Genomic DNA, 72089 nt, shown 5'->3' with positions numbered 1-72089 from the left:
ATGGCATTCCCAGCTAAGTGAGGACTGTGCAGACTGGAGCACTTCCTTGTACAGAGCACCAGTGACAGCCTGGGCTGATGCCTTCATACCAGGGAGCCTCAGGCTGGTCAGGGCACAGCTGGTGCCTCAACGAGAAGGGGGGTAGGACAAAAACTGTGTGCGCCACCTCCCAGGAGCTACCAGCTCTACCTTAGTAAGAAAAGGGGCTCTTCCTGACGCCCTGGGTTATGGGTGCTTGTGTATAATTAATCATTGTGCATCACTTTAAAGTAAACTTAACTTATACAAAATATATAATAATACAATATTTTTTGCTTTCTTCTCTTTGAGTAGCACCAATGGGGAGGGGGCCAGGGGAGGGGGGAGGGGGTCATAAACAAATGACCATCTGCACACTACTTCTGACAGACGTGAAACGATTACAGCCAGGTGTCTCCAAGACTCCCATTCACTGGTGGGGGGAGTGGAGACAGCTTGATGCTCACTGGGCAGACCACACCTGTGCACAGCCCCTGCCTGGTGCACTCCATAGTTATGGTAGATTTGAATTCTGCTGTATTACAGAGTGAACCCTACAGTGTACATTAAGAACACCATTTTAGTGCAAATCTCCAAGGCATTGTACAGCGCACAATCTGCTTTTGTTCCATTGAGCGCCCTGATTCGCCCAAGTGCATCTAGATTTCTGCCAAAGCATTTTAGTTCATGGAGAATAATGAGGTGCAGATTTTTGCACAGGTTCAGGGGAGGAGCTCCACAGGCTACTGCGTCCCTTACTAACATCAGCGTAATCAAAGGTATGGGGGCCCCATAGCAAAATTTCCTCGGGGCCCCCCCAGCCCGGAATACTTACCCCCCCAGCCCCATAATACTTACCTCCTCCTGAGCCCAGCACCCAACTCTCCTCACTGAAGCTGGGAAGAGGCGTGGCGTGGTCTGGGGATGTCATAGGCAAACGCAGGGGTGGGTTTCTGTCTGCTTGGAATCCCCCCTCCCAAGCACACACCATGACACCATGACCACAATAGAAATAGTAATATAATAGAATGTTACTAGTGCTGTATGTTCTTCTCAGTATCACAAATTAAATCATTAGAAACACCTGTGGAACCTTTAAAATGTGTCAGCCAGTAATAAATACATCTGTGCACCAACTAGGAGATGTGGAAAACATGCACTGCTAGGGGTGCACTGCTATAGACCATCAATAGGGTTAATTATTAATACTGTATAATAATACACTATCCAGTACATAAGGAGACTAATATGTACATATATGTCCAGGGCAGTGCTAGGTACTTCTGCTGCTCCCCCAGACTCCTGGACTTGCTCCAAAGCTCTGGAACGATGACCACATCTGAAAAAAAACATTCTGCTCAGACAGGATGGACCCACTGCCACATCTAATGGCTTACTGTGATCGCTGGTCTTGTATTAATTATGCAACACAATATACTTTGTATGATGCATATTAAAGCTGGATAAGTGCTAATTACATCCTCTTCATGGACTGACCACACTCACTCTAAAATCAAGCATTTGGAAACCCCCCTCTAGAAATCCTGCATTTGCCCCTGGATGTCATCATAGCCACGCCTCCTCCCAGCTTCAAAGAGATATAATGTCATTTTTAATCAGGTGCAGGTCGTGAGCCAAGCTGCTGATTGGCTGCTGGTCCGCGAGTTCCTATTGGCTCGTGATCGGATCCTGATTAAAAAAGACTTCAGAACTGGCTGTATTTGGCAGGGTGTTGCTTGTTGGGCCGCGGGCCCTATAGCAAGCGCACCTCTTGCACCTTTTATAGTTACGCCAATGCTTGCTAATGTGCGCACTGTTAAGTCCAATATGTGGAAAAAACAAGATTTCATTTCTCAGAGAAAAATTATTGAAACCTTAATGGGGCACATTTTATACTTTGATGAAGTATCTCAGCTAAGTACTGTAGCGATATAGCTAGATGCACTACAAGTAATGTGATAGCAATATGCACAGAGAAAAAAGTGACACATATGTTACTATAGTTGGACTCTGGGCCATTACGGGTAAAGGCTCAGTCTGTTCCCTTAATATGAGGAGTGACAAATTACTTGTAACTCTCCATATTAAACTGCTGCTCCCTGCGTTCACTATGTGTTTGTACATTTCCAACACAGCAAACTCTTTACTCTAAAATGAACTTGAAGAATACATTTATTTCAGCATATTTGAATAATAAAATAATAATAATAATAATAATAATAATAATAATAATAATGTGCAGTACGGTGACTCAGTGATTAGCATTGTGTGGAGTTTGTATGGTCTCCCTGTGGTTGCGTGGGTTTCCTCTGGGTGATCTGGTTCCAACCACACTCCAAAAAACTGTGTGTGTGTGTGTTAGGGAATATAGGGGGAGATTTATAAAGTGTATGGAGATAAAGTACCAACCAATCAGCTCCTAATTGTCATTTTTCAAAAAGAGACTGCAAACTGACAGATGCTAATTGGTTGGTATGTTATCTCTCTCCACTTTATCTCTATCCAAGCTTTGACAAATCTTCCCCATAGATTGTAAACTCTATATTTAATCATCCACATTAGCAGGGACCGATATGAATGATTAAATATTCTCTGCAAAGCGGTAATACAGTATGTGCACATTATATAACGGCTGTAATACAGTATGTGCACATTATATAACGGCTGTAATACAGAATGTGTGCTTCATATAACAGCTGTAATACAGTATGTGCACATTATATAACAGCTGTAATACAGAATGTGTGCTTCATATAACAGCTGTAATACAGTATGTGCACATTATATAACGGCTGTAATACAGAATGTGTGCTTCATATAACAGCTGTAATACAGTATGTGTGCATTATATAACAGCTGTAATACAGTATGTGCACATTATATAACGGCTGTAATACAGAATGTACACATTATATAACAGCTGTAATACAGTATGTGTGCTTCATATAACAGCTGTAATACAGTACGTGCACATTATATAACAGCTGTAATACAGAATGTGCACATTATATAACAGCTGTAATACAGTATGTGCACATTATATAACAGCTGTAATACAGTATGTGCACATTATATAACAGCTGTAATACAGTATGTGCACATTATATAACAGCTGTAATACAGTATGTGCGCATTATATAACGGCTGTAATACAGAATGTGTGCTTCATATAACAGCTGTAATACAGTATGTGCACATTATATAACAGCTGTAATACAGAATGTGTGCTTCATATAACAGCTGTAATACAGTATGTGCACATTATATAACGGCTGTAATACAGAATGTGTGCTTCATATAACAGCTGTAATACAGTATGTGTGCAATATATAACAGCTGTAATACAGTATGTGCACATTATATAACGGCTGTAATACAGAATGTGCACATTATATAACAGCTGTAATACAGTATGTGTGCTTCATATAACAGCTGTAATACAGTACATGCACATTATATAACAGCTGTAATACAGAATGTGCACATTATATAACAGCTGTAATACAGTATGTGCACATTATATAACAGCTGTAATACAGTATGTGCTCATTATATAACAGCTGTAATACAGTATGTGCACATTATATAACAGCTGTAATACAGTATGTGTACATTATATAACAGCTGTAATACAGTATGTGCACATTATATAACAGCTCTAATACAGTATGTGCACATTATATAACAGCTGAAATACAGTATGTGCGCATTTTATAACAGCTTTTATACAGTATGTGCACATTATATAACAGCTGTAATACAGTATGTGCGCATTTTATAACAGCTGTAATACAGTATGTGCACATTATATAACAGCTGTAATACAGTATGTGCACATTATATAACAGCTGTAATACAGTATGTGCACATTATATAACAGCTGTAATACAGTATGTGCGCATTTTATAACAGCTGTAATACAGTATGTGCACATTATATAACAGCGGTAATACAGTATGTGCACATTATATAACAGCGGTAATACAGTATGTGCGCATTTTATAACAGCTTTTATACAGTATGTGCGCATTATATAACAGCTTTTATACAGTATGTGCGCATTATATAACAGCGGTAATACAGTATGTGCACATTATATAACGGCTGTAATACAGAATGTGCGCATTATATAACAGCTGTAATACAGTATGTGCACATTATATAACAGCTGTAATACAGTATGTGCACATTATATAACAGCTGTAATACAGAATGTGTGCTTCATATAACAGCTGTAATACAGTATGTGTGCATTATATAACAGCTGTAATACAGTATGTGCACATTATATAACGGCTGTAATACAGAATGTGCACATTATATAACAGCTGTAATACAGAATGTGCACATTATATAACAGCTGTAATACAGAATGTGCACATTATATAACAGCTGTAATACAGTATGTGCACATTATATAACAGCTGTAATACAGTATGTGCACATTATATAACAGCTGTAATACAGTATGTGCACATCATATAACAGCTGTAATACAGTATGTGCGCATTATATAACAGCTCTTATACAGTATGTGCACATTATATAACAGCTGTAATACAGTATGTGTGCATTATATAACAGCTGTAATACAGTATGTGCACATTATATAACAGCTGTAATACAGAATGTGCGCATTATATAACAGCTGTAATACAGTATGTGCACATTATATAACAGCTGTAATACAGTATGTGCGCATTATATATCAGCTTTTATACAGTATGTGCGCATTATATAACAGCTGTAATACAGTATGTGCGCATTTTATAACAGCTTTTATACAGTATGTGCGCATTATATAACAGCTTTTATACAGTATGTGCGCATTATATAACAGCGGTAATACAGTATGTGCGCATTATATAACAGCTGTAATACAGAATGTGTGCTTCATATAACAGCTGTAATACAGTATGTGCACATTATATAACAGCTGTAATACAGTATGTGCACATTATATAACAGCTGTAATACAGTATGTGCACATTATATAACGGCTGTAATACAGAATGTGTGCTTCATATAACAGCTGTAATACAGTATGTGCACATTATATAACGGCTGTAATACAGAATGTGTGCTTCATATAACAGCTGTAATACAGTATGTGCACATTATATAACAGCGGTAATACAGTATGTGCACATTATATAACAGCGGTAATACAGTATGTGCACATTATATAACAGCGGTAATACAGTATGTGCACATTATATAACGGCTGTAATACAGAATGTGTGCTTCATATAACAGCTGTAATACAGTATGTGCACATTATATAACGGCTGTAATACAGAATGTGTGCTTCATATAACAGCTGTAATACAGTATGTGCACATTATATAACAGCGGTAATACAGTACGTGCACATTACATAACAGCTGTAATACAGAATGTGCACATTATATAACAGCTGTAATACAGAATGTGCACATTATATAACAGCTGTAATACAGTATGTGCACATTATATAACAGCGGTTATACAGTATGTGCGCATTATATAACAGCTTTTATACAGTATGTGCGCATTATATAACAGCTGTAATACAGTATGTGCGCATTTTATAACAGCGGTTATACAGTATGTGCACATTATATAACAGCTGTAATACAGTATGTGCGCAATATATAACAGCTGTAATACAGTATGTGCACATTATATAACAGCGGTAATACAGTATGTGCACATTATATAACAGCGGTAATACAGTATGTGCACATTATATAACAGCGGTAATACAGTATGTGCACATTATATAACAGCTGTAATACAGTATGTGCAAATTATATAACAGCGGTAATACAGTATGTGTGCATATTATAGCAGCAGTAATACAGTATGTGCACATTATATAACAGCGGTAATACAGTATGTGCGCAATATATAACAGCTGTAATACAGTATGTGCGCATTATATAACAGCTGTAATACAGTATGTGCACATTATATAACGGCTGTAATACAGAATGTGTGCTTCATATAACAGCTGTAATACAGTATGTGCACATTATATAACAGCTGTAATACAGAATGTGTGCTTCATATAACAGCTGTAATACAGTATGTGCACATTATATAACGGCTGTAATACAGAATGTGTGCTTCATATAACAGCTGTAATACAGTATGTGTGCATTATATAACAGCTGTAATACAGTATGTGCACATTATATAATGGCTGTAATACAGAATGTGTGCTTCATATAACAGCTGTAATACAGTATGTGCACATTATATAACAGCGGTAATACAGTATGTGCACATTATATAACAGCTGTAATACAGTATGTGCACATTATATAACAGCGGTAATACAGTATGTGCGCATTATATAACAGCGGTAATACAGTATGTGCGCAATATATAACAGCTGTAATACAGTATGTGCACATTATATAACAGCTGTAATACAGTATGTGCACATTATATAACAGCGGTAATACAGTATGTGCGCATTATATAACAGCGGTAATACAGTATGTGCGCAATATATAACAGCTGTAATACAGTATGTGCACATTATATAACAGCGGTAATACAGTATGTGCGCATTATATAACAGCTGTAATACAGTATGTGTGCATTATATAACAGCTGTAATACAGTATGTGCGCATTATATAACAGCGGTAATACAGTATGTGTGCTTCATATAACAGCTGTAATACAGTATGTGCACATTATATAACAGCTGTAATACAGAATGTGTGCTTCATATAACAGCTGTAATACAGTATGTGCACATTATATAACGGCTGTAATACAGAATGTGTGCTTCATATAACAGCTGTAATACAGTATGTGCACATGATATAACAGCTGTAATACAGAATGTGTGCTTCATATAACAGCTGTAATACAGTATGTGCACATTATATAACAGCTGTAATACAGTATGTGCACATTATATAACAGCTGTAATACAGTATGTGCACATTATATAACGGCTGTAATACAGAATGTGTGCTTCATATAACAGCTGTAATACAGTATGTGCACATTATATAACGGCTGTAATACAGAATGTGTGCTTCATATAACAGCTGTAATACAGTATGTGCACATTATATAACGGCTGTAATACAGAATGTGTGCTTCATATAACAGCTGTAATACAGTATGTGCACATTATATAACAGCGGTAATACAGTTCGTGCACATTACATAACAGCTGTAATACAGAATGTGCACATTATATAACAGCTGTAATACAGAATGTGCACATTATATAACAGCTGTAATACAGTATGTGCACATTATATAACAGCGGTTATACAGTATGTGCGCATTATATAACAGCTTTTATACAGTATGTGCGCATTATATAACAGCTGTAATACAGTATGTGCGCATTTTATAACAGCGGTTATACAGTATGTGCACATTATATAACAGCTGTAATACAGTATGTGCGCAATATATAACAGCTGTAATACAGTATGTGCACATTATATAACAGCGATAATACAGTATGTGCACATTATATAACAGCGGTAATACAGTATGTGCACATTATATAACAGCTGTAATACAGTATGTGCACATTATATAACAGCGGTAATACAGTATGTGTGCATATTATAGCAGCAGTAATACAGTATGTGCACATTATATAACAGCGGTAATACAGTATGTGCGCAATATATAACAGCTGTAATACAGTATGTGCGCATTATATAACAGCTGTAATACAGTATGTGCACATTATATAACGGCTGTAATACAGAATGTGTGCTTCATATAACAGCTGTAATACAGTATGTGCACATTATATAACAGCTGTAATACAGAATGTGTGCTTCATATAACAGCTGTAATACAGTATGTGCACATTATATAACGGCTGTAATACAGAATGTGTGCTTCATATAACAGCTGTAATACAGTATGTGTGCATTATATAACAGCTGTAATACAGTATGTGCACATTATATAATGGCTGTAATACAGAATGTGTGCTTCATATAACAGCTGTAATACAGTATGTGCACATTATATAACAGCGGTAATACAGTATGTGCACATTATATAACAGCTGTAATACAGTATGTGCACATTATATAACAGCTGTAATACAGTATGTGCACATTACATAACAGCTGTAATACAGAATGTGCACATTATATAACAGCTGTAATACAGTATGTGCACATTATATAACAGCGGTAATACAGTATGTGCGCATTATATAACAGCGGTAATACAGTATGTGCACATTATATAACAGCTGTAATACAGTATGTGCACATTATATAACAGCTGTAATACAGTATGTGCACATTACATAACAGCTGTAATACAGAATGTGCACATTATATAACAGCTGTAATACAGTATGTGCACATTATATAACAGCGGTAATACAGTATGTGCGCATTATATAACAGCGGTAATACAGTATGTGCGCAATATATAACAGCTGTAATACAGTATGTGCACATTATATAACAGCTGTAATACAGTATGTGCACATTATATAACAGCGGTAATACAGTATGTGCGCATTATATAACAGCGGTAATACAGTATGTGCGCAATATATAACAGCTGTAATACAGTATGTGCACATTATATAACAGCGGTAATACAGTATGTGCGCATTATTTAACAGCTGTAATACAGTATGTGTGCATTATATAACAGCTGTAATACAGTATGTGCGCATTATATAACAGCGGTAATACAGTATGTGTGCATTATATAACAGCTGTAATACAGTATGTGCGCATTTTATAACAGCTTTTATACAGTATGTGCGCATTATATAACAGCTTTTATACAGTATGTGCGCATTATATAACAGCGGTAATACAGTATGTGCACATTATATAACAGCTGTAATACAGAATGTGTGCTTCATATAACAGCTGTAATACAGTATGTGCACATTATATAACAGCTGTAATACAGTATGTGCACATTATATAACAGCTGTAATACAGTATGTGCACATTATATAACGGCTGTAATACAGAATGTGTGCTTCATATAACAGCTGTAATACAGTATGTGCACATTATATAACAGCTGTAATACAGAATGTGCACATTATATAACAGCTGTAATACAGTATGTGCACATTATATAACAGCGGTTATACAGTATGTGCGCATTATATAACAGCTTTTATACAGTATGTGCGCATTATATAACAGCTGTAATACAGTATGTGCGCATTTTATAACAGCGGTTATACAGTATGTGCACATTATATAACAGCTGTAATACAGTATGTGCGCAATATATAACAGCTGTAATACAGTATGTGCACATTATATAACAGCGGTAATACAGTATGTGCACATTATATAACAGCGGTAATACAGTATGTGCACATTATATAACAGCTGTAATACAGTATGTGCACATTATATAACAGCGGTAATACAGTATGTGTGCATATTATAGCAGCAGTAATACAGTATGTGCACATTATATAACAGCGGTAATACAGCATGTGCGCAATATATAACAGCTGTAATACAGTATGTGCGCATTATATAACAGCTGTAATACAGTATGTGCACATTATATAACGGCTGTAATACAGAATGTGTGCTTCATATAACAGCTGTAATACAGTATGTGCACATTATATAACAGCTGTAATACAGAATGTGTGCTTCATATAACAGCTGTAATACAGTATGTGCACATTATATAACGGCTGTAATACAGAATGTGTGCTTCATATAACAGCTGTAATACAGTATGTGTGCATTATATAACAGCTGTAATACAGTATGTGCACATTATATAATGGCTGTAATACAGAATGTGTGCTTCATATAACAGCTGTAATACAGTATGTGCACATTATATAACAGCGGTAATACAGTATGTGCACATTATATAACAGCTGTAATACAGTATGTGCACATTATATAACAGCTGTAATACAGTATGTGCACATTACATAACAGCTGTAATACAGAATGTGCACATTATATAACAGCTGTAATACAGTATGTGCACATTATATAACAGCGGTAATACAGTATGTGCGCATTATATAACAGCGGTAATACAGTATGTGCGCAATATATAACAGCTGTAATACAGTATGTGCACATTATATAACAGCTGTAATACAGTATGTGCACATTATATAACAGCGGTAATACAGTATGTGCGCATTATATAACAGCGGTAATACAGTATGTGCGCAATATATAACAGCTGTAATACAGTATGTGCACATTATATAACAGCGGTAATACAGTATGTGCGCATTATATAACAGCTGTAATACAGTATGTGTGCATTATATAAAAGCTGTAATACAGTATGTGCGCATTATATAACAGCGGTAATACAGTATGTGTGCATTATATAACAGCTGTAATACAGTATGTGCGCATTTTATAACAGCTTTTATACAGTATGTGCGCATTATATAACAGCTTTTATACAGTATGTGCGCATTATATAACAGCGGTAATACAGTATGTGCACATTATATAACAGCTGTAATACAGAATGTGTGCTTCATATAACAGCTGTAATACAGTATGTGCACATTATATAACAGCTGTAATACAGTATGTGCACATTATATAACAGCTGTAATACAGTATGTGCACATTATATAACGGCTGTAATACAGAATGTGTGCTTCATATAACAGCTGTAATACAGTATGTGCACATTATATAACGGCTGTAATACAGAATGTGTGCTTCATATAACAGCTGTAATACAGTATGTGCACATTATATAACAGCGGTAATACAGTATGTGCACATGATATAACAGCTGTAATACAGTACGTGCACATTACATAACAGCTGTAATACAGAATGTGCACATTATATAACAGCTGTAATACAGAATGTGCACATTATATAACAGCTGTAATACAGTATGTGAACATTATATAACAGCGGTTATACAGTATGTGCGCATTATATAACAGCTTTTATACAGTATGAGCGCATTATATAACAGCTGTAATACAGTATGTGCGCATTTTATAACAGCGGTTATACAGTATGTGCACATTATATAACAGCTGTAATACAGTATGTGCGCAATATATAACAGCTGTAATACAGTATGTGCACATTATATAACAGCGGTAATACAGTATGTGCACATTATATAACAGCGGTAATACAGTATGTGCACATTATATAATAGCGGTAATACAGTATGTGCGCATTATATAACAGCGGTAATACAGTATGTGCGCAATATATAACAGCTGTAATACAGTATGTGCACATTATATAACAGCTGTAATACAGTATGTGCACATTATATAACAGCGGTAAAACAGTATGTGCGCATTATATAACAGCGGTAATACAGTATGTGCGCAATATATAACAGCTGTAATACAGTATGTGCACATTATATAACAGCGGTAATACAGTATGTGCGCATTATATAACAGCTGTAATACAGTATGTGTGCATTATATAACAGCTGTAATACAGTATGTGCGCATTATATAACAGCGGTAATACAGTATGTGTGCATTATATAACAGCTGTAATACAGTATGTGCGCATTTTATAACAGCTTTTATACAGTATGTGCGCATTATATAACAGCTTTTATACAGTATGTGCGCATTATATAACAGCGGTAATACAGTATGTGCACATTATATAACAGCTGTAATACAGAATGTGTGCTTCATATAACAGCTGTAATACAGTATGTGCACATTATATAACAGCTGTAATACAGTATGTGCACATTATATAACAGCTGTAATACAGTATGTGCACATTATAAAACGGCTGTAATACAGAATGTGTGCTTCATATAACAGCTGTAATACAGTATGTGCACATTATATAACGGCTGTAATACAGAATGTGTGCTTCATATAACAGTTGTAATACAGTATGTGCACATTATATAACAGCGGTAATACAGTATGTGCACATGATATAACAGCTGTAATACAGTACGTGCACATTACATAACAGCTGTAATACAGAATGTGCACATTATATAACAGCTGTAATACAGAATGTGCACATTATATAACAGCTGTAATACAGTATGTGCACATTATATAACAGAGGTTATACAGTATGTGCGCATTATATAACAGCTTTTATACAGTATGTGCGCATTATATAACAGCTGTAATACAGTATGTGCGCATTTTATAACAGCGGTTATACAGTATGTGCACATTATATAACAGCTGTAATACAGTATGTGCGCAATATATAACAGCTGTAATACAGTATGTGCACATTATATAACAGCGGTAATACAGTATGTGCACATTATATAACAGCGGTAATACAGTATGTGCACATTATATAACAGCGGTAATACAGTATGTGTACATTATATAACAGCTGTAATACAGTATGTGCACATTATATAACAGCGGTAATACAGTATGTGTGCATATTATAGCAGCAGTAATACAGTATGTGCACATTATATAACAGCGGTAATACAGTATGTGTGCATATTATAGCAGCAGTAATACAGTATGTGCACATTATATAACAGCGGTAATACAGTATGTGCGCAATATATAACAGCTGTAATACAGTATGTGCGCATTATATAACAGCTGTAATACAGTATGTGCACATTATATAACGGCTGTAATACAGAATGTGTGCTTCATATAACAGCTGTAATACAGTATGTGCACATTATATAACAGCTGTAATACAGAATGTGTGCTTCATATAACAGCTGTAATACAGTATGTGCACATTATATAACGGCTGTAATACAGAATGTGTGCTTCATATAACAGCTGTAATACAGTATGTGTGCATTATATAACAGCTGTAATACAGTATGTGCACATTATATAATGGCTGTAATACAGAATGTGTGCTTCATATAACAGCTGTAATACAGTATGTGCACATTATATAACAGCGGTAATACAGTATGTGCACATTATATAACAGCTGTAATACAGTATGTGCACATTACATAACAGCTTTAATACAGAATGTGCACATTATATAACAGCTGTAATACAGTATGTGCACATTATATAACAGCGGTAATACAGTATGTGCGCATTATATAACAGCGGTAATACAGTATGTGCGCAATATATAACAGCTGTAATACAGTATGTGCACATTATATAACAGCTGTAATACAGTATGTGCACATTATATAACAGCGGTAATACAGTATGTGCGCATTATATAACAGCGGTAATACAGTATGTGCGCAATATATAACAGCTGTAATACAGTATGTGCACATTATATAACAGCGGTAATACAGTATGTGCGCATTATATAACAGCTGTAATACAGTATGTGTGCATTATATAACAGCTGTAATACAGTATGTGCGCATTATATAACAGCGGTAATACAGTATGTGTGCATTATATAACAGCTGTAATACAGTATGTGCGCATTTTATAACAGCTTTTATACAGTATGTGCGCATTATATAACAGCTTTTATACAGTATGTGCGCATTATATAACAGCGGTAATACAGTATGTGCACATTATATAAAAGCTGTAATACAGAATGTGTGCTTCATATAACAGGTGTAATACAGTATGTGCACATTATATAACAGCTGTAATACAGTATGTGCACATTATATAACGGCTGTAATACAGAATGTGTGCTTCATATAACAGCTGTAATACAGTATGTGCACATTATATAACAGCTGTAATACAGAATGTGCACATTATATAACAGCTGTAATACAGTATGTGCACATTATATAACAGCGGTTATACAGTATGTGCGCATTATATAACAGCTTTTATACAGTATGTGCGCATTATATAACAGCTGTAATACAGTATGTGCGCATTTTATAACAGCGTTTATACAGTATGTGCACATTATATAACAGCTGTAATACAGTATGTGCGCAATATATAACAGCTGTAATACAGTATGTGCACATTATATAACAGCGGTAATACAGTATGTGCACATTATATAACAGCGGTAATACAGTATGTGCACATTATATAACAGCGGTAATACAGTATGTGCACATTATATAACAGCTGTAATACAGTATGTGCACATTATATAACAGCGGTAATACAGTATGTGTGCATATTATAGCAGCAGTAATACAGTATGTGCACATTATATAACAGCGGTAATACAGTATGTGCGCAATATATAACAGCTGTAATACAGTATGTGCGCATTATATAACAGCTGTAATACAGTATGTGCACATTATATAACGGCTGTAATACAGAATGTGTGCTTCATATAACAGCTGTAATACAGTATGTGCACATTATATAACAGCTGTAATACAGAATGTGTGCTTCATATAACAGCTGTAATACAGTATGTGCACATTATATAACGGCTGTAATACAGAATGTGTGCTTCATATAACAGCTGTAATACAGTATGTGTGCATTATATATCAGCTGTAATACAGTATGTGCACCTTATATAATGGCTGTAATACAGAATGTGTGCTTCATATAACAGCTGTAATACAGTATGTGCACATTATATAACAGCGGTAATACAGTATGTGCACATTATATAACAGCTGTAATACAGTATGTGCACATTATATAACAGCTGTAATACAGTATGTGCACATTACATAACAGCTGTAATACAGAATGTGCACATTATATAACAGCTGTAATACAGTATGTGCACATTATATAACAGCGGTAATACAGTATGTGCGCAATATATAACAGCTGTAATACAGTATGTGCACAATATATAACAGCTGTAATACAGTATGTGCACATTATATAACAGCGGTAATACAGTATGTGCGCATTATATAACAGCGGTAATACAGTATGTGCGCAATATATAACAGCTGTAATACAGTATGTGCACATTATATAACAGCGGTAATACAGTATGTGCGCATTATATAACAGCTGTAATACAGTATGTGTGCATTATATAACAGCTGTAATACAGTATGTGCGCATTATATAACAGCGGTAATACAGTATGTGTGCATTATATAACAGCTGTAATACAGTATGTGCGCATTTTATAACAGCTTTTATACAGTATGTGCGCATTATATAACAGCTTTTATACAGTATGTGCGCATTATATAACAGCGGTAATACAGTATGTGCACATTATATAACAGCTGTAATACAGAATGTGTGCTTCATATAACAGCTGTAATACAGTATGTGCACATTATATAACAGCTGTAATACAGTATGTGCACATTATATAACGGCTGTAATACAGAATGTGTGCTTCATATAACAGCTGTAATACAGTATGTGCACATTATATAATGGCTGTAATACAGAATGTGTGCTTCATATAACAGCTGTAATACAGTATGTGCACATTATATAACAGCGGTAATACAGTATGTGCACATGATATAACAGCTGTAATACAGTACGTGCACATTACATAACAGCTGTAATACAGAATGTGCACATTATATAACAGCTGTAATACAGAATGTGCACATTATATAACAGCTGTAATACAGTATGTGCACATTATATAACAGCGGTTATACAGTATGTGCACATTATATAACAGCTTTTATACAGTATGTGCGCATTATATAACAGCTGTAATACAGTATGTGCGCATTTTATAACAGCGGTTATACAGTATGTGCACATTATATAACAGCTGTAATACAGTATGTGCGCAATATATAACAGCTGTAATACAGTATGTGCACATTATATAACAGCGGTAATACAGTATGTGCACATTATATAACAGCGGTAATACAGTATGTGCACATTATATAACAGCGGTAATACAGTATGTGCACATTATATAACAGCTGTAATACAGTATGTGCACATTATATAACAGCGGTAATACAGTATGTGTGCATATTATAGCAGCAGTAATACTGTATGTGCTCATTATATAACAGCGGTAATACAGTATGTGCGCAATATATAACAGCTGTAATACAGTATGTGCGCATTATATAACAGCTGTAATACAGTATGTGCACATTATATAACGGCTGTAATACAGAATGTGTGCTTCATATAACAGCTGTAATACAGTATGTGCACATTATATAACAGCTGTAATGCAGTATGTGCACATTATATAACGGCTGTAATACAGTATGTGCACATTATATAACAGCTGTAATACAGTATGTGCACATTATATAACGGCTGTAATACAGAATGTGTGCTTCATATAACAGCTGTAATACAGTATGTGTGCATTATATAACAGCTGTAATACAGTATGTGCGCATCATATAACAGCTGTAATACAGTATGTGCACATTATATAACAGCTGTAATACAGTATGTGCACATTATATAACAGCTGTAATTAGGGGTGTGCACCGGCCACTTTTCGTGTTTTGTGTTTTGGTTTTGGATCTGGATCTTTCTTCGTGTTTTGGATCTGGATTGGTTTTGCCAAAACCACCCTTCCGTGTTTTGGGTTCTGGGTTTTGTGTTTTGGATCTGTATTTTTTTTTAAAAAAGCATAAAAACAGCTAAAATCACAGAATTTGTAGGTTTTTCTGCTCCTATGCTATTATTAACCTCAATAACCTTAATTTCCACTCATTTCCAGTCTATTCTGAACACCTCACACCTCACAATAGTGTTTTTATGTCCAAAACGTTGCACCGAGGTAGCTGGATGACTATGCTAAGCGACACGAGTGGGCGGCACAAACACGTGACCCATCTAGGCGTGAAACTGCAGTGGCAGACAGGATGGCAGTTTGAAAAACTAGGCCCCAAACTGTACATAATGCAAAGAAAAAAAAGAGGTGCAAGATGGAATTGTCCTTGGGCCCTCCCACCCACCCTTATGTTGTATAAACAGGACATGCACACTTTAACAAACCAATCATTTCAGCGCCAGGGTCTGCCACACAACTGTGGCTGAAATGATTGGTTCGTTTGGGCCCCCACAAAACAAGCTGGCAATTAATGTGTCCCTGCACAAACTGGCTCTATGGAGGCAAGATGTCATCCTCATCCTCCTCATCCACCGATTCCTCACCCTCTTCAGTGTGTACATCCTCATCCTCACAAAGTATTAACTCGTCCCCACTTGAATCCACCACCACAGGTCCCTCTGTACCTTCTGGAGGCTGGTCTCCCTGGAAGAGCTGATAATTCATTTTGATGAACATCATCTTCTCCACATTCTGTGGAAGCAACCTCCTACGCCTTTCGCTGACAAGGTTCCCGGCTGCACTAAACACTCTTTCGGAGTACACACTGGAGGGGGGGCAACTCAGGTAAAATAGAGCCAGTTTGTACAGGGACCTCCAAATTGCCTCTTTTTCCTGCCAGTACATGTATGGACTGTCTGCCATGCCTACTTGGATGCTGTCACCGATGTAATCCTCCACCATTCTGTCAATGGTGACAGTATCATATGCAGTGACAGTAGACATGTCAGAAATTGTTGCCAGGTCCTTCAGTCCGGACCAGATGTCCAAACTTGGTCCTGCCTGCCCTGCATCACCGCCAGCGGGTTGCTTAGGATACCTAAGTTTTTTCCTGGCAGCCCCAGTTGCAGGAGAAAATGAAGAAGGAGCCGTTGACGTGTCACGTTCCGCTTCAGCTGACAGTGTGTTCACCAGCAGGTCTTTGCACCTCTGCAGGCTTGTGTCGGCCGGAAAGAGAGACACCACATAGGCTTTAAACCTAGGATCGAGCACGGTGGCCAAAACGTAGTGGTCTGATTTCAACAGATTGACCACCCTGGAATCCTGGCAAAGCGAATGAAGGGCTTCATCCACAAGTCCCACATGCCGAGCGGAATCGCTCCGTCTTAGCTCCTCCTTCACTTTCTCCAGCTGCTTCTGCAAAAGCCTGATGAGGGGAATGACCTGACTCAAGCTGGCTGTGTCTGAACTGACTTCACGTGTGGCAAGTTCGAAGGGCTGGAGAACCTTGCACAACACGGAAATCATTCTCCACTGCGCTTGAGTCAGGTGCATACCCCCTCCTTTGCCTATGTCATAGGTGGATGTATAGGCTTGTATGGCCTTTTGCTGCTCCTCCATCCTCTGAAGCATATAGAGGGTTGAGTTCCACCGCGTCACAACCTCTTGCTTCAGGTGATGGGGGGGCAGGTTCAAGAGTGTTTGCTGGCGCTCCAGTCTTCGGCACGCAGTCGCTGAATGGCGAAAGTGGCCAGAAATTTTTCGGGCCACCCAAAGCGTCTCCTGCACGCCCCTGTCGCTTTTCAGAAAATTCTGCACCACCAAGTTTATTGTGTGAGCAAAACATGGGACGTGCTGGAATTTGCCCAGATGTAATGCCCGCACAATATTGGTGGCGTTGTCAGATATCACAAATCCCCAGGAGAGTCTAAGTGGGGTAAGCCACTGGGCGATGATTTCCCTCAGTTTCTCTAAGAGGTTGTCGGCGGTGTGCCTCTTACTGAAACCGGTGATACACAGCGTAGCCTGCCTTGTAACGAGCTGGCATTTCTGAGATGCTGCTACTGGTGACGCTGCTGCTGTTGCTGCGTAAGGTGATACATCTACCCAGTGGGCTGTCACAGTCATATAGTCCTTAGTCTGCCCTGTTCCACTTGTCCACATGTCCGTGGTTAAGTGGACATTGTGTACAACGGCATTTTTCAGGACACTGAGGACACTTTTTCTGACGTTTCTGTACAGTCTCGGTATCGCCTGCCTAGTGAAGTGGAATCTAGACGGGATTTGGAACCGGGGACACACTACCTCCATCAATTGTCTAAATCCCACTGCACTAATGGCGGATACCGGACGCACGTCTAACACCAACATAGCAGTCAAGGCCTCAGTTATACGTTTTGCTTCAGGATGACTGCTGTCGTACTTCATCCTCCTCGCTAAGGACTGTGGGAGGGTCAATTGTTTAGTAAAAGTAGTGGTGTTCCTACTTCCTCTCTGGGATGATGAACGACTCCCAGCAGCAGCAACAGCAGCAGCGGCAGCAGTAGGCGTAGCAATGCAGGATCCTCCGGAGGAATCCCGGATAGAAGAGTCAGTCATGCCAGTGACATGGCCTGCAGGACTACTTCCGATCCTAACTAAGGAGGAAATTGACGAGGAGGGAGTTGACGGTGTGGTTTGCAGGCGCTTGGATACAACAGGACAACGGGATTTAGGTGTCCCTGGACTGCTTACGGTCTTAGCCAAAGTTTCTGAACTTGACAGTAACTTTTTATGAACGCGCTGCAGGTGCCGTATAAGGGAGGATGTTCCTAGGTGGTTGACGTCCCTACCCCTACTTATTTCACCTTTACATATGGTACATATGGCAAGACAGTTGTTGTCCGGATTTGGATAGAAATATTGCCAGACCAAAGAGGTGGAATGTTTGGTCTTCTGCCCAGGCATGACCGTGATGGGCTTTTTCATCCCACGGACAACAACTGTCTCCCCCGGAGCCTGATTTAGACAAACCACATCACCATCAGAATCCTCCTCGCCAACTTCCTCCTCAGCGCCAGCTACACCAGTATCCTCATCCTGTTGTACTTCAACAGTGACATCTTCAATTTGCATATCAGCAAGTGGACTGTGGGTGCTCCTTTCAGCACTTGCAGGGGGCGTGCAAATGGTGGAAAGAGCCACCTCTTCCCGTCCAGTGCTGGGAAGGTCAGGCATCGCAACCACCACCACACTTGGACTCTCCTTGGGGATTTGTGATATCTTCTTAGAAAGCACAGTTCTTCGCTGTGCTTTTGCCAGCTTAACTCTTTTGATTTTTTTAGTGGGAGGAGGGCTTCCATCGTCATGTGAAGCTGAACCACTAGTCATGAACATACTAGGGATCGACCTTAGCCGTTCCTTGCCACTCCGTGTCGTAAATGGCATATTGGCAAGTTTACGTTTCTCTTCAGCTGATTTAAATGTCTTTTTCAAGGTCATTTTCCTGAACTTTGCCATTTGGGATTGTATGTGCCCTCTACTATGACATTGGGCATCGGCCTTGGCAGACGACGTTGATGGCATGTTATCGTCTATGTCATGACTAGTGGCAGCAGCTTCAGCACTAGGAGGAAGTGGTTCTTGATCTTTCTCTATTTTATTTTTATCGGAGAAAGTTTGGTCCTCCATTTAAGTTATATCGATTTGATATATACGTTCGGCTAAACACAGAAAATAATTTTTTTTTGGGTTTGGACTGGAGTGTACTTTGTGGGTTACAGCACCCTTTAACGGTCAAGCCAGCCGGCCCTTTACTTATGACACAGGCGCACGCTTGGCACTACTTTGTTGATGCACGTGCGGCTACTGCGCACACAATTCACAAACACAGAAAATAATTTTTTTTTGGTTTGGACTGGAGTGTACTTTCGGGGGTTACAGCACCCTTTAACGGTCAAGCCAGCCGGCCCTTTACTTATGACACAGGCGCACGCTTGGCACTACTTTGTTGATGCACGTGCGGCTACTGCGCACACAATTCACAAACACAGAAAATAATTTTTTTTTGGTTTGGACTGGAGTGTACTTTCGGGGGTTACAGCACCCTTAACGGTCAAGCCAGCCGGCCCTTTACTTATGACACAGGCGCACGCTTGGCACTACTTTGTTGATGCACGTGCGGCTACTGCGCACACAATTCACAAACACAGAAAATAATTTTTTTTTGGTTTGGACTGGAGTGTACTTTCGGGGGTTACAGCACCCTTTAACGGTCAAGCCAGCCGGCCCTTTACTTATGACACAGGCGCACGCTTGGCACTACTTTGTTGATGCACGTGCGGCTACTGCGCACACAATTCACAAACACAGAAAATAATTTTTTTTTTGGTTTGGACTGGAGTGTACTTTGGGGGTTACAGCACCCTTTAACGGTCAAGCCAGCCGGCCCTTTACTTATGACACAGGCGCACGCTTGGCACTACTTTGTTGATGCACGTGCGGCTACTGCGCACACAATTCACAAACACAGAAAATAATTTTTTTTTTGATTTGGACTGGAGTGTACTTTCGGGGGTTACAGCACCCTTAACGGTCAAGCCAGCCGGCCCTTTACTTATGACACAGGCGCACGCTTGGCACTACTTTGTTGATGCACGTGCGGCTACTGCGCACACAATTCACAAACACAGAAAATAATTTTTTTTTGGTTTGGACTGGAGTGTACTTTCGGGGGTTACAGCACCCTTTAACGGTCAAGCCAGCCGGCCCTTTACTTATGACACAGGCGCACGCTTGGCACTACTTTGTTGATGCACGTGCGGCTACTGCGCACACAATTCACAAACACAGAAAATAATTTTTTTTTTGGTTTGGACTGGAGTGTACTTTCGGGGGTTACAGCACCCTTAACGGTCAAGCCAGCCGGCCCTTTACTTATGACACAGGCGCACGCTTGGCACTACTTTGTTGATGCACGTGCGGCTACTGCGCACACAATTCACAAACACAGAAAATAATTTTTTTTTGGTTTGGACTGGAGTGTACTTTCGGGGGTTACAGCACCCTTTAACGGTCAAGCCAGCCGGCCCTTTACTTATGACACAGGCGCACGCTTGGCACTACTTTGTTGATGCACGTGCGGCTACTGCGCACACAATTCACAAACACAGAAAATAATTTTTTTTTTGGTTTGGACTGGAGTGTACTTTGGGGGTTACAGCACCCTTTAACGGTCAAGCCAGCCGGCCCTTTACTTATGACACAGGCGCACGCTTGGCACTACTTTGTTGATGCACGTGCGGCTACTGCGCACACAATTCACAAACACAGAAAATAATTTTTTTTTGGGTTTGGACTGGAGTGTACTTTCGGGGGTTACAGCACCCTTAACGGTCAAGCCAGCCGGCCCTTTACTTATGACACAGGCGCACGCTTGGCACTACTTTGTTGATGCACGTGCGGCTACTGCGCACACAATTCACTAACACAGAAAATAATTTTTTTTTTGGTTTGGACTGGAGTGTACTTTCGGGGGTTACAGCACCCTTAACGGTCAAGCCAGCCGGCCCTTTACTTATGACACAGGCGCACGCTTGGCACTACTTTGTTGATGCACGTGCGGCTACTGCGCACACAATTCACTAACACAGAAAATAATTTTTTTTTTGGTTTGGACTGGAGTGTACTTTCGGGGGTTACAGCACCCTTAACGGTCAAGCCAGCCGGCCCTTTACTTATGACACAGGCGCACGCTTGGCACTACTTTGTTGATGCACGTGCGGCTACTGCGCACACAATTCACAAACACAGAAAATAATTTTTTTTTGGTTTGGACTGGAGTGTACTTTCGGGGGTTACAGCACCCTTAACGGTCAAGCCAGCCGGCCCTTTACTTATGACACAGGCGCACGCTTGGCACTACTTTGTTGATGCACGTGCGGCTACTGCGCACACAATTCACAAACACAGAAAATAATTTTTTTTTTGGTTTGGACTGGAGTGTACTTTCGGGGGTTACAGCACCCTTAACGGTCAAGCCAGCCGGCCCTTTACTTATGACACAGGCGCACGCTTGACACTACTTTGTTGATGCACGTGCGGCTACTGCGCACACAATTCACAAACACAGAAAATAATTTTTTTTTGGTTTGGACTGGAGTGTACTTTCGGGGGTTACAGCACCCTTTAACGGTCAAGCCAGCCGGCCCTTTACTTATGACACAGGCGCACGCTTGGCACTACTTTGTTGATGCACGTGCGGCTACTGCGCACACAATTCACAAACACAGAAAATAATTTTTTTTTTGGTTTGGACTGGAGTGTACTTTCGGGGGTTACAGCACCCTTAACGGTCAAGCCAGCCGGCCCTTTACTTATGACACAGGCGCACGCTTGGCACTACTGTGTTGATGCACGTGCGGCTACTGCGCACACAATTCACAAACACAGAAAATAATTTTTTTTTTGGTTTGGACTGGAGTGTACTTTCGGGGGTTACAGCACCCTTAACGGTCAAGCCAGCCGGCCCTTTACTTATGACACAGGCGCACGCTTGGCACTACTTTGTTGATGCACGTGCGGCTACTGCGCACACAATTCACAAACACAGAAAATAATTTTTTTTTTGGTTTGGACTGGAGTGTACTTTCGGGGGTTACAGCACCCTTAACGGTCAAGCCAGCCGGCCCTTTACTTATGACACAGGCGCACGCTTGGCACTACTTTGTTGATGCACGTGCGGCTACTGCGCACACAATTCACAAACACAGAAAATAATTTTTTTTTGGTTTGGACTGGAGTGTACTTTCGGGGGTTACAACACCCTTTAACGGTCAAGCCAGCCGGCCCTTTACTTATGACACAGGCGCACGCTTGGCACTACTTTGTTGATGCACGTGCGGCTACTGCGCACACAATTCACAAACACAGAAAATATATTATATTTTTAGCACTTGGGGGGAGCACCCCTGATGGACAGAGCACCCCCTGGACAACACTACAGCACCTCTTTAGGACTGGGACACTGCACAGGACTTTGGAGTGGACACAGCCCCTATGGAGAACTGACTGCACAACACAGTCCAGCCAGCCCCTATGGACTTTGAAGTAGTGGACACAGCCCCTATTAACAACAGCAGCACAGCACAACACAGCCAGCCCCTATGGACTTTGAAGTAGTGGACAACAGCAGCACTACACTACACTACACTACACAGCCCTAACTCCCACCCTCCCTCTTCACTGTCCACAGCCGAGTGAGAAAATGGCGCCGACGTGGGTACCTTATATAGGATCCAAAACCCGCGAGACTCGGAAGGCGGGAAGATGACGTTTTGCCTCGATTTCAGAATCCGAGTCAGGCGGGAAAAGTCGAGCCTGACTCGGATCGGACTCGGATCGGGGGGGCTCGGGGGGGTTCGGATTTCAGAAATCCGAACCCGCTCACCCCTAATGTGTACATTATATAACAGCTGTAATACAGTATGTGCACATTATTTTACAGCTGTAATACAGTATGTGCGCATTATATAACAGCGGTAATACAGTATGTGCACATTATATAACAGCTGTAATACAGTATGTGCGCATTTTATAACAGCGGTAATACAGTATGTGCGCAATATATAACAGCTGTAATACAGTATGTGCACATTATATAACAGCTGTAATACAGTATGTGCGCATTATATAACAGCTGTAATACAGTATGTGCGCATTTTATAACAGCTGTAATACAGTATGTGCGCATTTTATAACAGCTGCAATACAGTATGTGCACAGTATATAACAGCTGTAATACAGTATGTGCACATTATATAACAGCTGTTATACAGTATGTGCACATTATATAACAGCTGTAATACAGTATGTGCGTATTATATAACAGCTGTAATACAGTATGTGCACATTATATAACAGCTGTAATACAGTATGTGCGCATTATATAACAGCTGTGATACAGTATGTGTGCAGTATATATAACAGCTGTAATACAGTATGTGCGCATTATATAACAGCTGTAATACAGTATGTGCACATTATATAACAGCTGTAATACAGTATGTGCACATTATATAACAGCTGTAATACAGTATGTGCGCATTATATAACAGCTGTAATACAGTATGATCGCATTATATAACAGCTGTAATACAATATGTGCACATTATATAACAGCGGTAATACAGTATGTGCGCATTATATAACAGCTGTAATACAGTATGTGCGCATTATATAACAGCTGTAATACAGTATGTGCGCATTATATAACAGCTGTAATACAGTATGTGCGCATTATATAACAGCTGTAATACAGTATGTGCACATTATATAACAGCTGTAATACAGTATGTGCGCATTATATAACAGCTGTAATACAGTATGATCGCATTATATAACAGCTGTAATACAATATGTGCACATTATATAACAGCGGTAATACAGTATGTGCGCATTATATAACAGCTGTAATACAGTATGTGCGCATTATATAACAGCTGTAATACAGTATGTGCACATTATATAACAGCTGTAATACAGTATGTGCGCATTATATAACAGCGGTAATACAGTATGTGCGCATTATATAACAGCTGTAATACAGTATGTGCGCATTATATAACAGCTGTAATACAGTATGTGCACATTATATAACAGTGGTAATTAGGGGTGAGCGGGTTCGGATTTTTGAAATCCGAACCCCCCCCGAGCCCCCCCGATCCGAGTTCGATCCGAGTCAGGCTCGACTTTTCCCGCCTGACTCGGATCTGAAATCGAGGCAAAACGTCATCATCCCGCCTTCTGAGTCTCGCGGGTTTTGGATCCTATATAAGGTACCCGCGTCGGCGCCATTTTCTCACTCGGCTGTGGACAGTGAAGAGGGAGGGTGGGAGTTAGGGCTGTGTAGTGTAGTGTAGTGTAGTGCTGCTGTTGTCCACTACTTCAAAGTCCATAGGGGCTGGCTGGACTGTGTTTTGTACAGTCAGTTCTCCATAGGGGCTGTGTCCAAGTCCTGTGCAGTGTCCCAGTCCTAAAGGGGTGCTGTAGTGTTGTCCAGGGGGTGCTCTGTCCATCAGGGGTGCTCCCCCCAAGTGCTAAAAAAATAATATATTTTGTGTGTTTGTGAATTGTGTGCGCAGTAGCCGCACGTGCATCAACAAAGTAGTGCCAAGCGTGCGCCTGTGTCATAAGTAAAGGGCCGGCTGGCTTGACCGTTAAAGGGTGCTGTAACCCCCGAAAGTACACTCCAGTCCAAACCAAAAAAAAAATTATTTTCTGTGTTTGTGAATTGTGTGCGCAGTAGCCGCACGTGCATCAACAAAGTAGTGCCAAGCATGCGCCTGTGTCATAAGTAAAGGGCCGGCTGGCTTGACCGTTAAGGGTGCTGTAACCCCCGAAAATACACTCCAGTCCAAACCAAAAAAAAAATTATTTTCTGTGTTTGTGAATTGTGTGCGCAGTAGCCTCACGTGCATCAACAAAGTAGTGCCAAGCGTGCGCCTGTGTCATAAGTAAAGGGCCGGCTGGCTTGACCGTTAAAGGGTGCTGTAACCCCCAAAGTACACTCCAGACCAAGCCAAAAAAAAAATATTTTCTGTGTTTGTGAATTGTGTGCGCAGTAGCTGCACGTGCATCAAAAAAGTAGTGCCAAGCGTGCGCCTGTGTCTTAAGTAAAGTGCCGGCTGGCTTGACCGTTAAAGGGTGCTGTAACCCCCGAAAGTACACTCCAGTCCAAACCAAAAAAAATATTATTTTCTGTGTTTGTGAATTGTGTGCGCAGTAGCCGCACGTGCATCAACAAAGTAGTGCCAAGCATGCGCCTGTGTCATAAGTAAAGGGCCGGCTGGCTTGACCGTTAAGGGTGCTGTAACCCCCGAAAATACACTCCAGTCCAAACCAAAAAAAAAATTATTTTCTGTGTTTGTGAATTGTGTGCGCAGTAGCCTCACGTGCATCAACAAAGTAGTGCCAAGCGTGCACCTGTGTCATAAGTAAAGGGCCGGCTGGCTTGACCGTTAAAGGGTGCTGTAACCCCCAAAGTACACTCCAGTCCAAGCCAAAAAAAAAATATTTTCTGTGTTTGTGAATTGTGTGCGCAGTAGCCGCACGTGCATCAACAAAGTAGTGCCAAGCGTGCGCCTGTGTCATAAGTAAAGGGCCGGCTGGCTTGACCGTTAAAGGGTGCTGTAACCCCCGAAAGTACACTCCAGTCCAAACCAAAAAAAAAATTATTTTCTGTGTTTGTGAATTGTGTGTGCAGTAGACGTACGTGCATCAACAAAGTAGTGCCAAGCGTGCGCCTGTGTCATAAGTAAAGGGCCGGCTGGCTTGACCGTTAAAGGGTGCTGTATCCCCCAAAGTACACTCCAGTCCAAACCAAAAAAAAAAATATTTTCTGTGTTTGTGAATTGTGTGCGCAGTAGCCGCACGTGCATCAACAAAGTAGTGCCAAGCGTGCGCCTGTGCCATAAGTAAAGGGCCGGCTGGCTTGACCGTTAAAGGGTGCTGTAACCCCCGAAAGTACACTCCAATCCAAACCAAAAAAAAAATTATTTTCTGTGTTTGTGAATTGTGTGCGCAGTAGCCGCACGTGCATCAACAAAGTAGTGCCAAGCATGCGCCTGTGTCATAAGTAAAGGGCCGGCTGGCTTGACCGTTAAGGGTGCTGTAACCCCCGAAAATACACTCCAGTCCAAACCAAAAAAAAATTATTTTCTGTGTTTGTGAATTGTGTGCGCAGTAGCCTCACGTGCATCAACAAAGTAGTGCCAAGCGTGCGCCTGTGTCATAAGTAAAGGGCCGGCTGGCTTGACCGTTAAAGGGTGCGGTAACCCCCAAAGTACACTCCAGTCCAAGCCAAAAAAAAAATATTTTCTGTGTTTGTGAATTGTGTGCGCAGTAGCCGCACGTGCATCAAAAAAGTAGTGCCAAGCGTGCGCCTGTGTCTTAAGTAAAGTGCCGGCTGGCTTGACCGTTAAAGGGTGCTGTAACCCCCGAAAGTACACTCCAGTCCAAACCAAAAAAAATATTATTTTCTGTGTTTGTGAATTGTGTGCGCAGTAGCCGCACGTGCATCAACAAAGTAGTGCCAAGCATGCGCCTGTGTCATAAGTAAAGGGCCGGCTGGCTTGACCGTTAAGGGTGCTGTAACCCCCGAAAATACACTCCAGTCCAAACCAAAAAAAAAATTATTTTCTGTGTTTGTGAATTGTGTGCGCAGTAGCCTCACGTGCATCAACAAAGTAGTGCCAAGCGTGCGCCTGTGTCATAAGTAAAGGGCCGGCTGGCTTGACCATTAAAGGGTGCTGTAACCCCCAAAGTACACTCCAGTCCAAGCCAAAAAAAAAATATTTTCTGTGTTTGTGAATTGTGTGCGCAGTAGCCGCACGTGCATCAACAAAGTAGTGCCAAGCGTGCGCCTGTGTCATAAGTAAAGGGCCGGCTGGCTTGACCGTTAAAGGGTGCTGTAACCCCCGAAAGTACACTCCAGTCCAAACCAAAAAAAAAATTATTTTCTGTGTTTGTGAATTGTGTGTGCAGTAGCCGTATGTGCATCAACAAAGTAGTGCCAAGCGTGCGCCTGTGTCATAAGTAAAGGGCCGGCTGGCTTGACCGTTAAAGGGTGCTGTATCCCCCAAAGTACACTCCAGTCCAAACCAAAAAAAAAAATATTTTCTGTGTTTGTGAATTGTGTGCGCAGTAGCCGCACGTGCATCAACAAAGTAGTGCCAAGCGTGCACCTGTGTCATAAGTAAAGGGCCGGCTGGCTTGACCGTTAAAGGGTGCTGTAACCCCCGAAAGTACACTCCAATCCAAACCAAAAAAAAAATTATTTTCTGTGTTTGTGAATTGTGTGCGCAGTAGCCGCACGTGCATCAACAAAGTAGTGCCAAGCATGCGCCTGTGTCATAAGTAAAGGGCCGGCTGGCTTGACCGTTAAGGGTGCTGTAACCCCCGAAAATACACTCCAGTCCAAACCAAAAAAAAATTATTTTCTGTGTTTGTGAATTGTGTGCGCAGTAGCCTCACGTGCATCAACAAAGTAGTGCCAAGCGTGCGCCTGTGTCATAAGTAAAGGGCCGGCTGGCTTGACTGTTAAAGGGTGCGGTAACCCCCAAAGTACACTCCAGTCCAAGCCAAAAAAAAAATATTTTCTGTGTTTGTGAATTGTGTGCGCAGTAGCCGCACGTGCATCAACAAAGTAGTGCCAAGCGTGCGCCTGTGTCATAAGTAAAGGGCCGGCTGGCTTGACCGTTAAAGGGTGCTGTAACCCCCGAAACTACACTCCAGTCCAAACCAAAAAAAAAAATATTTTCTGTGTTTGTGAATTGTGTGCGCAGTAGCCGCACGTGCATCAACAAAGTAGTGCCAAGCGTGCGCTTGTGTCATAAGTAAAGGGCCGGCTGGCTTGACCTTTAAAGGGTGCTGTAACCCCCAAAGTACACTCCAGTCCAAACCAAAAAAAAAATTATTTTCTGTGTTTGTGAATTGTGTGCGCAGTAGCCGCACGTGCATCAACAAAGTAGTGCCAAGCGTGCGCCTGTGTCATAAGTAAAGGGCCGGCTGGCTTGACCGTTAAAGGGTGCTGTAACCCCCGAAAGTACACTCCAGTCCAAACCAAAAAAAAATTATTTTCTGTGTTTGTGAATTGTGTGCGCAGTAGTCTCACGTGCATCAGCAAAATAGTGTCAAGCGTGCGCCTGTGTCATAAGTAAAGGGCCGGCTGGCTTGACCGTTAAAGGGTGCTGTAACCCCCAAAGTACACTCCAGTTCAAACCAAAAAACTAATATTTTTTGTGTGTTTGTGAATTGTGTGCGCAGTCGCCGCACGTGCATCAACAAAGTAGTGCCAAGCGTGCGCCTGTGTCATAAGTAGGGGTGAGCGGGTTCGGATTTCTGAAATCCGAACCCCCCCGAGCCCCCCCGATCCGAGTCCGATCCGAGTCAGGCTCGACTTTTCCCACCTGACTCGGATCTGAAATCGAGGCAAAACGTCATCATCCCACCTTCCGAGTCTCGCGGGTTTTGGATCCTATATAAGGTACCCGCGTCGGCGCCATTTTCTCACTCGGCTGTGGACAGTGAAGAGGGAGGGTGGGAGTTAGGGCTGTGTAGTGTAGTGTAGTGTAGTGCTGCTGTTGTCCACTACTTCAAAGTCCATAGGGGCTGGCTGGACTGTGTTTTGTACAGTCAGTTCTCCATAGGGGCTGTGTCCACTCCAAAGTCCTGTGCAATGTCCCAGTCCTAAAGGGGTGCTGTAGTGTTGTCCAGGGGGTGCTCTGTCCATCAGGGGTGCTCCCCCCAAGTGCTAAAAAAATAATATATTTTGTGTGTTTGTGAATTGTGTGCGCAGTAGCCGCACGTGCATCAACAAAGTAGTGCCAAGCGTGCGCCTGTGTCATAAGTAAAGGGCCGGCTGGCTTGACCGTTAAAGGGTGCTGTAACCCCCGAAAGTACACTCCAGTCCAAACCAAAAAAAAAATTATTTTCTGTGTTTGTGAATTGTGTGCGCAGTAGCCGCACGTGCATCAACAAAGTAGTGCCAAGCATGCGCCTGTGTCATAAGTAAAGGGCCGGCTGGCTTGACCGTTAAGGGTGCTGTAACCCCCGAAAATACACTCCAGTCCAAACCAAAAAAAAAATTATTTTCTGTGTTTGTGAATTGTGTGCGCAGTAGCCTCACGTGCATCAACAAAGTAGTGCCAAGCGTGCACCTGTGTCATAAGTAAAGGGCCGGCTAGCTTGACCGTTAAAGGTTGCTGTAACCCCCAAAGTACACTCCAGACCAAGCCAAAAAAAAAATATTTTCTGTGTTTGTGAATTGTGTGCGCAGTAGCCGCACGTGCATCAACAAAGTAGTGCCAAGCGTGCGCCTGTGTCATAAGTAAAGTGCCGGCTGGCTTGACCGTTAAAGGGTGCTGTAACCCCCGAAAGTACACTCCAGTCCAAACCAAAAAAAAAATTATTTTCTGTGTTTGTGAATTGTGTGCGCAGTAGCCGCACGTGCATCAACAAAGTAGTGCCAAGCATGCGCCTGTGTCATAAGTAAAGGGCCAGCTGGCTTGACCGTTAAGGGTGCTGTAACCCCCGAAAATACACTCCAGTCCAAACCAAAAAAAAAATAATTTTCTGTGTTTGTGAATTGTGTGCGCAGTAGCCTCACGTGCATCAACAAAGTAGTGCCAAGCGTGCGCCTGTGTCATAAGTAAAGGGCCGGCTGGCTTGACCGTTAAAGGGTGCTGTAACCCCCAAAGTACACTCCAGTCCAAGCCAAAAAAAAAATATTTTCTGTGTTTGTGAATTGTGTGCGCAGTAGCCGCACGTGCATCAACAAAGTAGTGCCAAGCGTGCGCCTGTGTCATAAGTAAAGGGCCAGCTGGCTTGACCGTTAAAGGGTGCTGTAACCCCCGAAAGTACACTCCAGTCCAAACCAAAAAAAAAAATATTTTCTGTGTTTGTGAATTGTGTGTGCAGTAGCCGTACGTGCATCAACAAAGTAGTGCCAAGCGTGCGCCTGTGTCATAAGTAAAGGGCCGGCTGGCTTGACTGTTAAAGGGTGCTGTATCCCCCAAAGTACACTCCAGTCCAAACCAAAAAAAAAATATTTTCTGTGTTTGTGAATTGTGTGCGCAGTAGCCGCACGTGCATCAACAAAGTAGTGCAAAGCGTGCGCCTGTGTCATAAGTAAAGGGCCGGCTGGCTTAACCGTTAAAGGGTGCTGTAACCCCCAAAGTACACTCCAGTCCAAACCAAAAAAAAAATTATTTTCTGTGTTTGTGAATTGTGTGCGCAGTAGTCTCAGTGCATCAGCAAAGTAGTGCCAAGCGTGCACCTGTGTCATAAGTAAAGGGCCGGCTGGCTTGACCGTTAAAGGGTGCTGTAACCCCCAAAGTACACTCCAGTTCAAACCAAAAAACTAATATTTTTTGTGTGTTTGTGAATTGTGTGCGCAGTCGCCGCACGTGCATCAACAAAGTAGTGCCAAGCGTGCGCCTGTGTCATAAGTAGGGGTGAGCGGGTTAGGATTTCTGAAATTCGAACCCCCCCGAGCCCCCCCGATCCGAGTCCGATCCGAGTCAGGCTCGACTTTTCCCACCTGACTCGGATCTGAAATCGAGGCAAAACGTCATCATCCCACCTTCCGAGTCTCGCGGGTTTTGGATCCTATATAAGGTACCCGCGTCGGCGCCATTTTCTCACTCGGCTGTGGACAGTGAAGAGGGAGGGTGGGAGTTAGGGCTGTGTAGTGTAGTGTAGTGTAGTGCTGCTGTTGTCCACTACTTCAAAGTCCATAGGGGCTGGCTGGACTGTGTTTTGTACAGTCAGTTCTCCATAGGGGCTGTGTCCACTCCAAAGTCCTGTGCAGTGTCCCAGTCCTAAAGGGGTGCTGTAGTGTTGTCCAGGGGGTGCTCTGTCCATCAGGGGTGCTCCCCCCAAGTGCTAAAAAAATAATATATTTTGTGTGTTTGTGAATTGTGTGCGCAGTAGCCGCACGTGCATCAACAAAGTAGTGCCAAGCGTGCGCCTGTGTCATAAGTAAAGGGCCGGCTGGCTTGACCGTTAAAGGGTGCTGTAACCCCCGAAAGTACACTCCAGTCCAAACCAAAAAAAAAATTATTTTCTGTGTTTGTGAATTGTGTGCGCAGTAGCCGCACGTGCATCAACAAAGTAGTGCCAAGCATGCGCCTGTGTCATAAGTAAAGGGCCGGCTGGCTTGACCGTTAAGGGTGCTGTAACCCCCGAAAATACACTCCAGTCCAAACCAAAAAAAAAATTATTTTCTGTGTTTGTGAATTGTGTGCGCAGTAGCCTCACGTGCATCAACAAAGTAGTGCCAAGCGTGCACCTGTGTCATAAGAAAAGGGCCGGCTGGCTTGACCGTTAAAGGGTGCTGTAACCCCCAAAGTACACTCCAGACCAAGCCAAAAAAAAAATATTTTCTGTGTTTGTGAATTGTGTGCGCAGTAGCCGCACGTGCATCAACAAAGTAGTGCCAAGCGTGCACCTGTGTCATAAGTAAAGTGCCGGCTGGCTTGACCGTTAAAGGGTGCTGTAACCCCCAAAAGTACACTCCAGTCCACACCAAAAAAAAAAATTATTTTCTGTGTTTGTGAATTGTGTGCGCAGTAGCCGCACGTGCATCAACAAAGTAGTGCCAAGCATGCGCCTGTGTCATAAGTAAAGGGCCGGCTGGCTTGACCGTTAAGGGTGCTGTATCCCCCGAAAATACACTCCAGTCCAAACCCAAAAAAAAATTATTTTCTGTGTTTGTGAATTGTGTGCGCAGTAGCCTCACGTGCATCAACAAAGTAGTGCCAAGCGTGCGCCTGTGTCATAAGTAAAGGGCCAGCTGGCTTGACCGTTAAAGGGTGCTGTAACCCCCAAAGTACACTCCAGTCCAAGCCAAAAAAAAAATATTTTCTGTGTTTGTGAATTGTGTGCGCAGTAGCCGCACGTGCATCAACAAAGTAGTTCCAAGCGTGCGCCTGTGTCATAAGTAAAGGGCCGGCTGGCTTGACCGTTAAAGGGTGCTGTAACCCCCGAAAGTACACTCCAGTCCAAACCAAAAAAAAAATTATTTTCTGTGTTTGTGAATTGTGTGTGCAGTAGCCGTACGTGCATCAACAAAGTAGTGCCAAGCGTGTGCCTGTGTCATAAGTAAAGGGCCGGCTGGCTTGACCATTAAAGGGTGCTGTATCCCCCAAAGTACACTCCAGTCCAAACCAAAAAAAAAATATTTTCTGTGTTTGTGAATTGTGTGCGCAGTAGCCGCACGTGCATCAACAAAGTAGTGCCAAGCGTGCGCCTGTGCCATAAGTAAAGGGCCGGCTGGCTTGACCATTAAAGGGTGCTGTAACCCCCGAAAGTACACTCCAGTCCAAACCAAAAAAAAAATTATTTTCTGTGTTTGTGAATTGTGTGCGCAGTAGCCGCACGTGCATCAACAAAGTAGTGCCAAGCGTGCGCTTGTGTCATAAGTAAAGGGCCGGCTGGCTTGACCGTTAAAGGGTGCTGTAACCCCCAAAGTACACTCCAGTCCAAACCAAAAAAAAAATTATTTTCTGTGTTTGTGAATTGTGTGCGCAGTAGCCGCACGTGCATCAACAAAGTAGTGCCAAGCGTGCGCCTGTGTCATAAGTAAAGGGCCGGCTGGCTTGACCGTTAAGGGTGCTGTAACCCCCGAAAATACACTCCAGTCCAAACCAAAAAAAAAATTATTTTCTGTGTTTGTGAATTGTGTGCGCAGTAGCCTCACGTGCATCAACAAAGTAGTGCCAAGCGTGCACCTGTGTCATAAGTAAAGGGCCGGCTGGCTTGACCGTTAAAGGTTGCTGTAACCCCCAAAGTACACTCCAGACTAAGCCAAAAAAAAAATATTTTCTGTGTTTGTGAATTGTGTGCGCAGTAGCCGCACGTGCATCAACAAAGTAGTGCCAAGCATGCGCCTGTGTCATAAGTAAAGTGCCGGCTGGCTTGACCGTTAAAGGGTGCTGTAACCCCCGAAAGTACACTCCAGTCCAAACCAAAAAAAAAATTATTTTCTGTGTTTGTGAATTGTGTGCGCAGTAGCCGCACGTGCATCAACAAAGTAGTGCCAAGCATGCGCCTGTGTCATAAGTAAAGGGCCAGCTGGCTTGACCGTTAAGGGTGCTGTAACCCCCGAAAATACACTCCAGTCCAAACCAAAAAAAAAATAATTTTCTGTGTTTGTGAATTGTGTGCGCAGTAGCCTCACGTGCATCAACAAAGTAGTGCCAAGCGTGCGCCTGTGTCATAAGTAAAGGGCCGGCTGGCTTGACCGTTAAAGGGTGCTGTAACCCCCAAAGTACACTCCAGTCCAAACCAAAAAAAAAATTATTTTCTGTGTTTGTGAATTGTGTGTGCAGTAGCCGTACGTGCATCAACAAAGTAGTGCCAAGCGTGCGCCTGTGTCATAAGTAAAGGGCCGGCTGGCTTGACTGTTAAAGGGTGCTCTATCCCCCAAAGTACACTCCAGTCCAAACCAAAAAAAAAATATTTTCTGTGTTTGTGAATTGTGTGCGCAGTAGCCGCACGTGCATCAACAAAGTAGTGCCAAGCGTGCGCCTGTGTCATAAGTAAAGGGCCGGCTGGCTTAACCGTTAAAGGGTGCTGTAACCCCCAAAGTACACTCCAGTCCAAACCAAAAAAAAAATTATTTTCTGTGTTTGTGAATTGTGTGCGCAGTAGTCTCACGTGCATCAGCAAAGTAGTGCCAAGCGTGCACCTGTGTCATAAGTAAAGGGCCGGCTGGCTTGACCGTTAAAGGGTGCTGTAACCCCCAAAGTACACTCCAGTTCAAACCAAAAAACTAATATTTTTTGTGTGTTTGTGAATTGTGTGCGCAGTCGCCGCACGTGCATCAACAAAGTAGTGCCAAGCGTGCGCCTGTGTCATAAGTAGGGGTGAGCGGGTTAGGATTTCTGAAATTCGAACCCCCCCGAGCCCCCCCGATCCGAGTCCGATCCGAGTCAGGCTCGACTTTTCCCACCTGACTCGGATCTGAAATCGAGGCAAAACGTCATCATCCCACCTTCCGAGTCTCGCGGGTTTTGGATCCTATATAAGGTACCCGCGTCGGCGCCATTTTCTCACTCGGCTGTGGACAGTGAAGAGGGAGGGTGGGAGTTAGGGCTGTGTAGTGTAGTGTAGTGTAGTGCTGCTGTTGTCCACTACTTCAAAGTCCATAGGGGCTGGCTGGACTGTGTTTTGTACAGTCAGTTCTCCATAGGGGCTGTGTCCACTCCAAAGTCCTGTGCAGTGTCCCAGTCCTAAAGGGGTGCTGTAGTGTTGTCCAGGGGGTGCTCTGTCCATCAGGGGTGCTCCCCCCAAGTGCTAAAAAAATAATATATTTTGTGTGTTTGTGAATTGTGTGCGCAGTAGCCGCACGTGCATCAACAAAGTAGTGCCAAGCGTGCGCCTGTGTCATAAGTAAAGGGCCGGCTGGCTTGACCGTTAAAGGGTGCTGTAACCCCCGAAAGTACACTCCAGTCCAAACCAAAAAAAAAATTATTTTCTGTGTTTGTGAATTGTGTGCGCAGTAGCCGCACGTGCATCAACAAAGTAGTGCCAAGCATGCGCCTGTGTCATAAGTAAAGGGCCGGCTGGCTTGACCGTTAAGGGTGCTGTAACCCCCGAAAATACACTCCAGTCCAAACCAAAAAAAAAATTATTTTCTGTGTTTGTGAATTGTGTGCGCAGTAGCCTCACGTGCATCAACAAAGTAGTGCCAAGCGTGCGCCTGTGTCATAAGAAAAGGGCCGGCTGGCTTGACCGTTAAAGGGTGCTGTAACCCCCAAAGTACACTCCAGACCAAGCCAAAAAAAAAATATTTTCTGTGTTTGTGAATTGTGTGCGCAGTAGCCGCACGTGCATCAACAAAGTAGTGCCAAGCGTGCGCCTGTGTCATAAGTAAAGTGCCGGCTGGCTTGACCGTTAAAGGGTGCTGTAACCCCCAAAAGTACACTCCAGTCCACACCAAAAAAAAAAATTATTTTCTGTGTTTGTGAATTGTGTGCGCAGTAGCCGCACGTGCATCAACAAAGTAGTGCCAAGCATGCGCCTGTGTCATAAGTAAAGGGCCGGCTGGCTTGACCGTTAAGGGTGCTGTATCCCCCGAAAATACACTCCAGTCCAAACCCAAAAAAAAATTATTTTCTGTGTTTGTGAATTGTGTGCGCAGTAGCCTCACGTGCATCAACAAAGTAGTGCCAAGCGTGCGCCTGTGTCATAAGTAAAGGGCCAGCTGGCTTGACCGTTAAAGGGTGCTGTAACCCCCAAAGTACACTCCAGTCCAAGCCAAAAAAAAAATATTTTCTGTGTTTGTGAATTGTGTGCGCAGTAGCCGCACGTGCATCAACAAAGTAGTTCCAAGCGTGCGCCTGTGTCATAAGTAAAGGGCCGGCTGGCTTGACCATTAAAGGGTGCTGTAACCCCCGAAAGTACACTCCAGTCCAAACCAAAAAAAAAATTATTTTCTGTGTTTGTGAATTGTGTGTGCAGTAGCCGTACGTGCATCAACAAAGTAGTGCCAAGCGTGCGCCTGTGTCATAAGTAAAGGGCCAGCTGGCTTGACCATTAAAGGGTGCTGTATCCCCCATAGTACACTCCAGTCCAAACCAAAAAAAAAATATTTTCTGTGTTTGTGAATTGTGTGCGCAGTAGCCGCACGTGCATCAACAAAGTAGTGCCAAGCGTGCGCCTGTGCCATAAGTAAAGGGCCGGCTGGCTTGACCGTTAAAGGGTGCTGTAACCCCCGAAAGTACACTCCAGTCCAAACCAAAAAAAAAATTATTTTCTGTGTTTGTGAATTGTGTGCGCAGTAGCCGCACGTGCATCAACAAAGTAGTGCCAAGCGTGCGCTTGTGTCATAAGTAAAGGGCCGGCTGGCTTGACCGTTAAAGGGTGCTGTAACCCCCAAAGTACACTCCAGTCCAAACCAAAAAAAAAATTATTTTCTGTGTTTGTGAATTGTGTGCGCAGTAGCCGCACGTGCATCAACAAAGTAGTGCCAAGCGTGCGCCTGTGTCATAAGTAAAGGGCCGGCTGGCTTGACCGTTAAAGGGTGCTGTAACCCCCGAAAGTACACTCCAGTCCAAACCAAAAAAAAATTATTTTCTGTGTTTGTGAATTGTGTGCGCAGTAGCCGCACGTGCATCAACAAAGTAGTGCCAAGCGTGCGCCTGTGTCATAAGTAAAGGGCCGGCTGGCTTAATCGTTAAAGGGTGCTGTAACCCCCAAAGTACACTCCAGTCCAAACCAAAAAAAAAATTATTTTCTGTGTTTGTGAATTGTGTGCGCAGTAGTCTCACGTGCATCAGCAAAGTAGTGCCAAGCGTGCGCCTGTGTCATAAGTAAAGGGCCGGCTGGCTTGACCGTTAAAGGGTGCTGTAACCCCCAAAGTACACTCCAGTTCAAACCAAAAAACTAATATTTTTTGTGTGTTTGTGAATTGTGTGCGCAGTCGCCGCACGTGCATCAACAAACTAGTGCCAAGCGTGCGCCTGTGTCATAAGTAGGGGTGAGCGGGTTTGGATTTCTGAAATCCGAACCCCCCCGAGCCCCCCCGATCCGAGTCCGATCCGAGTCAGGCTCGACTTTTCCCACCTGACTCGGATCTGAAATCGAGGCAAAACGTCATCATCCCACCTTCCGAGTCTCGCGGGTTTTGGATCCTATATAACGTACCCGCGTTGGCGCCATTTTCTCACTCGGCTGTGGACAGTGAAGAGGGAGGGTGGGAGTTAGGGCTGTGTAGTGTAGTGTAGTGTAGTGCTGCTGTTGTCCACTACTTCAAAGTCCATAGGGGCTGGCTGTGTTGTGCTGTGCTGCTGTTGTTAATAGGGGCTGTGTCCACTACTTCAAAGTCCATAGGGGCTGGCTGGACTGTGTTGTGCAGTCAGTTCTCCATAGGGGCTGTGTCCACTCCAAAGTCCTGTGCAGTGTCCCAGTCCTAAAGGGGTGCTGTAGTGTTGTCCAGGGGGTGCTCTGTCCATCAGGGGTGCTCCCCCCAAGTGCTAAAAAAATAATATAATTTCTGTGTTTGTGAATTGTGTGCGCAGTAGCCGCACGTGCATCAACAAAGTAGTGCCAAGCGTGCGCCTGTGTCATAAGTAAAGGGCCAGCTGGCTTGACCGTTAAAGGGTGCTGTAACCCCCGAAAGTACACTCCAGTCCAAACCAAAAAAAAAATTATTTTCTGTGTTTGTGAATTGTGTGTGCAGTAGCCGTACGTGCATCAACAAAGTAGTGCCAAGCGTGCGCCTGTGTCATAAGTAAAGGGCCGGCTGGCTTGACTGTTAAAGGGTGCTCTATCCCCCAAAGTACACTCCAGTCCAAACCAAAAAAAAAATATTTTCTGTGTTTGTGAATTGTGTGCGCAGTAGCCGCACGTGCATCAACAAAGTAGTGCCAAGCGTGCGCCTGTGTCATAAGTAAAGGGCCGGCTGGCTTAACCGTTAAAGGGTGCTGTAACCCCCAAAGTACACTCCAGTCCAAACCAAAAAAAAAATTATTTTCTGTGTTTGTGAATTGTGTGCGCAGTAGTCTCACGTGCATCAGCAAAGTAGTGCCAAGCGTGCACCTGTGTCATAAGTAAAGGGCCGGCTGGCTTGACCGTTAAAGGGTGCTGTAACCCCCAAAGTACACTCCAGTTCAAACCAAAAAACTAATATTTTTTGTGTGTTTGTGAATTGTGTGCGCAGTCGCCGCACGTGCATCAACAAAGTAGTGCCAAGCGTGCGCCTGTGTCATAAGTAGGGGTGAGCGGGTTAGGATTTCTGAAATTCGAACCCCCCCGAGCCCCCCCGATCCGAGTCCGATCCGAGTCAGGCTCGACTTTTCCCACCTGACTCGGATCTGAAATCGAGGCAAAACGTCATCATCCCACCTTCCGAGTCTCGCGGGTTTTGGATCCTATATAAGGTACCCGCGTCGGCGCCATTTTCTCACTCGGCTGTGGACAGTGAAGAGGGAGGGTGGGAGTTAGGGCTGTGTAGTGTAGTGTAGTGTAGTGCTGCTGTTGTCCACTACTTCAAAGTCCATAGGGGCTGGCTGGACTGTGTTTTGTACAGTCAGTTCTCCATAGGGGCTGTGTCCACTCCAAAGTCCTGTGCAGTGTCCCAGTCCTAAAGGGGTGCTGTAGTGTTGTCCAGGGGGTGCTCTGTCCATCAGGGGTGCTCCCCCCAAGTGCTAAAAAAATAATATATTTTGTGTGTTTGTGAATTGTGTGCGCAGTAGCCGCACGTGCATCAACAAAGTAGTGCCAAGCGTGCGCCTGTGTCATAAGTAAAGGGCCGGCTGGCTTGACCGTTAAAGGGTGCTGTAACCCCCGAAAGTACACTCCAGTCCAAACCAAAAAAAAATTATTTTCTGTGTTTGTGAATTGTGTGCGCAGTAGCCGCACGTGCATCAACAAAGTAGTGCCAAGCATGCGCCTGTGTCATAAGTAAAGGGCCGGCTGGCTTGACCGTTAAGGGTGCTGTAACCCCCGAAAATACACTCCAGTCCAAACCAAAAAAAAAATTATTTTCTGTGTTTGTGAATTGTGTGCGCAGTAGCCTCACGTGCATCAACAAAGTAGTGCCAAGCGTGCGCCTGTGTCATAAGAAAAGGGCCGGCTGGCTTGACCGTTAAAGGGTGCTGTAACCCCCAAAGTACACTCCAGACCAAGCCAAAAAAAAAATATTTTCTGTGTTTGTGAATTGTGTGCGCAGTAGCCGCACGTGCATCAACAAAGTAGTGCCAAGCGTGCGCCTGTGTCATAAGTAAAGTGCCGGCTGGCTTGACCGTTAAAGGGTGCTGTAACCCCCAAAAGTACACTCCAGTCCACACCAAAAAAAAAAATTATTTTCTGTGTTTGTGAATTGTGTGCGCAGTAGCCGCACGTGCATCAACAAAGTAGTGCCAAGCATGCGCCTGTGTCATAAGTAAAGGGCCGGCTGGCTTGACCGTTAAGGGTGCTGTATCCCCTGAAAATACACTCCAGTCCAAACCCAAAAAAAAATTATTTTCTGTGTTTGTGAATTGTGTGCGCAGTAGCCTCACGTGCATCAACAAAGTAGTGCCAAGCGTGCGCCTGTGTCATAAGTAAAGGGCCAGCTGGCTTGACCGTTAAAGGGTGCTGTAACCCCCAAAGTACACTCCAGTCCAAGCCAAAAAAAAAATATTTTCTGTGTTTGTGAATTGTGTGCGCAGTAGCCGCACGTGCATCAACAAAGTAGTTCCAAGCGTGCGCCTGTGTCATAAGTAAAGGGCCGGCTGGCTTGACCGTTAAAGGGTGCTGTAACCCCCGAAAGTACACTCCAGTCCAAACCAAAAAAAAAATTATTTTCTGTGTTTGTGAATTGTGTGTGCAGTAGCCGTACGTGCATCAACAAAGTAGTGCCAAGCGTGCGCCTGTGTCATAAGTAAAGGGCCGGCTGGCTTGACCATTAAAGGGTGCTGTATCCCCCAAAGTACACTCCAGTCCAAACCAAAAAAAAAATATTTTCTGTGTTTGTGAATTGTGTGCGCAGTAGCCGCACGTGCATCAACAAAGTAGTGCCAAGCGTGCGCCTGTGCCATAAGTAAAGGGCCGGCTGGCTTGACCGTTAAAGGGTGCTGTAACCCCCGAAAGTACACTCCAGTCCAAACCAAAAAAAAAATTATTTTCTGTGTTTGTGAATTGTGTGCGCAGTAGCCGCACGTGCATCAACAAAGTAGTGCCAAGCGTGCGCTTTTGTCATAAGTAAAGGGCCGGCTGGCTTGACCGTTAAAGGGTGCTGTAACCCCCAAAGTACACTCCAGTCCAAACCAAAAAAAAAATTATTTTCTGTGTTTGTGAATTGTGTGCGCAGTAGCCGCACGTGCATCAACAAAGTAGTGCCAAGCGTGCGCCTGTGTCATAAGTAAAGGGCCGGCTGGCTTGACCGTTAAAGGGTGCTGTAACCCCCGAAAGTACACTCCAGTCCAAACCAAAAAAAAATTATTTTCTGTGTTTGTGAATTGTGTGCGCAGTAGCCGCACGTGCATCAACAAAGTAGTGCCAAGCGTGCGCCTGTGTCATAAGTAAAGGGCCGTCTGGCTTAATCGTTAAAGGGTGCTGTAACCCCCAAAGTACACTCCAGTCCAAACCAAAAAAAAAATTATTTTCTGTGTTTGTGAATTGTGTGCGCAGTAGTCTCACGTGCATCAGCAAAGTAGTGCCAAGCGTGCGCCTGTGTCATAAGTAAAGGGCCGGCTGGCTTGACCGTTAAAGGGTGCTGTAACCCCCAAAGTACACTCCAGTTCAAACCAAAAAACTAATATTTTTTGTGTGTTTGTGAATTGTGTGCGCAGTCGCCGCACGTGCATCAACAAACTAGTGCCAAGCGTGCGCCTGTGTCATAAGTAGGGGTGAGCGGGTTTGGATTTCTGAAATCCGAACCCCCCCGAGCCCCCCCGATCCGAGTCCGATCCGAGTCAGGCTCGACTTTTCCCACCTGACTCGGATCTGAAATCGAGGCAAAACGTCATCATCCCACCTTCCGAGTCTCGCGGGTTTTGGATCCTATATAACGTACCCGCGTTGGCGCCATTTTCTCACTCGGCTGTGGACAGTGAAGAGGGAGGGTGGGAGTTAGGGCTGTGTAGTGTAGTGTAGTGTAGTGCTGCTGTTGTCCACTACTTCAAAGTCCATAGGGGCTGGCTGTGTTGTGCTGTGCTGCTGTTGTTAATAGGGGCTGTGTCCACTACTTCAAAGTCCATAGGGGCTGGCTGGACTGTGTTGTGCAGTCAGTTCTCCATAGGGGCTGTGTCCACTCCAAAGTCCTGTGCAGTGTCCCAGTCCTAAAGGGGTGCTGTAGTGTTGTCCAGGGGGTGCTCTGTCCATCAGGGGTGCTCCCCCCAAGTGCTAAAAAAATAATATAATTTCTGTGTTTGTGAATTGTGTGCGCAGTAGCCGCACGTGCATCAACAAAGTAGTGCCAAGCGTGCGCCAGTGTCATAAGTAAAGGGCCGGCTGGCTTGACCGTTAAAGGGTGCTGTAACCCCCGAAAGTACACTCCAATCCAAACAAAAAAAAAATTATTTTCTGTGTTTGTGAATTGTGTGCGCAGTAGCCGCACGTGCATCAACAAAGTAGTGCCAAGCGTGCGCCTGTGTCATAAGTAAAGGGCCGGCTGGTTTGACCGTTAAGGGTGCTGTAACCCCCGAAAGTACACTCCAATCCAAACAAAAAAAAAATTATTTTCTGTGTTTGTGAATTGTGTGCGCAGTAGCCGCACGTGCATCAACAAAGTAGTGCCAAGCGTGAGCCTGTGTCATAAGTAAAGGGCAGGCTGGCTTAACCGTTAAGGGTGCTGTAACCCCCGAAAGTACACTCCAGTCCAAACCAAAAAAAAAAATATTTTCTGTGTTTGTGAATTGTGTGCGCAGTAGCCGCACGTGCATCAACAAAGTAGTGCCAAGCGTGCGCCTGTGTCATAAGTAAAGGGCCGGCTGGCTTGACCGTTAAAGGGTGCTGTATCCCCCGAAAGTACACTCTAGTCCAAACCAAAAAAAAATTATTTTCTGTGTTTGTGAATTGTGTGCGCAGTAGCCGCACGTGCATCAACAAAGTAGTGCCAAGCGTGCGCCTGTGTCATAAGTAAAGGGCCGGCTGGCTTGACCATTAAGGGTGCTGTAACCCCCGAAAGTACACTCCAGTCCAAACCAAAAAAAAAATTATTTTCTGTGTTTGTGAATTGTGTGCGCAGTAGCCGCACGTGCATCAACAAAGTAGTGCCAAGCGTGCGCCTGTGTCATAAGTAAAGGGCCGGCTGGCTTGACCGTTAAAGGGTGCTGTAACCCCCGAAAGTACACTCCAGTCCAAACCAAAAAAAAATTATTTTCTGTGTTTGTGAATTGTGTGCGCAGTAGCCGCACGTGCATCAACAAATTAGTGCCAAGCGTGCGCCTGTGTCATAAGTAAAGGGCCGGCTGGCTTGACCGTTAAGGGCGCTGTAACCCCCGAAAGTACACTCCAGTCCAAACCAAAAAAAAAATTATTTTCTGTGTTTGTGAATTGTGTGCGCAGTAGCCGCACGTGCATCTACAAAGTAGTGCCAAGCGTGCGCCTGTGTCATAAGTCAAGGGCCGGCTGGCTTGACCGTTAAAGGGTGCTGTAACCCTCAAAGTACACTCCAGTCCAAACGAAAAAAAAAATTATTTTCTGTGTTTGTGAATTGTGTGCGCAGTAGCCGCACGTGCATCAACAAAGTAGTGCCAAGCGTGCGCCTGTGTCATAAGTAAAGGGCCGGCTGGCTTGACCGTTAAAGGGTGCTGTAACCCCCGAAAGTACACTCCAGTCCAAACCAAAAAAAAAATATTTTCTGTGTTTGTGAATTGTGTGCGCAGTAGCCGCACGTGCATCAACAAAGTAGTGCCAAGCGTGCACCTGTGTCATAAGTAAAGGGCCGGCTGGCTTGACCGTTAAAGGGTGCTGTAACCCCCGAAAGTACACTCCAGTCCAAACCAAAAAAAAATTATTTTCTGTGTTTGTGAATTGTGTGCGCAGTAGCCGCACGTGCATCAACAAAGTAGTGCCAAGCGTGCGCCTGTGTCATAAGTAAAGGGCCGGCTGGCTTGACCGTTAAAGGGTGCTGTAACCCCCGAAAGTACACTCCAGTCCAAACCAAAAAAAAAATATTTTCTGTGTTTGTGAATTGTGTGCGCAGTAGCCGCACGTGCATCAACAAAGTAGTGCCAAGCGTGCACCTGTGTCATAAGTAAAGGGCCGGCTGGCTTGACCGTTAAAGGGTGCTGTAACCCCCGAAAGTACACTCCAGTCCAAACCAAAAAAAAATTATTTTCTGTGTTTGTGAATTGTGTGCGCAGTAGCCGCACGTGCATCAACAAAGTAGTGCCAAGCGTGCGCCTGTGTCATAAGTAAAGGGCCGGCTGGCTTGACCATTAATGGTGCTGTAACCCCCGAAAGTACACTCCAGTCCAAACCAAAAAAAAAATTATTTTCTGTGTTTAGCCGCACGTATATATCAAATCGATATAACATAAATGGAGGACCAAACTTTCTCCAATAAAAATAAAATAGAGAAAGATCAAGAACCACTTCCTCCTAGTGCTGAAGCTGCTGCCACTAGTCATGACATAGACGATAACATGCCATCAACGTCGTCTGCCAAGGCCGATGCCCAATGTCATAGTAGAGGGCACATACAATCCCAAATGGCAAAGTTCAGGAAAATGACCTTGAAAAAGACATTTAAATCAGCTGAAGAGAAACGTAAACTTGCCAATATGCCATTTACGACACGGAGTGGCAAGGAACGGCTAAGGTCGATCCCTAGTATGTTCATGACTAGTGGTTCAGCTTCACATGACGATGGAAGCCCTCCTCCCACTAAAAAAATCAAAAGAGTTAAGCTGGAAAAAGCACAGCGAAGAACTGTGCTTTCTAAGAAGATATCACAAATCCCCAAGGAGAGTCCAAGTGTGGTGGTGGTTGCGATGCCTGACCTTCCCAGCACTGGACGGGAAGAGGTGGCTCTTTCCACCATTTGCACGCCCCCTGCAAGTGCTGAAAGGAGCACCCACAGTCCACTTGCTGATATGCAAATTGAAGATGTCACTGTTGAAGTACAACAGGATGAGGATACTGGTGTAGCTGGCGCTGAGGAGGAAGTTGGCGAGGAGGATTCTGATGGTGATGTGGTTTGTTTAAATCAGGCTCCGGGGGAGACAGTTGTTGTCCGTGGGATGAAAAAGCCCATCACGGTCATGCCTGGGCAGAAGACCAAACATTCCACCTCTTTGGTCTGGCAATATTTCTATCCAAATCCGGACAACAACTGTCTTGCCATATGTACCATATGTAAAGGTGAAATAAGTAGGGGTAGGGACGTCAACCACCTAGGAACATCCTCCCTTATACGGCACCTGCAGCGCGTTCATAAAAAGTTACTGTCAAGTTCAGAAACTTTGGCTAAGACCGTAAGCAGTCCAGGGACACCTAAATCCCGTTGCCCTGTTGTATCCAAGCGCCTGCAAACCACACCGTCAACTCCCTCCTCGTCAATTTCCTCCTTAGTCAGGATCGGAAGTAGTCCTGCAGGCCATGTCACTGGCATGACTGACTCTCCTATCCGGGATTCCTCTGGAGGATCCTGCATTGCTACGCCTACTGCTGCCGCTGCTGCTGTTGCTGCTGCTGGGAGTCGTTCATCATCCCAGAGAGGAAGTAGGAACACCACTACTTTTACTAAACAATTGACCCTCCAACAGTCCTTAGCGAGGAGGATGAAGTACGACAGCAGTCATCCTGAAGCAAAACGTATAACTGAGGCCTTGACTGCTATGTTGGTGTTAGACGTGCATCCGGTATCCGCCATTAGTGCAGTGGGATTTAGACAATTGATGGAATTAGTGTGTCCCCGGTTCCAAATCCCGTCTAGATTCCACTTCACTAGGCAGGCGATACCGAGACTGTACAGAAACGTCAGAAAAAGTGTCCTCAGTGTCCTGAAAAATGCCGTTGTACACAATGTCCACTTAACCACGGACATGTGGACAAGTGGAACAGGACAGACTAAGGACTATATGACTGTGACAGCCCACTGGGTAGATGTATCACCTTACGCAGCAACAGCAGCAGCGTCACCAGAAGCAGCATCTCAGAAATGCCAGCTCGTTACAAGGCAGGCTACACTGTGTATCACCGGTTTCAGTAAGAGGCACACCGCCGACAACCTCTTAGAGAAACTGAGGGAAATCATCGCCCAGTGGCTTACCCCACTTAGACTCTCCTGGGGATTTGTGATATCTGACAACGCCACCAATATTGTGCGGGCATTACATCTGGGCAAATTCCAGCACGTCCCATGTTTTGCTCACTCAATAAACTTGGTGGTGCAGAATTTTCTGAAAAGCGACAGGGTCGTGCAGGAGACGCTTTGGGTGGCCCGAAAAATTTCTGGCCACTTTCGCCATTCAGCGACTGCGTGCCGAAGACTGGAGCACCAGCAAACACTCTTGAACCTGCCCCGCCATCACCTGAAGCAAGAGGTTGTGACGCGGTGGAACTCAACCCTCTATATGCTTCAGAGGATGGAGGAGCAGCAAAAGGCCATACAAGCCTATACATCCACCTATGACATAGGCAAAGGAGGGGGTATGCACCTGACTCAAGCGCAGTGGAGAATGATTTCCGTGTTGTGCAAGGTTCTCCAGCCCTTCGAACTTGCCACACGTGAAGTCAGTTCAGACACAGCCAGCTTGAGTCAGGTCATTCCCCTCATCAGGCTTTTGCAGAAGCAGCTGGAGAAAGTGAAGGAGGAGCTAAGACGGAGCGATTCCGCTCGGCATGTGGGACTTGTGGATGAAGCCCTTCATTCGCTTTGCCAGGATTCCAGGGTGGTCAATCTGTTGAAATCAGACCACTACATTTTGGCCACCGTGCTTGATCCTAGGTTTAAAGCCTATGTGGTGTCTCTCTTTCCGGCCGACACAAGCCTGCAGAGGTGCAAAGACCTGCTGGTGAACACACTGTCAGCTGAAGTGGAACGTGACACGTCAACGGCTCCTTCTTCATTTTCTCCCGCAACTGGGGCTGCCAGGAAAAAACTTAGGTATCCTAAGCAACCCGCTGGCGGTGATGCAGGGCAGGCAGGACCAACTTTGGACATCTGGTCCGGACTGAAGGACCTGGCAACAATTTCTGACATGTCTACTGTCACTGCATATGATACTGTCACCATTGACAGAATGGTGGAGGATTACATCGGTGACAGCATCCAAGTAGGCATGTCAGACAGTCCATACCTGTACTGGCAGGAAAAAGAGGCAATTTGGAGGCCCCTGTACAAGCTGGCTCTATTTTACCTGAGTTGCCCCCCCTCCAGTGTGTACTCCGAAAGAGTGATTAGTGCAGCCGGGAACCTTGTCAGCGAAAGGCGTAGGAGGTTGCTTCCACAGAATGTGGAGAAGATGATGTTCATCAAAATGAATTATCAGCTCTTCCAGGGAGACCAGCCTCCAGAAGGTACAGAGGGACCTGTGGTGGTGGATTCAAGTGGGGACGAGTTAATACTTTGTGAGGATGAGGATGTACACACTGAAGAGGGTGAGGAATCGGTGGATGAGGAGGATGAGGATGACATCTTGCCTCCGTAGAGCCAGTTTGTGCAGGGACACATTAATTGCCAGCTTGTTTTGTGGAGGCCCAAACGAACCAATCATTTCAGCCACAGTTGTGTGGCAGACCCTGGCGCTGAAATGATTGATTTGTTAAAGTGTGCATGTCCTGTTTATACAACATAAGGGTGGGTGGGAAGGCCCAAGGACAATTCCATCTTGCACTTCTTTTTTTTCTTTGCATTATGTACAGTTTGGTGCCTAGTTTTTCTAACTGCCATCCTGTCTGCCACTGCAGTGTCACTCCTAGATGGGTCACGTGTTTGTGCCGCCCACTCGTGTCGCTTAGCATAGTCATCCAGCTACCTAGGTGCAACCTTTTGGACATAAAAACACTATTGTGAGGTGTGAGGTGTTCAGAATAGACTGGAAATGAGTGGAAATTAAGGTTATTGAGGTTAATAATAGCATAGGAGCAGAGAAACCAACAAATTCTGTGATTTTAGCTGTTTTTATGCTTTTTTTAAAAAAAATACAGATCCAAAACACAAAACCCAGTACCCAAAACACGGAAGGGTGGTTTTGGCAAAACCAATCCAGATCCAAAACACGAAGAAAGATCCAGATCCAAAACCAAAACACAAAACACGAAAAGTGGCCGGTGCACACCCCTAGCTGTAATACAATATGTGCGCAATATATAACAGCTGTAATACAGTATGTGCACATTATATAACAGCGGTAATACAGTATGTGTGCATATTATAGCAGCAGTAATACAGTATGTGCGCATTATATAACAGCGGTAATACAGTATGTGTGCATATTATAGCAGCAGTAATACAGTATGTGCGCATTATATAACAGCTTTTATACAGTATGTGCGCATTATATAACAGCTGTAATACAGTATGTGTGCATTATATAACAGCTGTAATACAGTATGTGCACATCATAAAACAGCTGTAATACAGTATTTAAGCATTATATTACAGCGGTAATACAATATGTGCGCATTAGATAACAGCGGAAATACAGTATGTGCGCATCATATATCAACGGTAATACAGTATGTGCGCAATATATAACAGCTTTAATACAGTATGTGCGCATTATATAACAGCGGTAATACAGTATGTGCACATTATATAACAGCTGTAATACTGTATGTGTGCGTTATATAACAGCTATAATACAGTATGTGCGCATTATATAACAGCGGTAATACAGTATGTGTGCACATTATATAACAGCTGTAATACAGTATGTGCACATTATATAACAGCTGTAATACAGTATGTGAGCGCATTATATAACAGCTGTAATACAGTATGTGTGCGCATTATATAACAGCTGTAATACAGTATGTGCACATTATATAACGGCTGTAATACAGAATGTGTGCTTCATATAACAGCTGTAATACAGTATGTGCACATTATATAACAGCGGTAATACAGTATGTGCGCATGATATAACAGCGGTAATACAGTATGTGCACATTATATAACAGCTGTAATACAGTATGTGCGCATTATATAACAGCTGTAATACAGTATGTGTGCATTATATAACAGCTGTAATACAGTATGTGCACATTATATAACAGCTGTAATACAGTATGTGCACATTATATAACAGCTCTTATACAGTATGTGCACATTATCTAACAGCGGTAATACAGTATGTGCGCATTATATAACAGCGGTAATACAGTATGTGCACATTATATAACAGCGGTAATACAGTATGTGCGCATTATATAACAGCGGTAATACAGTATGTGCACATTATATAACAGCGGTAATACAGTATGTGCGTATTATATAACAGCTGTAATACAGTATGTGCACATTATATAACAGCTGTAATACAGTATGTGCACATTATATAACAGCTCTTATACAGTATGTGCGCATTATATAACAGCTCTTATACAGTATGTGCGCATTATATAACAGCGGTAATACAGTATGTGCGTATTATATAACAGCTGTAATACAGTATGTGCACATTATATAACAGCTGTAATACAGTATGTGCGCATTATATAACAGCTCTTATACAGTATGTGCGCATTATATAACAGCGGTAATACAGTATGTGCGTATTATATAACAGCTGTAATACAGTATGTGCACATTATATAACAGCTGTAATACAGTATGTGCACATTATATAACAGCTGTAATACAGTATGTGCACATTATATAACAGCTCTTATACAGTATGTGTGCATTATATAACAGCTGTAATACAGTATGTGTGCATTATATAACAGCTGTAATACAGTATGTGCACATTATATAACAGCGGTAATACAGTATGTGCGCATTATATAACAGCTGTAATACAGTATGTGTGCATTATATAACAGCTGTAATACAGTATGTGCACATTATATAACAGCTGTAATACAGTATGTGTGCATTATATAACAGCTGTAATACAGTATGTGTACATTATATAACAGCTGTAATACAGTATGTGTGCATTATATAACAGCGGTAATACAGTATGTGCACATTATATAACAGAGGTAATACAGTATGTGCGCATTATATAACAGCTGTAATACAGTATGTGCACATTATATAACAGCTGTAGTACAGTATGTGCACATTATATAACAGATGTAATACAGTATGTGCGCTTGATATAACAGCGGTAATACAGTATGTGCGCATTATATGACAGATGTAATACAGTATGTGCACATTATATAACAGCTGTAATACAGTATGTGCGCATTTTATAACAGCTCTTATACAGTATGTGCACATTATATATCAGCATTAACACAGTATGTGCGCATTATATAACAGCTGTAATACAGTATGTGCACATTATATAACAGCTGTAATACAGTATGTGCGCATTATATAACAGCGGTAATACAGTATGTGCACATTATATAACAGCTGTAATACAGTATGTGCGCATTATATATCAGCTGTAATACAGTATGTGCACATTATATAACAGCTCTTATACAGTATGTGCACATTATATAACAGCTCTTATACAGTATGTGCGCATTATATAACAGCTGTAATACAGTATGTGCGCATTATATAACAGCTGTAATACAGTATGTGCACATTATATAACAGCTCTTATACAGTATGTGAACATTCTATAACAGCGGTAATACAGTATGTGCGCATTATATAACAGCGGTAATACAGTATGTGCACATTATATAACAGCGGTAATACAGTATGTGCGCATTATATAACAGCGGTAATACAGTATGTGCACATTATATAACAGCGGTAATACAGTATGTGCGCATTATATAACAGCGGTAATACAGTATGTGCACATTATATAACAGCTGTAATACAGTATGTGCACATTATATAACAGCTGTAATACAGTATGTGCACATTATATAACAGCTGTAGTACAGTATGTGCACATTATATAACAGATGTAATACAGTATGTGCGCTTTATATAACAGCGGTAATACAGTATGTGCGCATGATATAACAGCTGTAATACAGTATGTTCACATTATATAACAGCTGTAATACAGAATGTGTGCATCATATAACAGCTGTAATACAGTATGTACACATTATATAACAGCTGTAATACAGTATGTGCGCATTATATAACAGCTGTAATACAGTATGTGCACATTATATAACAGCCGTTATACAGTATGTACGCAATATATAACAGCTGTAATACATTATGTGCACATTATATAACAGCTGTAATACAGTATGTGCGCATTATATAATAGCCGTTATACAGTATGTACGCAATATATAACAGCTGTAATACATTATGTGCACATTATATAACAGCTGTAATACAGTATGTGTGCATTATATAACAGCGGTAATACTGTATGTGCTCATTATATAACAGCTGTAATACAGTATGTGCGCATTATATAATAGCCGTTATACAGTATGTACGCAATATATAACAGCTGTAATACAGTATGTGTGCTTTATATAACAGCGGTAATACTGTATGTGTGCATTATATAACAGCTGTAATACAGTATGTGCACATTATATAACAGCGGTAATACAGTATGTGTGCATATTATAACAGCGGTTATACAGTATGTGTGCATTATATAACAGCTTTTATACAGTATGTGCGCATTGTATAACAGCTGTAATACAGTATGTGCACATTATATGACAGCTGTAATACAGTATGTGCACATTATATAACAGCTGTAATACAGTATGTGCACATTATATAACAGCTGTAATAGAGTATGTGCACATTATATAACAGCTGTAATACAGTATGTGCGCATTATATAACAGCGGTAATACAGTATGTGCACATTATATAACAGCTGTAATACAGTATGTGCGCATTATATAACAGCTGTAATACAGTATGTGCGCATTATATAACAGCTGTAATACAGTATGTGCACATTATATAACAGCTGTAATACAGTATGTGCACATTATATAACAGCTGTAATACAGTATGTGCGCATTACATAACAGCTGTAATACAGTATGTGCGCATTATATAACAGCTGTAATACAGTATGTGTGCATTATATAACAGCTGTAATACAGTATGTGCGCATTATATAACAGCTGTAATACAGTATGTGCGCATTATATAACAGCTGTAATACAGTATGTGCGCATTATATAACAGCGGTAATACAGTATGTGCGCATGATATAACAGCGGTAATACAGTATGTGCACATTATATAACAGCTGTAATACAGTATGTGCACATTACATAACAGCTGTAATACAGTATGTGCACATTATATAACAGCTGTAATACAGTATGTGCGCATTATATATCAGCAGTAACACAGTATGTGCGCATTATATAACAGCTGTAATACAGTATGTGCGCATTATATATCAGCAGTAACACAGTATGTGCGCATTATATAACAGCTGTAATACAGTATGTGCGCATTATATAACAGCTGTAATACAGTATGTGCACATTATATAACAGCTCTTATACAGTATGTGCACATTATCTAACAGCGGTAATACAGTATGTGCGCATTATATAACAGCGGTAATACAGTATGTGCACATTATATAACAGCTGTAATACAGTATGTGTGCATTATATAACAGCTGTAATACAGTATGTGCACATTATATAACAGCGGTAATACAGTATGTGCACATTATATAACAGCGGTAATACAGTATGTGCACATTATATAACAGCTGTAATACAGTATGTGCGCATTATATAACAGCTGTAATACAGTATGTGTGCATTATATAACAGCTGTAATACAGTATGTGCACATTATATAACAGCTGTAATACAGTATGTGCACATTATATAACAGCTCTTATACAGTATGTGCACATTATCTAACAGCGGTAATACAGTATGTGCGCATTATATAACAGCGGTAATACAGTATGTGCACATTATATAACAGCGGTAATACAGTATGTGCGCATTATATAACAGCGGTAATACAGTATGTGCACATTATATAACAGCGGTAATACAGTATGTGCGTATTATATAACAGCTGTAATACAGTATGTGCACATTATATAACAGCTGTAATACAGTATGTGCACATTATATAACAGCTCTTATACAGTATGTGCGCATTATATAACAGCTTTTATACAGTATGTGCGCATTATATAACAGCGGTAATACAGTATGTGCGTATTATATAACAGCTGTAATACAGTATGTGCACATTATATAACAGCTGTAATACAGTATGTGCGCATTATATAACAGCTCTTATACAGTATGTGCGCATTATATAACAGCGGTAATACAGTATGTGCGTATTATATAACAGCTGTAATACAGTATGTGCACATTATATAACAGCTGTAATACAGTATGTGCACATTATATAACAGCTGTAATACAGTATGTGCACATTATATAACAGCTCTTATACAGTATGTGTGCATTATATAACAGCTGTAATACAGTATTTGTGCATTATATAACAGCTGTAATACAGTATGTGCACATTATATAACAGCAGTAATACAGTATGTGCGCATTATATAACAGCTGTAATACAGTATGTGTGCATTATATAACAGCTGTAATACAGTATGTGCACATTATATAACAGCTGTAATACAGTATGTGTGCATTATATAACAGCTGTAATACAGTATGTGTACATTATATAACAGCTGTAATACAGTATGTGTGCATTATATAACAGCGGTAATACAGTATGTGCACATTATATAACAGAGGTAATACAGTATGTGCGCATTATATAACAGCTGTAATACAGTATGTGCACATTATATAACAGCTGTAGTACAGTATGTGCACATTATATAACAGATGTAATACAGTATGTGCGCTTTATATAACAGCGGTAATACAGTATGTGCGCATGATATAACAGCTGTTATACAGTATGTGCGCATTATATGACAGATGTAATACAGTATGTGCACATTATATAACAGCTGTAATACAGTATGTGCGCATTTTATAACAGCTCTTATACAGTATGTGCACATTATATATCAGCATTAACACAGTATGTGCGCATTATATAACAGCTGTAATACAGTATGTGCACATTATATAACAGCTGTAATACAGTATGTGCGCATTATATAACAGCGGTAATACAGTATGTGCACATTATATAACAGCTGTAATACAGTATGTGCGCATTATATATCAGCTGTAATACAGTATGTGCACATTATATAACAGCTCTTATACAGTATGTGCACATTATATAACAGCTCTTATACAGTATGTGCGCATTATATAACAGCTGTAATACAGTATGTGCGCATTATATAACAGCTGTAATACAGTATGTGCACATTATATAACAGCTCTTATACAGTATGTGAACATTCTATAATAGCGGTAATACAGTATGTGCGCATTATATAACAGCGGTAATACAGTATGTGCACATTATATAACAGCGGTAATACAGTATGTGCGCATTATATAACAGCGGTAATACAGTATGTGCACATTATATAACAGCGGTAATACAGTATGTGCGCATTATATAACAGCGGTAATACAGTATGTGCACATTATATAACAGCTGTAATACAGTATGTGCACATTATATAACAGCTGTAATACAGTATGTGCACATTATATAACAGCTGTAGTACAGTATGTGCACATTATATAACAGCTGTAATACAGTATGTTCACATTATATAACAGCTGTAATACAGTATGTGCGCATGATATAACAGCTGTAATACAGTATGTGCACATTATATAACAGCTGTAATACAGTATGTGCACATTATATAACAGCTGTAATACAGTATGTGCGCATTATATATCAGCATTAACACAGTATGTGCGCATTATATAATAGCTGTAATACAGTATGTGCACATTATATATCAGCTGTAATACAGTATGTGCACATTATATAACAGCTGTAATACAGTATGTGCACATTATATAACAGCGGTAATACAGTATGTGCACATTATATAACAGCGGTAATACAGTATGTGCACATTATATAACAGCAGTAACACAGTATGTGCGCATTATATAACAGCTGTAATACAGTATGTGCACATTATATAACAGCTGTAATACAGTATGTGCGCATTATATAACAGCTGTAATACAGTATGTGCACATTATATAACAGCTGTAATACAGTATGTGCGCATTATATAACAGCTGTAATACAGTATGTGCGCATTATATAACAGCTGTAATACAGTATGTGCGCATTATATATCAGCAGTAACACAGTATGTGCGCATTATATAACAGCTGTAATACAGTATGTGCGCATTATATAACAGCGGTAATACAGTATGTGCACATTATATAACAGCGGTAATACAGTATGTGCGCATTATATAACAGCGGTAATACAGTATGTGCACATAATATAACAGAGGTAATACAGTATGTGCGCATGATATAACAGCTCTTATACAGTATGTGCACATTATATAACAGCTGTAATACAGTATGTGCACATTATATAACAGCTGTAATACAGTATGTGCACATTATATAACAGCTGTAATACAGTATGTGCGCATTATATATCAGCAGTAACACAGTATGTGCAAATTATATAACAGCTTTAATACAGTATGTGCACATTATATAACAGCGGTAATACAGTATGTGCACATTATATAACAGCTGTAATACAGTATGTGCGCATTATATAACAGCTCTTATACAGTATGTGCGCATTATATAACAGCTCTTATACAGTATGTGCACATTATATAACAGCTCTTATACAGTATGTGCACATTATATAACAGCGGTAATACAGTATGTGCGCATTATATAACAGCGGTAATACAGTATGTGCACATTATATAACAGCGGTAATACAGTATGTGCACATTATATAACAGCTCTTATACAGTATGTGCGCATTATATAACAGCTCTTATACAGTATGTGCACATTATATAACAGCGGTAATACTGTATGTGCGCATTATATAACAGCGGTAATACAGTTGTGCACATTATATAACAGCGGTAAAACAGTATGTGCGCATTAAATAACAGCGGTAATACAGTATGTGCACATTATATAACAGCGGTAATACAGTATGTGCACATTATCTAACAGCTGTAATACAGTAGGTGCTCATTATATAACAGCGGTAATACAGTATGTGCACATTATATAACAGCTGTAATACAGTATGTGCGCATTATATAACAGCTGTAATACAGTATGTGTGCATTATATAACAGCTGTAATACAGTATGTGCACATTATATAACAGCTGTAATACAGTATGTGCACATTATATAACAGCTCTTATACAGTATGTGCACATTATCTAACAGCGGTAATACAGTATGTGCGCATTATATAACAGCGGTAATACAGTATGTGCACATTATATAACAGCGGTAATACAGTATGTGCGCATTATATAACAGCGGTAATACAGTATGTGCACATTATATAACAGCGGTAATACAGTATGTGCGTATTATATAACAGCTGTAATACAGTATGTGCACATTATATAACAGCTGTAATACAGTATGTGCACATTATATAACAGCTCTTATACAGTATGTGCGCATTATATAACAGCTCTTATACAGTATGTGCACATTATATAACAGCGGTAATACAGTATGTGCGTATTATATAACAGCTGTAATACAGTATGTGCACATTATATAACAGCTGTAATACAGTATGTGCGCATTATATAACAGCTCTTATTCAGTATGTGCGCATTATATAACAGGGGTAATACAGTATGTGCGTATTATATAACAGCTGTAATACAGTATGTGCACATTATATAACAGCTGTAATACAGTATGTGCACATTATATAACAGCTGTAATACAGTATGTGCACATTATATAACAGCTCTTATACAGTATGTGTGCATTATATAACAGCTGTAATACAGTATGTGTGCATTATATAACAGCTGTAATACAGTATGTGCACATTTTATATCAGCGGTAATACAGTATGTGCGCATTATAGAACAGCTGTAATACAGTATGTGTGCATTATATAACAGCTGTAATACAGTATGTGCACATTATATAACAGCTGTAATACAGTATGTGTGCATTATATAACAGCTGTAATACAGTATGTGTACATTATATAACAGCTGTAATACAGTATGTGTGCATTATATAACAGCGGTAATACAGTATGTGCACATTATATAACAGAGGTAATACAGTATGTGCGCATTATATAACAGCTGTAATACAGTATGTGCACATAATATAACAGCTGTAGTACAGTATGTGCACATTATATAACAGATGTAATACAGTATGTGCGCTTTATATAACAGCGGTAATACAGTATGTGCGCATGATATAACAGCTGTTATACAGTATGTGCGCATTATATGACAGATGTAATACAGTATGTGCACATTATATAACAGCTGTAATACAGTATGTGCGCATTTTATAACAGCTCTTATACAGTATGTGCACATTATATATCAGCATTAACACAGTATGTGCGCATTATATAACAGCTGTAATACAGTATGTGCACATTATATAACAGCTGTAATACAGTATGTGCGCATTATATAACAGCGGTAATACAGTATGTGCACATTATATAACAGCTGTAATACAGTATGTGCGCATTATATATCAGCTGTAATACAGTATGTGCACATTATATAACAGCTCTTATACAGTATGTGCACATTATATAACAGCTCTTATACAGTATGTGCGCATTATATAACAGCTGTAATACAGTATGTGCGCATTATATAACAGCTGTAATACAGTATGTGCACATTATATAACAGCTCTTATACAGTATGTGAACATTCTATAACAGCGGTAATACAGTATGTGCGCATTATATAACAGCGGTAATACAGTATGTGCACATTATATAACAGCGGTAATACAGTATGTGCGCATTATATAACAGCGGTAATACAGTATGTGCACATTATATAACAGCGGTAATACAGTATGTGCGCATTATATAACAGCGGTAATACAGTATGTGCACATTATATAACAGCTGTAATACAGTATGTGCACATTATATAACAGCTGTAATACAGTATGTGCACATTATATAACAGCTGTAGTACAGTATGTGCACATTATATAACAGATGTAATACAGTATGTGCGCTTTATATAACAGCGGTAATACAGTATGTGCGCATGATATAACAGCTGTAATACAGTATGTTCACATTATATAACAGCTGTAATACAGTATGTGCGCATGATATAACAGCTGTAATACAGTATGTGCACATTATATAACAGCTGTAATACAGTATGTGCACATTATATAACAGCTGTAATACAGTATGTGCGCATTATATATCAGCATTAACACAGTATGTGCGCATTATATAACAGCTGTAATACAGTATGTGCACATTATATATCAGCTGTAATACAGTATGTGCACATTATATAACAGCTGTAATACAGTATGTGCACATTCTATAACAGCGGTAATACAGTATGTGCACATTATATAACAGCGGTAATACAGTATGTGCACATTATATAACAGCAGTAACACAGTATGTGCGCATTATATAACAGCTGTAATACAGTATGTGCACATTATATAACAGCTGTAATACAGTATGTGCGCATTATATAACAGCTGTAATACAGTATGTGCACATTATATAACAGCTGTAATACAGTATGTGCGCATTATATAACAGCTGTAATACAGTATGTGCACATTATATAACAGCTGTAATACAGTATGTGCGCATTATATAACAGCTGTAATACAGTATGTGCGCATTATATAACAGCGGTAATACAGTATGTGCACATTATATAACAGCGGTAATACAGTATGTGCGCATTATATAACAGCGGTAATACAGTATGTGCACATAATATAACAGAGGTAATACAGTATGTGCGCATGATATAACAGCTCTTATACAGTATGTGCACATTATATAACAGCTGTAATACAGTATGTGCACATTATATAACAGCTGTAATACAGTATGTGCACATTATATAACAGCTGTAATACAGTATGTGCGCATTATATATCAGCAGTAACACAGTATGTGCAAATTATATAACAGCTTTAATACAGTATGTGCACATTATATAACAGCGGTAATACAGTATGTGCACATTATATAACAGCTGTAATACAGTATGTGCGCATTATATAACAGCTCTTATACAGTATGTGCGCATTATATAACAGCTCTTATACAGTATGTGCACATTATATAACAGCTCTTATACAGTATGTGCACATTATATAACAGCGGTAATACAGTATGTGCGCATTATATAACAGCGGTAATACAGTATGTGCACATTATATAACAGCGGTAATACAGTATGTGCACATTATATAACAGCTCTTATACAGTATGTGCGCATTATATAACAGCTCTTATACAGTATGTGCACATTATATAACAGCGGTAATACTGTATGTGCGCATTATATAACAGCGGTAATACAGTTGTGCACATTATATAACAGCGGTAAAACAGTATGTGCGCATTAAATAACAGCGGTAATACAGTATGTGCACATTATATAACAGCGGTAATACAGTATGTGCACATTATCTAACAGCTGTAATACAGTATGTGCTCATTATATAACAGCTCTTATACAGTATGTGCGCATTATATAACAGCTCTTATACAGTATGTGCACATTATATAACAGCGGTAATACAGTATGTGCACATTATATTACAGCGGTAATACAGTATGTGCACATTATATAACAGCGGTAATACAGTATGTGCACATTATATAACAGCTGTAATACAGTATGTGCACATTATATAACAGCGGTAATACAGTATGTGTGCATTATATAACAGCTGTAATACAGTATGTGCACATTATATAATAGCTGTAATACAGTATGTGCGCATTATATAACAGCTGTAATACAGTATGTGCACATTATATAACAGCTGTAATACAGTATGTGCGCATTATATATCAGCAGTAACACAGTATGTGCGCATTATATAACAGCTGTAATACAGTATGTGCGCATTATATAACAGCGGTAATACAGTATGTGCACATTATATAACAGCGGTAATACAGTATGTGCGCATTATATAACAGCGGTAATACAGTATGTGCACATTATATAACAGAGGTAATACAGTATGTGCGCATGATATAACAGCTGTAATACAGTATGTGCACATTATATAACAGCTGTAATACAGTATGTGCACATTATATAACAGCTGTAATACAGTATGTGCACATTATATAACAGCTGTAATACAGTATGTGCGCATTATATATCAGCAGTAACACAGTATGTGCAAATTATATAACAGCTGTAATACAGTATGTGCACATTATATAACAGCGGTAATACAGTATGTGCACATTATATAACAGCTGTAATACAGTATGTGCGCATTATATAACAGCTCTTATACAGTATGTGCGCATTATATAACAGCTCTTATACAGTATGTGCACATTATATAACAGCTCTTATACAGTATGTGCACATTATATAACAGCGGTAATACAGTATGTGCGCATTATATAACAGCGGTAATACAGTATGTGCACATTATATAACAGCGGTAATACAGTATGTGCACATTATATAACAGCTCTTATACAGTATGTGCGCATTATATAACAGCTCTTATACAGTATGTGCACATTATATAACAGCGGTAATACTGAATGTGCGCATTATATAACAGCGGTAATACAGTTTGTGCACATTATATAACAGCGGTAAAACAGTATGTGCGCATTAAATAACAGCGGTAATACAGTATGTGCACATTATATAACAGCGGTAATACAGTATGTGCACATTATCTAACAGCTGTAATACAGTATGTGCTCATTATATAACAGCTCTTATACAGTATGTGCGCATTATATAACAGCTCTTATACAGTATGTGCACATTATATAACAGCGGTAATACAGTATGTGCACATTATATTACAGCGGTAATACAGTATGTGCACATTATATAACAGCGGTAATACAGTATGTGCGCATTATATAACAGCGGTAATACAGTATGTGCACATTATATAACAGCTGTAATACAGTATGATCGCATTATATAACAGCGGTAATACAGTATGTGTGCATTATATAACAGCTGTAATACAGTATGTGCACATTATATAACAGCTCCTATACAGTATGTGCACATTATATAACAGCTGTAATACAGTATGTGTACATTATATAACAGCTGTAATACAGTATGTGTGCATTATATAACAGCTGTAATACAGTATGTGCACATTATATAACAGCTGTAATACAGTATGTGCGCATTATATAACAGCTGTAATACAGTATGTGTGCATTATATAACAGCTGTAATACAGTATGTGCACATTATATAACAGCTGTAATACAGTATGTGTGCATTATATAACAGCTGTAATACAGTATGTGTACATTATATAACAGCTGTAATACAGTATGTGCACATTATATAACGGCTGTAATACAGTATGTGTGCATTATATAACAGCTGTAATACAGTATGTGCACATTATATAACAGCTGTAATACAGTATGTGTGCATTATATAACAGCTGTAATACAGTATGTGCGCATTATATAACAGCTGTAATACAGTATGTGTGCATTATATAACAGCTGTAATACAGTATGTGCACATTATATAACAGCTGTAATACAGTATGTGCACATTATATAACAGCTGTAACACAGTATGTGCACATTATAACAGCGGTAATACAGTATGTGCGCATTATATAACAGCGGTAATACAGTATGTGCACATTACATAACAGCTGTAATACAGTATGTGCACATTATATAACAGCTGTAATACAGTATGTGTGCATTATATAACAGCTGTAATACAGTATGTGTGCATTATATAACAGCTGTAATACAGTATGTGCACATTATATAACGGCTGTAATACAGTATGTGTGCATTATATAACAGCAGTAATACAGTATGTGCACATTATATAACAGCTGTAATACAGTATGTGCGCATTATATAACAGCGGTAATACAGTATGTGCACATTATATAACAGCTGTAATACAGTATGTGCACATTATATAACAGCTGTAATACAGTATGTGCGCATTATATAACAGCTGTAATACAGTATGTGCACATTATATAACAGCTGTAATACAGTATGTGCACATTATATAACAGCTGTAATACAGTATGTGCGCATTATATAACAGCGGTAATACAGTATGTGCGCATTATATAACAGCTGTAATACAGAATGTGTGTATTATATAACAGCTGTAATACCGTATGTGCACATTATATAACAGCTGTAACACAGTATGTGCGCATTATATAACAGCTGTAATACAGTATGTGCACATTATATAACAGCTGTAATACAGTATGTGCACATTATATAACAGCTGTAATACAGTATGTGCGCATTATATAACAGCTGTAATACAGTATGTGCACATTATATAACAGCTGTAATACAGTATGTGCGCATTATATAACAGCGGTAATACAGTATGTGCACATTATATAACAGCTGTAATACAGTATGTGTGCATTTTATAACAGCTGTAATACAGTATTTAAGCATTATATTACAGCGGTAATACAGTATGTGCGCATTATATAACAGCTGTAATACAGTATGTGCGCATTATATAACAGCTGTAACACAGTATGTGCGCATTATATAACAGCTGTAACACAGTATGTGCACATTATATAACAGCTGTAATACAGTATGTGCGCATTATATAACAGCTGTAATACAGTATGTGCACATTATATAACAGCTGTAATACAGTATGTGCGCATTATATAACAGCGGTAATACAGTATGTGCACATTATATAACAGCTGTAACACAGTATGTGCGCATTATATAACAGCTGTAACACAGTATGTGCACATTATATAACAGCTGTAATACAGTATGTGCACATTATATAACAGGTCTTATACAGTATGTGCACATTATATAACAGCTGTAATACAGTATGTGCACATTATATAACAGCTGTAATACAGTATGTGCACATTATATAACAGCGGTAATACAGTATGTGCACATTATATAACAGCTGTAATACAGTATGTGCACTTTATATAACAGCTGTAATACAGTATGTGCACATTATATAACAGCTGTAATACAGTATGTGCACATTATATAACAGCTGTAATACAGTATGTGCACATTATATAACAGCTGTAACACAGTATGTGTGCATTATATAACAGCTGTAATACAGTATGTGCACATTATATAACAGCTGTAATACAGTATGTGCACATTATATAACAGCGGTAATACAGTATTTGCACATTATATAACAGCGGTAATACAGTATGTGCACATTATATAACAGCTGTAATACAGTATGTGCACATTATATAACAGCTGTAACACAGTATGTGCGCATTATATAACAGCTGTAATACAGTATGTGCACATTATATAACAGCTGTAATACAGTATGTGCACATTATATAACAGCTGTAATACAGTATGTGCACATTATATAACAGCTGTAACACAGTATGTGTGCATTATATAACAGCTGTAATACAGTATGTGCACATTATATAACAGCTGTAATACAGTATGTGCACATTATATAACAGCTGTAATACAGTATGTGCACATTATATAACAGCGGTAATACAGTATGTGCGCATTATATAACAGCGGTAATACAGTATGTGCGCATTATATAACAGCGGTAATACAGTATGTGTACATTATATAACAGCTGTAATACAGTATGTGCACATTATATAACAGCTGTAATACAGTATGTGTACATTATATAACAGCTGTAATACAGTATGTGCGCATTATATAACAGCGGTAATACAGTATGTGCGCATTATATAACAGCGGTAATACAGTATGTGCACATTATATAACAGCTGTTAATAAACTAATTTAAAAAATGTACATTTACAGCATCACTGTGTATAATAATGATAATGGTCCTGTCCTGAGTCAGAGGCATCTGTGACGGGATACTGTACTTATTTCCTTATGCTCATGTGGGTATCCGCCGGTGTATAATTAACAAAACTTGTGACTGCGTGTGAAAGCCTATAGCACCCAGTGTTTCTACGCCCGCAAAAATCATCATTAGCATCTGGGCTCACCCACCCCATGCTGAGCACAAAAAGGTGCAATTTCCACCTGCACGCTGTGTCCGAGCATGGAGACCTGCCGACACGCCCACCGCACTCCCATGGCTCTCCCTCAAAATAGAACAGTTCCGTGTGATCACATGGTCGCCGTCCACTTACCCTCCCCCCCCCCTTCAGATAACGGATAATGAGGGATATGTATCAAAAGTTTTTTGCATTAAAAAAGTGCTAAAAAACGGTTTTTGAGTATTTTTCACTAGAGATAAGTTTCGAGGAAATGTACCACTGTTTTTCGCATATTTTTTTTTTTTTCGGCAAAGTATGGTTTTCATTTTTTTATTATATTGTTATTTTTGTTGTAATTGAAATCAATGAGAACCTTATGTATCATCATTTTATTGTTTTTTTTTAAGTGAAAATTATCATCTTTTTTTTCGACATACTTTGGCTGGTGATAATTGTATTCCAGCACCACTGATGTTGAAATAAGCTGTGTTAGTTATTGCTATTTAAATGAATCTTATGAAATTTAAATTAACAGTAATACTTGTAATCTATTTATATATATTTATATATACAGTGTATATATATAATATATATTTTATTACTTTTGTTTTTTCAATTTCAAAAAATATATAAATGATGAGCTATGTGAGATATATACACACACTATATATATATATATATATATATATATATATATATCACACACACACATACACATACAGTACATACACAGTATATGACCCATCTAGTATCAAGGGATTCCTTTATTTTGATGAACCACTAGAATTCCGCTCGTCACTCACGCAGAACGCCACCTACCTTTCACTGCGCATGTCAAACACTGAAACAGAGCATGCGCATTTGTTATTTTTTTTATCGGAACATTAAAAAATCATTTATGTAGTATTTTTCCCATTATCTAATTCAAAAACAAAAATGCAAAAATTATCACAATTCAGGAGGTTTATCACTTTTCCATTTTTGGCGAAAAAACCTGATAAATATGACGATAAAAACAGCAGAAAGATACACGATGTCTGGCGAAAAGAAACATGATCTTTTAAAATGTTTTGATACATGTGAACCATTATGTTCCGTAGGCAGACAAAGCAATCTATATGCCCCAGCGAATTGTGTCCGTGTGCGTAGACATGGTGCTGCGCATGGGCGGTATTCTGAAATCCGTGAGATCGTCCACATTTTAGTTGCATCCGATTCAGAATGAGGCCCATTGTGTGCAGAGGTGTTGGCACATCTTGGACAATGCCGGTCATTGTGTGTTATACAGTATGTTGTTTAGATCGTGCTTATGTTGTGTTTTATATTCTGTAACACCGCCGATGATTATCTTCTAGCTATAATTCAATGCTATATTATTATTTCATACCTTTTATATGTGGAAATCACAAAACAGCATCATTATTATTTTTCAACTCGATCCTCACACGCTGATAGGTTCCAAAACTGAATTATTGTCCGTGGAGGAAACAATTTCTCTTCAACCATAACACAGATACATTGTCTCACACCGTGCACCAACAATGCAGGCTCCGTCCTGGAGAAAGTGCGTCATTTGCAGATGGAGATGTCAGTATCACATTTGGAAGGATTACAAGAGGCGCAATCAGCTGAATTTCCTGTATTTCAGAGAGTGGTGACATCAGCAAGGAAGGAAATTAGCTGTCTCTACAGAGAAGAAAAGGAGGTCACTGAGAAGCGCGACCCTCGCTATCAGCTGGCGCAAAGTGTGAAGAGCGTTGATTTCAGAAGGAAGTTGTCATTATCCGGGAACTAACGGATTTAATGAACGATATTGGGTGGAAATAAAGAGACTCATGGCCACTGGGGGGGCAATAGACGCTCCTAATACAGTTCTCATCATGTTAGAATATGGGGAGAGAGTTAGGAAAGCTCGGAGAGAGATAAAGTACCAACCAATCAGCTGCTAACTGTCATTTTACATGTTTGAAAAATTATATTATTATTATTATTATTATCCTTTATTTATATGGCGCCACAAAGGTTCCGCAGCGCCTTACACAGTACATAAATGAGCACACAAGAAAAACAGTTAATAGTAATACAAAATAATGCAGGACAACGACATGGTTTATAGACATAGTTGCATAACACAAGCATCAGGGCCTCAGCAACCAAGTGTTAGGTGCCAATTGGGGAGATAGGAGTACAAGATAGTATAAGTAAGGGAAGGAGAAGAATGAGAAGGAATGAGGGCCCTGCTTGTGTGAGCTTACATTCTAAAGGGGAAGGGCAGACAGATAGGGGTGACACATATGGGGTAGATAGTGAGGAAGGAGCATGGAGCAGTGGGTTAGGATATAAGCTGCGGAATTAGGGGTGTGCACTGGCCACTTTTCATGTTTTGTGTTTTGGTTTTGGATCTGGATCTTTCTTCGTGTTTTGGATCTGGATTAGTTTTGCCAAAACCACCCTTCCGTGTTTTGGGTTCTGGGTTTTGTGTTTTGGATCTGTATTTTTTTGGAAAAAAGCATAAAAACAGCTAAAATCACAGAATTTGTGGGTTTTTCTGCTCCTATGCTACTATTAACCTCAATAACATTAATTTCCACTCATTTCCAGTCTATTCTGAACACCTCACACCTCACAATATTGTTTTTAGGCCAAAAGGTTGCACCGAGGTAGCTGGATGACTATGCTAAGCGACACGAGTGGGCGGCACAAACACGTGGCCCATCTAGGAGTGGCACTGCAGTGGCAGACAGGATTGCAGTTTGAAAATCTAGGCCCCAAATAGTACATAATGCAAAGAAAAAAAAGAGGTGCAAGATGGAATTGTCCTTGGGCCCTCCCACCCACCCTTATGTTGTATAAACAGGACATGCACACTTTTACAAACCAATCATTTCAGCGTCAGGGTCTGCCACATGACTGTGGCTGAAATAATTGGTTCGTTTGGGCCCCCACCAAACAAGCTTGCAATTAATCTGTCCCTGCACAAACTGGATCTACGGAGGCAAGTTGTCGTCCTCATCCTCCTCATCCACCGATTCCTCACCCTCTTCAGTGTTGTGTACATCCTCATCCTCACAGAGTATTAATTTGTTCCCGCTGGAATCCACCACCACAGGTCCCTCTGTACGTTCTGGAGGCTGGTCTCCCTGGAAGAGTTGATAATTCATTTTGATGAACTTCATCTTCTCCACATTTTGTGGAAGCAACCTCCTACGCCTTTCGCTGACAAGGTTCCCGGCTGCACTAAACACTCTTTCAGAGTACACACTGGAGGGGGGGCAACTCAGCTAAAATAGAGCCAGTTTGTACAGGGGCCTCCAAATTGAGACTTTTTCCTGCCAGTACAGGTACGGACTGTCTGACATGCCTACTTGGATGCTGTCACCGATGCAATCCTCCACCATTCTGTCAATGTTAACAGTATCATATGCAGTGACAGTAGACATGTCAGAAATTGTTGCCAGATCCTTCAGTCCGGACCAGATGTCCAAACTTGGTCCTGCCTGCCCTGCATCACCGCCAGTGGATTGCTTAGGATACCTAAGTTGTTTCCTTGCAGCCCCAGTTGTGGGAGAAAATGAAGAAGGAGCAGTTGACGTGTCACGTTCCGCTTCAGCTGAAGTGGGCCTGATTCAGACCCGGACGCAAGTGACCGTTCGCTCATCCGCTGTACGAGCGGAAATATTTAATTTCAAGCGTTCGGTCGTATGTTTGCTCGTAGCTAATTTTCCGCCCCATAGTCTCCCAACCCCTCCTCTAGCTAGCGAACGTTCAAAATAGCGACCGTCTATCTCCTCTTTGGTTGCAGGGAACTCTCGCACAAGTCACTTCCGGAAGTGGCCCTGTCAGTTTTCGATTGCCTGCTATTTCATTCAGCAAACATACTTGAATCGATTAATGGCAATCACTATAATAATTAGCTTGATTGTTATTCACATGTTTGCAATCCGGTTTTTTTTTCAATGTCAATAAACTTTATTATTGTTAGTGTGTGTCATTGCTTCCGCAGAATACGTACGGTTGGACCAAGGGAATGGTTGTTCAAAATTAATAGTTTGTTTGAATGCTACTATTGTTTAGCGTTTTTTTTTTAGGCCGATTTTACAACTTTATTTTCTATATTTAAATTAGCTTACGCATGTCACTGCATCAAGCCTATCATAACTCACATTATATTTGTGAGGGTGTAGGTCACATGACTCATACAATAACCAATAGAATGGTTCCTGTTAATTTACAAAGTACATTAGCCAATCAAAATTTTTCTAGGACCTTTATTAAAACTGTTTTGTGTAAAAAAAAATCATTGCCATCATGAGAGCCTCCGCGTTTTGTAGGCGTGAGCTCCTGGTCCTCACTGAGGTGATGGACCAGAGAATCACTGACCATCCGCCCCCCATCACCAACCTCCACGAGCGTAGGGCCTACACGGAGGTGCGCCGCCGCCTGCGTTCCATCGGCTATCGCAGAAATATCGGCCAACTGGAACGCAGGTGGTTGGATCTGAGGCACAGATCCCCACGCCTGTTGGCCAATTTGCATCTGCAGATACATCAAAGTAAATGTTTTTCTTTGTATTTTTAAAATTTAAGCATACCTGCGTGTGCATGTTTACAGTATAGCCCTGTTTCTTTATTTTGGACCCCCTGCATGTGCATGTTTACAGTATAGCCCTGTTTCTTTATTTTGGACCTACCTGCGTGTGCATGTTTACAGTATAGCCCTTTTTTTGTGTCTAAAATTTTTGCACTAAAATTGAAAATTACAATAAAAATAATTTTTTCAACATCATTTAGGGGATGAGCGCAGACTACGATGGCGCAGACATCAGGCTCAACCCCTATCCCCCACTCCCACCCAAACATCCTCTGCCCACTCTTCCCCAATTGCCCCCTCCACCCCAGACCTGGTCGACCGTGAGTCCCCTCCCTCTCCTCACATTCACATCCCTCCAACTTCACCCTCCCCTCCACCCCCCCTTTCTTTTCCTCACCCTCAACTTCTACCCAAATTACCCCTCCTCTATCCGTGATCCACTGGCCCACCTCTGATGAGGAGGATTTCGGGGCTACAGGCCCAGTCAGCATTTTGACTGGTATGTTTCCCTTTTAAACTATGGTTGTTTTTTCATTATTTTAAATTTGGTTCATGTTGTCCTTTTGTCTGTGCAGTTCAAAATTGTAAAGTATTTCTAATGATTTTTATATATATCTTTGTGAAACAATGTCCAGGATGTTTTCCCCTTACACATATGACACATGTCCAAACATTCATACTTGTGTCTTTCTTGTTTACGGTACCAACAAAAGACGTATTTTTGCGTAGTTGGAAATCTAGTTTTTTTTATTTTATTTATTATTTTTTGTCCATTTTTTTTTAAGAATCTTTTCGTTTTGCCTTCCTTTTTTTACTCATGTTTTTTTTTTTTGTATAGTCTGATTTTTAAGTGGTTTTTTAACATCTAAATTAAGGTGTCATTTTAGTAATCTGCACATTTTTTAAACCCACAGAGGACAAGAGGCGTAATGCTGAAATTTCTGCTGGCTTGGTGATTCTGAGGGGCCATGTCGTTGCCATGCTTGTGGCATTGGACCATATTTTGGTGCTCCTGTGCCACTAATTTCTTTTATTTAGTCCAAAAAATGATAAAAAAAATAAAATGTATTTTGATTAATTTAAGTCTCATTCCTTGTATGTAAATCTTAGATTGTTGAACCTTACATAAGTCTACTCTTTTACCCTGAGTTTTTAAGAAATGTAAATTTGATTGTAGAAAGCTCAAGTAAGTATGTAAGCTGGCACATTAAACACCTAACAATACCAATAGGTTTGTAGAATTAATGGCAAAAATAGTTTTTTCTTTTTTGGGGGTAATGTAAAAATGAAAACAAACCTGCTTAGGCCTAGACTAGAAAACATACTGATTCACCATAATACCTTTGGTGTTTGTTTTTAGCCACAAAGCAGGGTAAAAACGTTTACAATTTAAGAAATTACACTTGCTTGTAATTTACAAAGGAAATGTTTGTTTAATGTAAAAAAAAAAATTAATGCACACAAATAATAAACACCAAGTGAATTGACACAATAAAAACAAACATTGAAAACATACACACAAGTCCAAACAACCCCAAAAACCCCAAAATTAAATCAAGAATAAGGAACTGTTTGAAGAAGTAGCATGCCAACATGAATCCACAAATGAGGAGAATAAATCATTGTTCCCGAAGTTATATCCAATGTGTCCACATAAAGTCATTTGTGTTGATCAGGTAGTAGGCATGGATTTTTAGGGTCATTTGAGGAATTAAAAACAAACAAAAAAAAAACAGTTAAAAGTGTACTTTAAAATATTACATGTCTACATTGTGGCAGTAAAAAAATGTTGTGGAAATAATTACCTAAAAAATCTGGCCACAACATCATCTCGTATGGCCCCCCACATACTGACCTCCGGCCAACCTCGGGGGGGCCGTCCTCAGGCAAGGCTTCCTCTGGCTGCATTGGGACACCACTCCTTATGGCAATGTTGTGAAATATCCCACACAGGACCACTATTTTCGAAACCATAGCCGGCAAATACATGAGGTCGCCACCAGAGCGGTGGAGGCATCTGAATCGGCCTTTTAAAAGGCTGATACAGCACTCCACCACCTGCCTGGTGGCTGTAATTGCAGAATTATACTGACTTTGTGGCCCTGGTGTGGGAACCAAATAAGGAGTGAGCAGCCAGGGCGTGCAAGGGTAACCACTGTCTCCTGTGAAAATATAAAAAACAACATCAGGACCATTGTGTACCAAGCTTTGCATTGGTTTCAACAGAAGGTGTCAACTTACCCAGAAGCCACGCATCACCAGCTTGTAGGTTGTTTAATTTGTGCCAAATCCCTGATTGCCGGATGATGAAGGAATCATGTACACTGCCAGGGAATTTGGCATTCAGGAACAGTATCTGGAGGGAGGCATCACATACCACCATTACATTCATCGAGTGAAAGTGCTTTCGGTTCCTAAATATAGCCTCCAGCCTTGCTGGAGGCTGAAGTGGTATGTTAGTGCCATCCACAACCCCTATGATGTGTGGGAAGCCAGCAATTTGGTAAAAATTAGCCTTCGCCACATTAAGGGAACCCATATCCATTGGCATTTTAATAAAATGATTGAGGTGTTTAAAAAGTGCCTCCATCACTGCCCTCAGGATCCTTGAAAAGGAGGATTGGGATATTCCAGCGACTATTCCCACAGTGGTTTGAAAGGATCCTGAGGCACAAAAATGTAACACCGACATTAATTGCGTAAGTGGTGGTATTGCTGTAGGACTGACAATTTGCCATTCAAGATCACTCTCTATTAATGAGAGAGTGTCTATGATGAGTTGTGGCGGAAGACAGTATCGCCTTAACACCTCATCATCTGGCATTCCAAGAAGGGTGACACATGTTCTATATATCTAGGGCCTTGCACGCCTACGAGGCCTACGCCTGGGACGAAGTTGAGGTTGGTCGGGTTCTGGAACCATGGCCAATATACTACGACCGACATCAACCTGAAATGATAAGCCAGGTAGTTATTGTTTTAGACAAATGTGTTAAGAAAAATATACTTACCTTTTCCAAGCAAACCAAAGGTGCTTACAGGCCTGGGACGTGTCATGTGCAAACAAACCTACATTTCAAAAGAAGAAAATATTTTTAAGATTAATTTAATAAACTATGATTAAAAACAAATATCGTTTTCGAAAAAATAGAGAAGGGAGCACACATTAGTTCTCAAAATAGTACGCTACATTTAGTGGTAAGACATGATTTTACACAGGTAAATTCAAAAAACATTAGTTCCCAAAATAGTACGTTAATTTTACAGTTAAAAACAAAAAAACCATTAGTTCGCTAAATAGTACGCTACTTTTACAGTTAAATAAGGACACATTAGTTTGCTAAATAATACGCTACTTTTACAGTTAAATAAGGACACATTAGTTCGCTAAATAGTATGCAACTTTTACAGTTAAAACCACTAAAACATTAGTTCGCTAAATAGTACGCTACTTTTACAGTTAAATAAGGACACATTAGTTCGCTAAATAATACGCTACTTTTACAGTTAAATAAGGACACATTAGTTCGCTAAATAGTACGCTACTTTTACAGTTAAATAAGGACACATTAGTTCGCTAAATAGTACGCTACTTTTACAGTTAAATAAGGACACATTAGTTTGCTAAATAGTAAGCTACTTTTAGTTAAAACCACTAAAACATTATTTCGCTAAATAGTACGCTACTTTTACAGTTAAATAAGGACACATTAGTTCGCTAAAAAGTACGCTACTTTTACAGTTAAAAAAACACATTCATTCGCTAAATAGTACGCTACATTTAGTGGTAAGACATGATTGTTCACAGAAAAAAAAACATTACTTAGCGAAACATATGCTAAGACCAACACATCGAATTTGTAAATTCATGAAACCAAAAACACTTACCAAAAACAGACAAATATCCCAAAGTTATAAAAGGTCACTGGGTC

Source organism: Taudactylus pleione, unplaced genomic scaffold, assembly GCF_031769625.1.
Source record: "Taudactylus pleione unplaced genomic scaffold, aTauple2 ptg000695l, whole genome shotgun sequence".
Lineage (NCBI taxonomy): Eukaryota > Metazoa > Chordata > Amphibia > Anura > Myobatrachidae > Taudactylus > Taudactylus pleione.
This window is presented reverse-complemented; position numbering follows the sequence as displayed.